Raw genomic sequence first — 72,089 nt, forward strand, 5'->3', positions numbered from 1 at the left:
ATAGCGAAAAACTTCGGCAAATCACAGGTGATAACAAATTTTGCAGCCAGAGTCTGAAAGGACTTCCAGCACATTGTCATGTTAGATTTGGACCTGTCCTAGAATATATGAACAAATAGCTTCAGTCACAATTACATGCACAGTCATAGTTACATGCAAAAAAGATCCCTTAGATGCAGCACTCAGAATTTAACCCATGTGCACATAACATGCAGAGTAAGATCAGGCAGAAAATCTTTTCTATCTTATGCGCCTAAATGATTAATTGAGGTCCCTGCTCTTTGAAATTGACCAGTAAATGTTTACATTTCAGGAAAAAGTAGAAGATATACCTATTTTAATTGACTGGTCTCTTAACATTTTATCATTGTTGTTCAGCAATTCAGGACTTTAGAGTTTAGAGCATATAACTAATGTGAACCTCTACAATGTTGAGTGGGAGGAAAACCATATGCTAAGGCAACGTTTTCTACCATATTAAAAGTTCCCCTTAACTTTTAATCACTGGATACTAATGCAATGAGCTCATTCAAATGGTCATCAGTGACAGCCTGATGAGTTGCCAAGCTTCATTGGGTAACTTCACAAAAGCAGTTCTGGGCTTGATTAGAACTGACCAGTAGTTGGATAATTCCATGGAGTTACATAAAACCTCAGTGACATTCCGCAGTGTAGTAAATGAGAATGTTCAATAGAAAGAGGTAATTTCTATGATAATTCTCTTTTTAATTTGAATGAATCTTTAGCCATGGCACGGAGCAGTGCGTTTCCCAGGATCCCAATCAGAACTGAGGACAGTTGATCGAATCCTCTGGCACGCACACTCCAAGCACGCAGGCATAGAACATTACAGGCATAACATTCCAAAAATACAATTAATACATACCCACTACATCACCTCCTCCCTTAATACTAATTTAAAAAAATGACAAACAAACTGAAGAAAATTCTAAACTAAAAAACAATTAACATGCAAAAGACACTCAATATGTAATATAATCCTTAAACCTAGCAGGCAGTTTAATACTCAAAAAGATCTGTCCGAAAAATACTCAAAAAGATCTGTCCGAAAAATCGTTCACAACTTCCCCAACAGAATCTTCATGAGACAAACTTGCATTCACCCCTCTTGAACCAGATAAGTCCTGATCCTGTAACCAAAAAGTCCACTCTAAATCGTGTGAACTCCTACCTATTCTCTTGTTTCTAATTAATTCTGCCTGATCCTTTCTTAACTTGATCACCTGCCTCTTGTTCCACCAACCTTTGCCATCCAGAAATACAGTGCCTTTACTAACCTTACAAACCCGAACAGGATAAAAAACTCAAGACTCACCTTTTCGAACTATAAAAGGTTTTTTTCATAACACCCAATCCCCTTCAAAAATGTCCAAATCATTAATAGAACTTTTCTTATCAAATCTTTTCTTCATCTCTGACTGACTACTTCAGACAAACCGACTGAATCCGGATTTCCGGACAATTTATTATCCAACCATGACGGTAAAAGCACAGAATTAACTTTTCTACCCCTAAGTAATTCGAAAGGAGTCACCCCAGTTGTACAATGTGGAGATGTATTATAATTCCACACCTTTTGTTCCAAAAATGGCCCAACATCCAGACCAACTGCAATAGCAGTCTGAAGACCTTCTTTAAGGAATTTATTGCCATGTTCAACTAGACCGTTAAAAGAAGGAGAATACCACGCAACTTTTAAATGTTTAACGTCATGGGACTCCAAAAATGAACACATTTTACCAGACACAAAGTGTCTTCCATTGTCAGTAACTAAGGACTTAGGTGCTCCTTCTAAAAAAACAGTTTCTTCAAAAAAACAATTGTATTATCAGTATTAGGAGAATCCACAAATTTATAATACATCCACTTAGAATGATATTCCACTGCCAGAATTAGAAACCTAAATTCCTCAGCGAGAACGGTATAAGGCCCTGAAAAATCCAGGCCAACCTTATCCCAAGGCTTTTACGGAAACTCAGTAGGATGTAAAGGCAATTTAAAGAGATTCCAGTGTTTGTCTGAGAGCAAACACTCTTCGCAACCGTCCACTAAACCCCTAACTTGAGTTTCTAAACCAGGCCACCAGTAATGCTGCTTAATCTTCATGCAAGTTTTTGTTACACCTAAGTGACCTTCGTGACCAATTCTGATAATAACTTTTCTCAGACTAAAGGGAGGAACACATTTATCTCCTCTTAGAACAAAGCCGTCCTTAACTGAAAGTTCATCAGCGACCAGTGCAAAATTCTTTAAATCACCAGACAGGTTTCTAATTTCAGGCCAATTTCCACTACAGAATGTTATCACCTTGGAAAGAATCATATCCTCCGAACAAGCTCTCCCCCAATCTGCCTCTGAAATAAACAAACCACAGTTCTCCACCGCATCCAAAACAGACACACATTCCACTTCATCTTCCTCAATGGTTTCTTCGTCGTCCTTCTCCATTAACATTCTTGACAGACAGTCTGCACGAAAATTCATTCCCCCTTGAATGTGTTTTATATCAAAATTATACTCTTGTAACTTTGACACCAACCAAGTCAGCCTAGCTGACATGGTATTATTACCGGACACTTTGTTAAAAATGAATGAAAGAGGTTTGTGGTTCGTAAGCAATTCACATTTTTGACCCCAAATGTACGTTTTTAACTTTTGAGCTGCCCAAACACAGGCTAAAGTCTACCACTCTATAGTACTGTAATTTTTCTCAAAAGATTTCAGAGCTCGTGAAGCAAATGCCACTGTCTGCTCTTTGCCATTCACTCGCTGGCTGAGAAGAGCCCGAGACCATTCATACTTGCATCAACAGTGATTATGGAAGGGCAATCATCCCAAAAAGCGTGTAGAGCTTGAGCCAAAATAACTAACTGCTTTACTTTCTCAAACACACCATTCAATTCTTGAGACCAAATACATTTCCTTCCCTTCTTGAGCAAATAGCGGAGGGGTTCAACCACCTGAGCACAGTAACTCACAAACCTAGCATAATATTCTGCCAACCCTAAAAAGGATTGTAGAGCTTCCTTATCACCAGGTGGTCTGGCCTACTTAAGTGCTGTGATGACTGAAAACTTAGGATTGATGCCTTTATCAGAATTGTATGACCTAGATAATCCAATTCATTTACTCCAAATTTGCACTTATCAGCTCTTACAGTCATACCATGATTCCCCAGAGTAGATAACACTTTCCTCAACAAATCCAAATGTTCATAAACATTTTTTGAAAATATGAGAATGTCATCTAAGTAGGCTTGTACACCCACCATACCTTTAAACATAGTAACAATTATGCTCTGAAAAATGATAGCCGAAGAGGCCAGACCAAAAGGAAGTCTAAGGAATGTATATGCACCAAAAGGTGTAACAAATGTTGTTAATTCCTGAGACTCCACATTCAGGGGAACTTGATGGTATGCGGACTTCAAATCTATAAGAGAAAACCACTTAGCCCCCGCCAGATTTGCCAAAAGCTCAAGAATTTTCAGAAGGGGGTGACAATCAATCAGCAGGTTTTTATTCAGACCCCTCAAGTCCGCACAGAGCCTAATTTCCCCAGACTTTTTGCGGGCTATGACTATCAGGGCCACCAATTGGGAAGATTCTGTGGGTTAAATAATTTGTTTAGCACACAAATCGTCTAACATTGTTTTTAACTCTTCGCTTACACTTAAAGACACTGGCCTAACTTTGTGTATGACTGGTTGAGCTTTAGGAATTAATCTAATTTTATGCTCAACATTTTTAATACAACCCACTTGATCTTTAAATACATCTTTAAATTCATCTAGCAATGGTTTAAAATCAACTTCAGAATCTTCCACACTGTGCACAGCAATGTCTTTCACCTTAATGGGATTATCATCACCTGGTACCAAATACAGACTCATCTTTACTAGATCCTTTCAGCCCAAGATGTTCTTCCCCTTTATTGCCATATACACTCTAGTAATGATATTGCAGCCCAACATCTCACTTTAGATTAAAAAAAACTAACATATCAATGTCCTTTTCACTGAATGCTTTCGGGTTGACGCCTGAAGGAGATAAAGGAATTTCCTTGCCCCATTTTTCAAAAAAATGAGAATCACGAAGAATAGTTATTGGTGAGCCAGAGTCTGCCATCACTTTAGTTTGAATTCAGTCAATCAAGGCATCAAAAAACGGACCTTTAAATTCCAAAGGGTCATTCTTATATTCCAAAGTCAACAGCAAATTGTCAAAAGACTCTGCATAAGACTCCAATTCAGTGTTTATATTGTTCACCTGATCTGATCTTTTCTGCCCTTTACGAAGTTTCTGAAAATGACTAAACCTTTTTCAATTAGAACATCATTTGCTTAAAGCAGGACAGTTTGGAAAGTTGCCAATGTGATATTGTGAACCACACCTATAGCAAAAAGTTTGACCTTTCTTTTGACCAGGAACTGTTTTTTTTTAAATTATCCTTTCCTCCCACAGCAAGAATGCCTTCCTCTGAAGAATTTTCCTGGTCATAAATCAGATTAACTTTGCTTGAAGCACTTGTTTGTAAGGCTTTAGTAGAAATTGATGATCAATCAATACTTAGAGCTAAGTCAATTACTTCCGTTAGAGGAGGATTTTTACAGCTTAAAATTCTTTCCTGGATTTTTTGTGAAGCACAATTGAATACAAATTGGTCTCTAATGATGTCATCAACTAAAGGCCCAAAACCGCAAGTTGTGGCCAAAACTCTTAGAGCAGAGATGTATTCTTCAACTTTTTCATCTTCCCTCTGTTTGCGTTCATAAAACGTATGTCTTTCCAACATAATGTTAGGGGACTCTGAAAATTGCTTGTTAAGTCTCTCAATAACTTCTAAGTAAACATTCCACTGCCTATCCCCAGACTGACCAGTTGGAGGAGGAATAGGTGATAGACTCTGAAAAATGCGTTGTGCAGCTAAACCTAAACTACCAAAAAGGAGAGCAAATTTTCTTTGAGGAGAATACTCCGTAGCGTCAATAGCAACAATATGGTTTTCAAACAGTCCAAACCACTCTAACCAAGGTAGACCAGGTTTTTTAGGTTTTGCTAAAAATGGTGGTGGCTGAGTGAGATGGTTAATTTGTTGATCTGTTGCCATATCTGTCAAACAAATAAATAACCAAATAATTTCAAGCCTAAATAAAACAACAAAATAAAGAATCACATAAACATTCATTAAGTGAACCAAAAGATAATTGTGGAGTGAAAGAATCACCGTGATCAACTAGCCACAGGACAGATGAATTCCTCAAATACTCAGATAAAAGGTGTGCGCATGACCGCGATGCACAAAGAAATGCTTCCACATTGAAAATCATATTTGCAGCTATGTCGTTAATAAATTCAGAAAACCATTTAAAAGGTGTGTGCATAAATGATGAATAAAGCAACAATTCAATTGATAGGTGTGCGCATCACTGAGACGCTGATATAAATACATGAAAACTGCGTCTCCGTAATGAATGTGTACTCCATTGTCAATGGTAACCCAAAGGCTTTCTTCAAACAAAGATGGCCGCTCCGTAACCTATGTAGTGTCAAAACATCACACAGAACATCAGACGAAAACACTGGTCTTCCAATTCCACGCTGCCTGTGACGTCCACTCCAGCGCGAGTAATCGCACAAACTGCTCAAGAATGTTGGCCTCAGCGCGAGCGTACGCTCGAGCCGCCAACGGTCAACAGGATCCAGTAAGCCCAAATCACTTAAAATTAATCGAAATGGATCCTACCGGACCTCCACAGGGAAATCCAGAGAGACGCGCCACCTCTACAGGAAGGATTGCCGACCCGCCTGTAGTCCAGAAGTACTCCAAAGCAGCGACGAGTGGCCTTTGCTGCTGGGGCTTCTTTTAAGTAGCAGAAGATACTCCCAAGCGTCACCAAATGTAGTAAGAAAGAATGTTCAATACGAAGATGTAATTTATATAATAATTCTTCTTTTTAATTTGAATAAATCTTTAGACACAGCGTGGAGCAGTGCGTTCCCCAGGATCCCTATCAGAACTGAAGACAGTTGATCGAATCCTCGGGGATGCACACTCCAAGCACGCAGGTATAGAACATTACAGGCATAACATTTCAACAATACAATTAATCCATACCCACCACACGCAGTTTTACCCACCCCTACTTTTAACCTTATGATCACTAGCTTCAGGTAGTGCGAGCACACAAGGTCTAATCATGCTTGATTTCCATTATAAAAAAAGGAAACCAAATAAATACCAGTAACTGCCAAATGTACTTTTTTAAATGCTTTGAGTCACATTACAGGCAAGTTAAGGAAGAATAAAAACTAAAGATCCAATGTAAAAGAAGCTTTTCAACTGTAATTTTTGTGCACATTTTGCAACGCTCACTGCATAGCCATATATACACTCCTGGAAATGTGGCCTGCGACGTCTGTAGGGGGTAGCAAGTTCCTTCTGCACACCCTGCGCATGGCCACGGTCGCACAATAGGAAGTGGGAAAGGACACATGGGTGAACTCACTCTAGCAGCTCACTATTGCATTCAGGAAATATGGCTTTGAGTGGATATCAATCACATACTGAATTCATGAAATAGTGAAAGTACATTTTTTGTTGGTGTAAAATTCCTTCTCCAATCTTTGCTGAATGTATCCAATTCTATTGGTGTTTTCCTTAACAAATCTGGGGGCGTATTAGCAAGAACCCGGTTAAAATTATCGCCATTTTAGCTGCAGTTTCCTGCCGCTAAAACGGCGATAATGGGCTTGCTAATATGCGTTATAGAATTCCAATAGAAGCCCAGGTTAGATGTCCTGCACATCTAACCTGGGCTTAACGAAGTTCTTGCTAATATGCCCCATACTGTTTGTAGAAGTATTAAGGGTGATTTGCCACTATGTTCGCAGAAATAGTTCCGACATTGTATGATTTTTTTTGAAAAAATTGTTCCTAGAATAAGAAATTAGATTTACCAATTGACACTTTCACCATTCTCTTTTTTTGTTTTTAATATTTGTTTATTGAGCAACTTGTGTAGTACACAGCATGTCCTCATGCAAGAGGCCAAAACAGGCATAGAGAGTCATAGTGGGACAAGCGCTTGTTTGTTCCATAAAGCAAAAAATAACAACCCACGGAACTCCCACCTCCACAACCCATTATCCCCCATGGCACTAGAGAAAAGTATTGTGACCCAAACGGAGCATCTCATCATAATTTGCAGTAATACCACACATGGCAGTCCCTAGAATAGACACAACTAGAACATCAGATTACAGCATCTATTGTACATCAGGGTTTGTAAGTAGATACACAGAGAGCGGAGCCCAAAAGTCCTTAGGGCAGAGGTTTCAAGAAGTTCCTTGGCATATGTCTCAAGTTGCTCTTTGCAATACAGTAAATCTCGGACCCACTTATTTAGTGTTGGGGTGAGGCTAGAGCCCCAGCACTACGCAACTGGTCAAAGGCGGCGATCAAGGCTGCGGGCGTGGGATTGCGCTGCTGCTGATTTTAACCCTCTCATTTAGCTGACTACAAGCTTTATTTTAAAACTGTAATTCTAGCGCAAAATGTATTTTTTGCTGTATATTACTGGGCATTGGGCTCGGGCTTCTCTTACCTGATTTTTTTTTGCTCTGGACCCCGTTCCGCCCCGGCATTGTGCCGTTTGTGCGGAGGGTCGTAGTACTGAGCGCCACTTCCTGCCCCTCACACCACTTCAGCCCTGCTTCTCCATCTTGCAGGTTAGCGGTCTAGTGGCTACTATACTCTGTCTTTATCTTGCGCGACAGCCGCCTCGCACTCTGACAAACGCGGCGATTGAGGCTGCGGGCGTGGGATTGCGCTGCTGCTGGTTTTAACCCTCTCATTTAGCTGACTACAAGCTTTATTTTAAAACTGTAATTCTAGCGCAAAGTGTATTTTTTGCTGTATATTACTGGGCATTGGGCTCGGGCTTCTCTTACCTGATTTTTTTTCGCTCTGGACCCTGTTCCGCCCCGGCATTGTGCCGTTTGTGCGGAGGGTCGTAGTACTGAACGCCACTTCCTGCCCCTCACACCACTTCCGCCCTGCTTCTCCATCTTGCAGGTTAGCGGTCTAGTGGCTACTATACTCTGTCTATATCTTGCGCGACAGCCGCCTCGCACTCTGACAAACGCAGCGATTGAGGCTGCGGGCCTGGGATTGCGCTGCTGCTGGTTTTAACCCTCTCATTTAGCTGACTACAAGCTTTATTTTAAAACTGTAATTCTAGCGCCAAGTGTATTTTTTGCTGTATATTACTGGGCATTGGGCTCGGGCTTCTCTTACCTGATTTTTTTTTGCTCTGGACCCCTTTCCTCCCCGGCATTGTGCCGTTTGTGCGGAGGGTCGTAGTACTGAGTGCCACTTCCTGCCCCTCAGACCACTTCCGCCCTGCTTCTCCATCTTGCAGGTTAGCGGTCTAGTGGCTACTATACTCTGTCTATATCTTGCGCGACAGCCACCTCGCACTCTGACAAACGTGGCGATTGAGGCTGCGGGCGTGGGATTGCGCTGCTGCTGGTTTTAACCCTCTCATTTAGCTGACTACAAGCTTTATTTTAAAACTGTAATTCTAGCGCAAAGTGTATTTTTTGCTGTATATTACTGGGCATTGGGCTCGGGCTTCTCTTACCTGATTTTTTTTCGCTCTGGACCCCGTTCCGCCCCGGCATTGTGCCGTTTGTGCGGAGGGTTATAGTACTGAGCACCACTTCCTGCCCCTCACACCACTTCCGCCCTGCTTCTCCATCTTGCAGGTTAGCGGTCTAGTGGTTCACCTCACTATTGGTATATAATGGTGGCTTTGCGGAAGCGCAGCGGGAGCGCCGACTTCACGCCAAAGTTGCGCCAAAGTTAAGCCCGTCTGCGCCCGTCCGCGGCCGATCAGGGTCCGGGGCCTGTCATAATGCTCACCTCATCACCTATTCTTCTGCCGACCTTTTAATGCTTTGTCGCACATTTCCTTTACCGGCCCACGCCGAAAAGATCGCTCTGGATTGTGGCATTCTTGTTCCCCCAGGCACCTTCAGCCCTGTGATTTCAACCCCTTGTCCTGTGCCGATATCCTCTTGTCTCAATTCGTCACCGCTTGGGGTCACTCCTCTGACCGTGACATATCTCAATACACGGTCATTGGTGAAACACCAGCTGGAAATTTTCCAACTATTGGACGATAGAGCTGTGGATATCCTTCTCCTGTCAGAGACTTGGCTGACTGAGGACTCTGTCCCTGACATTCTTGCCGCCATCCCCGCAGGCTACTATATCCTACAATCTAATCAACCAGCGGGGCAAGTTGGTGGGGGGGTGGCCGCCATCATTCGCTCTCAGCATGTTTTCATTACTTTAGCCTGTGCAGCGATCCCCAGAACAGAAAGTCTCACTGTTAAATTCCCGTCCCCCAGGTCCTCTTTTATTGTTGTTCTTGTGTACAGACCCCCGGATTTTATGCCCTCCTTCCCTCGACAGTTTGGTGACCTTATCTCGCAACTTATTATTAACCATGCTAGGGTTATGATTATCGGTGATTTTAACTATTGGCCCTCTGATCCCCGGGAAAGCCACCTCTCGGAGGAATTCTCTGACCTCCTATTGGGCCTGAATTGTCACCAACACATCACAATTCCCACTCACTGCAAAGGCCACATTTTGGATCAGGTGTGGACGGCCAATCTGGATATCTCGTCCCCTATTGTGACCCCTTGCTCTTGGTAGGATCATTGTTTTATTTCTTTTGTTCTTAATTTGACCATCCCCAACCGTCCTTCCCTCTCGACCAACTTCACTGCTCGGAACTGGAAGAGAGCCAATCTGGTGGAACTTCATTCTATACTGGCCTCCAAAGTTCCTCCGACCTCTGACCTGGTGTCTCACCAGGCATCCCTTCTTGAACAATGGCTGCTGTCTGCGTGTAATACCGTCGCCCCTTTGAAAATTATAAAAACTAGGCGCCCTCATGACGCCCAGCGATGGTTTTCGGACCAACTAAAGGCGGATAAACTGGCCCTACGCCAGGCGGAGCGCCGCTGGAGGCGTTGTTACGACCATCAGTTGAAAATTGAATTTGTGGACCGCTTGAGAGCCAACAAAAAATCCATCTTATTGGCTAAAACAACTTATTTTTCCCAAAAAATCATGGAGTCTGCCTCAAAGGCTAAGGATATCTTCTCCATTGTGAATGAGCTCTCTTTGCCAGACCGAGTTACCCCTCAACCCCAACCTTCACAGTCCTTGTGTGACTCACTTAATGCTTTTTTTATGGACAAAATTACCACTATTAAGCACAATATTCCCTTGCCCTCATCCCCCTCTCCCCCTGCTTTACCTCCTAGAAATCTTTGCTGCCTGGACGTTTTTCCCCCGATCTTCCTCTAGGAGTTCTGTTCACTGTTGCATAAAGTGAGCTCTGGCTCCCCCAATAATTGTTGCCCTCCCCAGATCCTTAGGGAACTCTTTTTGGCCTGTCCCGACCCTCCCCTGGCTCTCCTTAACAACTCGCTGGCAACGGGGGTGGTCCCGGATTCCTTCAAACAGGCAGTGGTGATACCGATCCTAAAAAAGACCAATGCCGATCCTGCGGCCTTGAGCAATTACAGGCCTATCTCCCTTCTCCCCTATCTGGGGAAGATTTTGGAGACTTATGTCACTCGCTGCCTGAGCACCTTCATTGAGACTTCGTCCTTCTTGGAGGCCCAGCAAGCCGGTTTCCGCCCTCTCCACTCCACCGAGGCGGTCATCGTGGCTGTTATGGACACCCTAAGAAAGGGCGCTGATAACAACATCTCCCAAGCTCTTGTCTTGTTGGATTTAGCGGCGGCTTTTGACACGGTCGATCATGCAATATTGATCGACCGTGTCAAAAACGCCGGTATTCAGGGCATAGCTCTCGAGTGGGTCAGATCCTTTTTGGACAGACCTTCCCAGGCAGTGCACCTGTCCACTTTTTCTGCTTCTTACTCTACCCTCTCCTGCGGTGTCCCCCAGGGCTCCGCTCTATCCCCTTTATTATTTAATTTGTACATGCAACCTTTGATTGTTTCCCTCCGTAAATCCGCAGCTACTACCTTCAATTATGCGGATGATCTACAATTAATTTTTCCCATTGATACTTCCCTTTCCTCCCGCACCAGTTTTCAGTCTACCATGCTTGAGATCTCGGAATGGATGTACCATAGCCAGCTTAAACTGAACCCCACCAAGACTGAGCTGGTACTGGTGGGTGGAGTAGCCAATCCATGGAATGACAGCTTTTGGCCTCCCTCACTAGGGCTCCCTCCTTGCCCTGTCAACTCTGTGAAGAGTCTTGGCGTCGTCATCTCCAGTGACTTATCTATGAGGCCCAGATCAGTGCGGTTACGTCATCCTGCTTCTTCCACCTACGCAGGATACGCAAAATCTGTAGATTTCTTACCAGAGACGCACTCATCCTTGTCATCCTGGTCACATCGAGAATTGACTACGCCAACACTCTGTATGCAGGTATTCCTGCATACCTTCTTCACAGGTTGCAACTGGTGCAAAATCAGGTAGCACGCCTGATTTACCATCAACCTAAACACCAGCATGTTTCGCCGCTACTGCGGAGCCTTCATTGGCTCCCGGTGGCTAAGCGCTGCACTTTTAAACTGGGTTGTACAATCTTTAAAGCTCTGTCTGATCTTGCCCCTGCCTTCATTTCTTCTAATCTGAAGCGCTATGTTCCCTCCAGAGATCTCCACTCCTCCTCTCACAATTTGCTTGTTACCCCTAAAATTAAATGGAAAAAACACGGTGGCTCCTGTTTTTCTTTTCTGGCCCCTTAAACCTGGAATTCCTTTCCGTCCGCTCTCCGACACTGCCCTACCTACGACTGTTTTCGTAGGATGTTAAAAACGTATCTCTTCCAGTCAGCCTTTGAGTAAACACACGTTTCTGCCCCCCGCATTTGTTATGAGCGCCATGAAACCGTTTTGGTGACCGAGCGCGGTATAACATTTTTTAACATAACATAACAGCTCTCCTAGCTAATAAAGTTGAGATAGCCATCAGTCCATGGTTGCAGGGCTTTAGATACTTTACCCAGCCTAATAGACAAACCTTGGTGGTACATTGCACAGGTTCCAACACCACCTTCATTAGCCGATCAGTAACTTTACCCCAAAAACTATATATGCCTTTACAAGTCCATATAACATGCAAGAAGCCAGCATCCCCCTGCCTACATCGCACACAGCAGGAGCTTTCCCGCGGACCAAACCGCATAAATTGCATTAGAGTATTGTATAGCTGGTACAGGTATTTAAAATGGATAATGCGGAGGTTACAATTTGCAGTGAGCTGGCCAGTTAGGACGCAGCAGAACTTCCACATCTCCGACGACAGCGAGACCCCCAGCAGCTCCACCGATTTGTTATATGAAGGGGAATTGAGCTGTTCCATTTCCCTAAAAGAGGACGTATACAATTTCGGGATCAGGCCTGTGCGATCTGCACCTGCTAACACCATCTGCAGTGCTAACAACGGCTTGGATTCTGCAGGGTAATCGGGGTAAATAGCATGTATCGCCTGCCTCACCCGCACATAAGTGAACCCGAGCATGAACCCCCGGTCCCTACCACCCTGTATGTCAGACAGCGATCTGAACTTTCCTTGTTTATAGAGGTCCCCTAATTGAGTTATTCCTACCACGCCAAACGCTTTAAGGGCTGCCGGATCTTTTGCAGCGTAGATATCCAGATGCGCAGCGAGCGATAACCGTGGGGCGTACAGATACTGGAATTGTGCGCGTGCCACTTCCTCCAGACAAGGCAGTCACAGCCAGGGCCATCAGAAGAACTGTATCAGCTTCAATAGCGACATGCGGCTGGAAACGCTATGGGAAGAACCAATAATGTGAATATGGGGCCTCTGCACATAGGTAGCATAAGCACATGTTGGGGACTTCAAAGCCTCCACGCTCGAAACGCAATACCAGTACCTCCCAGCTACATCGAGGCTTCTTGCCGTCCCATACAAAGGAGAGCAGTGCTGACTGAAGTGAATTAAACAACGCAATATTGAGGCAGATAGGGGCATTAATGAACAGGTAAAGAAGTTTAGGCAATATTGTCATTTTGACTACCGCGATGCGATCTGCTAAGGAGAGAGGGAGTTTGGCCCAACGCGCGGCTCGTTCAGTCATTTGGACTTGGGCCCAGCCATAATTCTCCCAAACAACTACCTTTGATTCCCTGTGAAGCCATATCCCTAGATACTTTACTGGGTCGGTTGACCATGCTAGTGGGAAGTTCAGCTCAATCCCCAACTTGCCAGCCGTGAGAGGAAGCACCGTTGATTTTGCCCAGTTTATACCAAGCCCTGAGATGCGTTCGAATTTTATATATTCCCGAAGTAACTCGGGGAGAAATGTTGCAGGCTCACCGGCATACAAAAGCATATCATCGGCGTACATCCAGACTACCAATGGATGCTGTCTAAATCGCAGTGTTGCTTGTGCGTGACTCTGGCGAAGCTTACAAGCCAGCTGCTCCAGAGCCAGAGCGAAGAGCATCAGTGACAGGGGGCAACCCTGCCGGCGTCCCCGCTGAATGGAGAATGCAGTAGATACCCAACCATTGATCTGGACTTGCGCCACCGGCGCCTCGTATAGAAGGTGTATCCACTTCAGGAAAACTGTTATAGCCCCATTCTTAGTAAGACAAAGAACATAAACTCCCACTGCAGGGAATCAAATACTTTTGCTTCATCAAGCAGAACAGAAACAGCTTGAAAATTAGCCTCAAAGTAATGCAGGATGGAGAAGTCCGTCTGCAAATTGTGTGTCCTAGAGTGGGCAGGGACAAAACTCGACTAATCTGGGAGGACCAGGTTGGGGATAAGTGGCTGAATTCTGCTGGCAATCATTTTTGACAAGATTTTGATATCAATATCCATGATGGAGAGTGGGCGATAGGAGTCGCACCAGTTAGCCGGCTTGTCAGGCTTGAGAAGCATAACCAAGAGGGTTTTTTTCAGCGTGGGGGGAGAGTACCACTGTCATATGCCTCTGCAAAGACGTCCAAGTGTCTGGACGCCAGTTCATCAGTTTAAGCCTTGTAAAACTCACTGGAGAGTCCATCTAGGCCAGCAGCCTTGCTGGTGGGCAGGGACATAATGGCCAATTTTACATCTTCCACAACAAAGGATTGGGTCAGGTATTCGCATTGGTTAAGAGACAGCCAGTCTAGCGCACCGTCGTCTAGTTAAGCATTTATATCAGTGGATGACACGTGCCCCCGTTTTCCATAAAGTTTGGAGTAGAAGTCCAGCACCACCTCACTGAATTCTGGAGATGCATAGTGTGGCACTCCCCCAGAGTCCAGCATTTCCCTAATGTAGGCGTAAGTTCAAGGAGCAGTTCGGGCTGGACTGTTCCCATGAGGCACAGGGTCAGACTGATTTGCATATGGCCATGTCTGAACTGGGGTGGCAGAGTGGGCTAAAGAACGGTGATGGATTAAACCCAGATCTGTTGACTGGGTGTGAGTGTTTGATTGGTTCAGATGCTTCGTCCATCACCACCCCCTTTTGTACCACTTTGTTCGCCATAAGTTGGCAGGGTATGCTCAGACGTGAGTCCCTTGCTAACTTTGCCACTGGATTCAAGCAAGCCGGGCTGAAGACGGCTGAAATGCCAGAAACAGGTCCTCGGAAGCTTGTTTTCGGTCCAGGGAAGGCATGGCTTGGCAGTTCGGGCTAGACTGTTCCCATGAGGCACAGGGTCAGACTGATTTGCATATTGCTATGTCTGAACTGGGGTGGCAGAGTGGGCTAAAGAACGGTGATGGATTAAACCCAGATCTGTTGACTGGGTGTGAGTGTTTGATTGGTTCAGATGCTCCGTCCATCACCCCCTCCTTTTGTACCACTTTGTTCGCCAAAAGTTGACAAGGTATGCTCAAACGTGAGTCCCTTGCTCACTTTGCCACTGGATTCAAGCAAGCCGGGCTGAAGACGGCTGAAATGCCAGAAACCGGTCCTCGGAAGCTTGTTTCCGGTCCAGGGAAGGCATGGCTTGTCAGTTCGGGCTGGACTGTTCCCATGAGGCACAGGGTCAGACTGATTTCCATATGGCAATGGCTGAACTGAGGTGGCAGAGTGGGCTAAAGAACAGTGATGGATTAAACCCAGATCTGTTGACTGGGTGTGAGTGTTTGATTGGTTCAGATGCTCCGTCCATCACCACCCCCTTTTGTACCACTAAGTCCAAGGAGCAGCCACTGTCTGGGCAAGCGAACGACTGGGACACACCCCTCCCCATAATATTGCGCGGTAAAGTGTTGTGACCTATGTGCTAGCTCCTGATCCGCTGTGTCATTATATTACGACACCAACTCCCGTATGGTAGCAAGGTTAGGTGACGCAGGGTTGTGTGTGTATTCATGCTCTAAAACAGAGATCTCATCAGCCAGTTTATGCATCCTATGTCGTAGGTCTTTTAGAACCCCCGCACGTGCACCTATGCAGATACCCCTGATAGTTACTTCAAATGCTTCCCACAGGGTCCCTGGACTGTCTACCGATTCAGCATTTTCTTCAAAGTAGTCACTGATGGCCACCCCTATGGTGCATCTAAACATCTGGTCTGTAAGTGAGGAGGGCTGCAATCGCCACTGAAACGTGGAATGCTCACAGGTGGGAGCAAGCACCTCGAAGAGTGATCCGCCAACGTTTTGGCCAAGTGGGGTATATCCACTACCCAAGTACATGTTATCTCCGAAAGGAGCCAATAGTCCAAGCAGGACCATGAGCCTTGCACCATAGAGACAAATGTGCTTTCGCGAATTTCTGGGTGTGGCATGCACTAAATGTTCTTTATCGCCCCTGCATCTAGAAACCCCAATAACGCCTCAGTCGCCTGGCTGTGTCACGTTGCGCCGCTTCCCTGTCTGTCTAGTTGTCCATCGAAGTAGGCATTAAAATCGCCCCCCCCCCCAGCGCACCTCAGCCAAAGGAAATTTGGAAACTCGGCACCAAACATCTGTGAAAAAGGAGGGGTAATCAACATTTGGGCTGTAGACATTTACCAAAAGGACTTCCTACCTTGTGTATCTGTTTCCGTGTGTAGCACAGTGAAAGGGATCCCTCTCTTCACCAATATCATCACCCGCTTAGCGTAAGAGGAGTAAGAGGAGGCAACCCTCAGCCCAGCAGTCTCCAATATTCTCTGATTGCTATGAAAGATGTGTCTCCTGCAAGAACACCACCTTGACATCCAGTCTATCTAACTGCGCTAGCACGGACCGCATCTTCTTGAGACTGTTCAAACCGCGCACATTCCAGGTAAGGAACTTTATGTTACTGCTCATGGACTTTCAGAGTCAGATGTACTGGATAGTACGAGAGACAGAATGGGTACCAGACCGAAGGGATGCAATATAATTGCAATAAAAAAGTGCCCATTATCCCACCAAACCCACCCCCTACATTGCCCCACACACTTCAGCAACCCAAACTTGCCAAAGCCATCCTGTCCCGGCAGAAACAATCCCCAAGGTGGGGGACAAAATATGCAGAACCTTTTTTGGGGAGTGCCCATGGGAGGACACCAGAGTGCTTCGAACCTCCCACATGGCGGGAGGTGGCTGATCAGGTATATGAGATATGCGAGGATTTGCAAGCAATCATCAATAAACTTTGCATCAAACATATTCATGCCATAATGTGATGCTGTTCCTACAAGGCAGCTGGCCTGGATGATTGAGGGCTGCAAAGTACGCGAGTACCATGAATATCCCTGGGGAATGAACAGCTGAGCATTGCATAGCAGAGTCTCACAAGTAACCAACCCTGGAGCACGAGGGACAGGAGAAGCGTGGACCAGCCCAACAGCAGTGTGAGCAAAGGGTCACAGCTGAAACATTCTAAGTATGTCAACTACACCAAACTGTGGCCATAAACATAGAGCCCAGACACATAATACCTGCTCCTCGTTGTCTGGATCTGTGGCTGACGCAGTTTGTTTTCACTTCAAGTTATTGATGAGATCCATTGCTGCCTTGGGAGATGTGAAGATTTTGCTATCCCCTTCCAGGCCTACTTGTAAGCAGGCAGGGTATGGCATGGCATAAGAAAAGCCTTTAGCCTGCATTTTTTTTTTTACTGTGCCAAATTCTCGTTGTGTTTCTTGGACCGCCACTGTCAAATCAGGAAAGAAAGACAGCGCATTCCCCATATGGTTGTTTGAGCACTTCTCTCTCGCAAGTCTCAAAATGACATTCCGGTCCCGATAGTTCAATAGGCAGGCTACTATATGGTGAGATGGGGCACCTGGTACTGGTCTCACTGCCAGCGAGCGGCAGGCCCGCTCAACTATAACCATAGTGGAGACATTTCCAGGGCCAAAGATATCTTTGAGCAGGGACTCGATGAAGGTTTCCATCCTGCTGGTATTGGTGGACTCTGGCAGGCCTGTGATGTTGATATTATTGTGGTGTGACCAGGCCTCCAAATCTTCATTCTTCACTTGAATAAGTGCCAGAAACTTCTCCATGTGTGGTGCCTTGTCTGCCACCTCGCTAAGGCCATCTTCATTTGTTGAGATGCGCTGCTCTATCTCCCCCATCCTCGCATACTGTTTTTCCAGTTGGGATGCCATGTGGTCAATCCTATGATTCATTGCCGCCATGTTCGCTTAGATAGCTTGGAGACTCTTCTGCATAGCAAGCAGGGTCACTTCCAACATGGATGAGCCCTCGCCCGGGGCATCCGCCTTGGAGTCCGAGGCTGCCCTCTGCAGTGGCTTTGTGGTCTTTCGCCCCTCAAACGTGAGGCGAGGCTGCGACTTGTCAGTTCTCCCCATGACGGCCGTTAACAAAATAGGTAGGGCTTCACTCCTCCAAAGTCTGGTCCCAGAGGGGCAAGCACAACAGGTATTAGATGCAGGCCTATTGCGTGACAAATCACAGTGCGAAGACTCGATCACCCATGGAGCGGGGCATATACAATAGAGAAGCAGAGGCAGGCCAACCCGGGCAGGACCCCAAAGGTGCCAATCACCCAAAGCGAGCAGCCCCCAGGTGTCACGATGCCACAGAGAGATAACTGCAGAGATGCGGGCCAGGTCCAATACACACTAGCCCGCTCAAGATGCCTCTCGAGGTCGTAGCCTACAGTCCTTGTGCCCCAGAATCAGATCCTGCAGCTCCCAGCCATGGGCTGCCGGGTTAGCAGTTACTGAATTCAAGGCCAGAAGGGAGTACAACTCCCGGGCAGTCAAGTATGTCGGATTTCGTGGCGTGATGGCCGGACCACTGGCACTCTTCCCAGTCAAGTGCCAACATTTGTTTCAAAGAGCTCAGGCCCGTCCCAGCACGCCAAGAGCCATGCACACAGGCCGCAACTCGCAGGCCGCAGCTAAGTGTCCAGGCCCACACCGGCCTTCGCAGTAATAGGCCAAAACACGCCAATATCCCACCCACCACAGCCCGCTGCAGGCGTCTCCTGTCTCCGGCAGCAAGCATGGGCTCTCATAGGGCTCTCGCGGCAGCTTGCAGTCGTCTTTCAACGCAGATCGGCCAAGCCACAACACCTCCAGGCAGCTATGCAGAGGTTCAAAGAGCAGCCAAGGGGAGCAGATCGCCGGTATCGCAAGGGACCATCATTTGCAGCGGGTGCCTCCACCTCCCCTCAGTAGCCCGCAGCTGTCCCCTGGAACAGTCGCCTTCTCTCCACGGGCATCCGCACTCCACTCCAGGCCTAGCAGCAGCTCAACAACGTCACAGCAGGGAGTTCACTCCCGTCTCCAGTATCGGGTGTGCAGATGGAAGATAAGGAGGTGTAGTTGAGGAAGCAGCCACACTCACAGGAGTCCCAGTGCACCGGTATCTCTCTCCTGCACGGCGTCTTGGTCTGCAAGCCTCACCGCAGGTCAATGCTTGGTAGTGGCGGCCGCCATTTTATCGTCTCGCCAGGCAGGGCTCCTCACTATAAGTTTCACCACATTCCCAGCACCCCCAGCAGTCAGCAAGGCCCCCACTGATACGGGGGTATCCCGCTGTAAAGTACAGCCATTTTTACGATGGAGATGCAGCGTTTTGAAGGTGCATGTTTAACGGATTGGCAATCAACCGGGCCAAGCTACACTAATGTGCGGCCATCTTGCTTAGCGCCCCCACTCTTTCACCATTCTCCATGTTGGAGTAGGGATGATGATTTTGTTTCTACAAGGACCAAATCGTGCCTGATACAGTTATTATGAGGTAGACACAATAAACTTGCCTGCACAACTGCTTTAAGCATGCAGTTTATTGATTTAATGGATGTTTAACTATTTAGAACAAGGCAGCAGGTAAATAATGTTGCAGAATGTCAAAGAGACTCATACAAGATTGAGCTCCTACAAAACACCCGCCCATTACTTCAAAATGCACACTATTTGTCACATATAGTACTGTAAGACTTATGCCAGGGTTCTGTAAGTGAGTGTTTTTTGCTGGAAGGTCCCTTTATACAGCAATGCAATGGCCACTGTGTACTGCAAGTTGATCCTGGAACTTGGGTGGTGGAGTACTCAGGTAGGGATACCTTGTCCACTCATGAAGATGAGTACTTTGAATGTGCATCTAGGCTGCAGGACAGCTAAGAAACACAATAAAAATGTACCAAAAGAACTACAGTAGTATTAGATAAGCAGGATGCTCAGAGAGTCACACATCCCAGTTGTGTATGGTCAAATATGTCAAGCTCTCAAAGCATGGGACCAACCCTGCAGAGGGCACCGCACATAAAGCTACCCCAATGATTCGGAGATGATTCAATTTAATTGGCACACAGGGCCTCTGAATTTTTGGTCGTCACTTTCTTCCAGGTGATAGTCAAACATGCACATCCAACCGCCTCCAGACCCCATTGTTCCCCTGCAGCTGTGTTTACACATGATAGCACTGGCGACGTGGGCTCGGGCACTATCGCAACCTCCATACAGAGGTAGGAGGGTGGGAGGGGGTGTGCTCTGACAGGTGTGGGAGGAGGATATGGGTCACTGGGTGTCAGACCGAGGGCTAGCACACACTCTCTGACAGCAAGTTTCCTGTTTCTCTCCCACTGCCTTTCCCCTAACAGGCAGGTCGAGCTGTGAAATCTTCAGGGACCAGTTCCTGGTACCTGGTACAGGAAAAGCAAGTGGGAGGATGCATCAGAAAAAGGACCATAGAATGAGCAGGGAATAGTGTCACCTTGAGCACAGCTCTGAGGACTATTCCAGTGCTGATTAATTTTGCCAGGGGAGCAGCAGAATTTATTCATAATGTTATATTACAAGAGTAACATGAAATTACTAAATTCCTCCAATTCCGCTGGAATAATTAAATATTCCAGCCAGCCCCAGTCGCCACCTCTGGAACATAAATGAATAGTCTCTCCAGATTCTCTGCACCTTCTTATCATAGGTGGCTAGAAGCTAAGTGTTAGTATTTTCCTGTGATCCCATGTGGGATGGCTTGTGAGATGGTAATTGGAGGCAAAAAGTGAGAAAATAATATGATCAGTAAATAGGTAATCGTGTAAGACTGAACAAGGGAAACACGTAAAACACGAGGGTAGCACTATTTCTCTGTCGACACCAGGAGATTGTAATAACAGGGACTTTACCCGTGGGATACTTATTCCTTTAGCTCCTTTTGCTTCGGAGACAATACGTTTTTTTCAAAAATATCGATACACAGTGAGTGAACGATTCGGACAGTAGATTGTGGCTTTCTTTGGGCATCTGTCGCGTCTCCTTTCCCCACTCTCCATTACAGCGGTCTCACATAGATATGTTGAGAGAATTTCATTCTCGTATATTTTTTTCGATGCTTTCTGCCCGTGATTTGTTTTCAAATTCTCTTGATCTACTGATCTTGAAAGATAATCAATATATTCATCGAGTACCATATCGATTTTTTCCTACCTATCGCACATATCTTGTTTGAGGACGTAGTACACTCACTTCCGTATCGATATACAGGAAGTGGAGTGAGTGTTCTAGTGCTCACAGCAAGGCATGCGCTTGTTTTCTACTTAACGCATGCGCACTTGGTAAGCGTCGCGTTAGCCATCTTCGCCATTGCAGAGCACGCCACGGGCCATGTGCACAAGATACTGTTGGTAAATGTTACAGTTGTTGTTTCACACAACAACTCCTGAGGGATTTTCAGGGTCATCCCTCCTCTTGTAGCACCATTTTATTACGCCACCTTCTCTGATTACTTAAACAGAAATAGAGCTGTGCGCAATAACTCCCTTACACGTTGAACCCTGTTCCGTTGGTAGCATATCCATAGGCAGCACATCCGAACAGTAAACCAGTTCTTCCCAAGCAGCATTCCAGCAGAGTAGCAACCCTTGCAGAAGCACAGCAGTCCTTCTGCCTAGCAGAAATGCTTCACAAGTCCAGTAGTGTACTGTCTTGGTAGGGTCAGAGACCCAGCACTGATCCCCAGTTTTGCCTTTGAAGTGGGGGTGACTTAAATAAGGGTCTTTGAAGTGCATGCAGGTCAATTCTTCCCAGTTTTGGGTCCAGACTATCAGTAGGAGGTAATCAGCCATTTGTCTGGGAATCAGGGCACTGCCTTTTCAGGTGTAAATGTCATCTCCCCCTGCCCAGGAAGAGCCATCAGAATGCATATGAGTATGGAGACGCACCTAACATTCAGGTGTTTGTGGCTGTCGAAAGGGAATGCACAAAGTGTGTTGTCACCCACCCTAGACATGCATTGGAGATGGGCTTCAGGCACACAGAGCAGTAAGAGCAGAGAAATTGCCACTTTCTAAAAGGGTAATTCTAAAATAGTGATGTTAAATCTAACTTTGCCAGTAAAGAGCATTTATCAATACAATTGTAAAGCGATAAAAAATATACAACTTTCTAATCAGGAATCATAGCTTAAAAGTGTATTAAGGAATTCCCAATGTTAACTTATGAGAGGAGTAGGCCTCACAGTAGTGAAAAATGAATGTGGGTGTTTTGCACTACCGGGTAAAATAAAAACGTAATATTATATGCCCTACCTTTAATTTACACAGCACCCTGCCCTATGGGCTACCCATGGTCTACCATATTTGTAACGTATGTGTAATAAAAAGGGAGTTTAAGGCTAAGTAGTTTTAAATGCCAAGTCGAAGTGGCAGTAAACTGCACACTGAGGCCCTGCAGCGGCAGGCCTGCAACAGGTTTGAAAGGCTACTTGCGTGGGTGGCACAATCAGCACTGCAGGCTCACAATTAGCATTTAGCTTACGGGCCCTTAGTATATTGTATACTACTTTACAAGGGTATGACAAGTAAACTAAAAATGTCAGTTGTGTATAAATCAATGTTCCATGTTTAGAGGAGGCACACGTGCACTTTAGCGCTGGTCAGCAGTAGAAAAAAGCTCTGAGTCCTAAGGACAACAAATAGAGTCAGCAAAAAGAGGAGGTAAGAAGGTGACACATTTGAGGGGAGACCACCCTAAGGATGAAAGATCTAACACCTGCCTCCCCAGCTGAAAGTGAGGAGGTCTACCAAACCTCTAGGGAGTTCTCATCACTAAGGCGGAAAAACCTGGATAGACCATCAGTATTGGTGTGGTCTACTCCTGGTCTGTGTTCCAACGTGTAGTCCATAAACTGTATGCAAATGAGCCACCTCAACAGTTTTGGATTATCGCCCCTCATCTGCATGAGCCACCTGAGAAGCTTGTGCGCAGTCTAAATGAGGAAGTGAGTATCAAACAGGTATGGTCTCAACTTATTCAGTGCCCAGACCACAGCAAAAGCTTTTCTTTCTATAGCACTTCACCTTTGTTCCCTGGTGAGTAACCTCCTGTAGATGGAGGCTACAGGTTTTATTAGACTCTCTTCATTTAGCTGTAATAGTAGTGCTCATTGCCATGTTCTGAGGCATCTGTTTAAATGATGAACTCCTGGGAGAAGTCAGTGGCCTTGAGCAAAGGAGCTGTGTACTTGGCCTGCTTGAGGGAGTCATAATTTCTTGCATGCCTCTGTCCAAATCAAATATCTGGCCTGCTTCTTATAAGTCAGCTCTGTTAAGGTAGCCACAATTGTGCCATAATCCCTGAAAAACCTCATGTAGTACCCAGTGAGGCCCAAGAATGCTCTGCCTGTCTGCGTTTTGGGGAGCTCCCAGACCATGACAGTTTCTATTTTGGCCTGGAGGAGCTGTACCTTACCCCTTCACACCAGGTGTCACTAGTACACCACAGAACCCTGCCCTATCTGGCACTTACTGGCTTTAATAGTCAGGCCTGCCTGTTGCAGAGCCTGAAGCACTTCCAGGACCTGAAATAAGTGGTCCTTCCAGCTGCTACTGTAAACAACTATATCATCCAGATAGGCAGCTGATAAGGCTTCCATACCAGCAAGGACCTGGTTCACCAACCTCTGGAAGGTGGCTGGGGCATTTTTGAGTCTAAAGTGCATCGCCCTAAACTGATAGTGATCCTCTCCTTTGCTCCTTCTATTAGGACAATCTGACAGTACCCTGACATAAGGTGAAAGTTACCTAAGTACTGGTTAGCCCCTAACCTGTCAATCCCCTGTGGGATTGCTTGGAGTTCTTCCTGGTGTCAGAAAGCTTGATGTCAACCAGGTGTTGGTGGTGCTCTGGAAAACAAGTATCAAGTATGTACTTCTTTAAAAATAAGTTGTGCAGCCCTGAATAATCATCAATGTTGTTGCCCCTCACAAAGCTCTTCAGTGCCTTGCTGGCATAATCCAGGAAATCCACCAATGTTTGTGATGAGAGTCTAGTGGCGGCTCCTGAACCTATAACTCTAAGGGTTCAGTCTAAACTTACTGACTGGGATGGCTTTTGTTGCAGTGCAGTGTGTCTGGTCCTCTAACTCTCGTGTAAGGTGTATGTCCGTTCCCACTCTGGGCACATACCTACCTATACTACTACCCCTGAATTAATCGGGGACCTTTTGCACTCTCAGAGGCACTTCAAAGGCTACAAACCACTTTTATATGTCATGCTCCACTCCATAATTGGCCACCAAATTATGACTCTGGACACACCAGTGGACACTGCTGAAATGCTGCTACCATTGCAAATGCTGGACCACACTTGCAGGGATCCTATGTCTAGTTCTCTGAGACTCAGCTCATGGTTAGTGATGTAACAAAACGTGAGGGGCCCCCAAGCAAAGTACCTGGAGTGGCACCTCTCCGGACACACTCAGGAAAATTTAAGCCAGGGTACTATGCTGATAGGCCCCCTGGAGCTCAGCTCCCCCCCCTCACTGCGTAGGCTGCAGGGGGTTTTATTATGCCACTGCTCATGATGCAGCCGTCTCTCCCTCATGGCATGTCTCATATCCTCTAGAGCTTGCTCCTTCTCCAATCTGACATGGGCCTTTTCAAACCAAAGCATGTTTTTGGGCCTGTTGCAGTTTGGCAAGCTCTGATTTTAGTTTTCTTTCCCACCTCCTGTCTGCCAACTCCTCTGGGGACAGATTCTTGGAGGAGACACTGCTCCCTGCTCTGGGGATCACCACATCTTCCAGCAAGTTGTTGGCCACCTACACCGGCAGTTACAGAACCACCTCAGACTCCAAAATCAGGTCATCCTCCTCCTCTAAAATTTCCTGCTCCTCCTTCTCTGTGACACCTGTCCTTGCATTCTGGCCCTCTGTCCAGGCTATCAGAGCTTTCTAACGCTCCACCTTCTGAGTAAACTCTCTCTTGGACTCATGAAATTCTTTGCAAAAATCTCTCTGTCGGCCAGAGTATAGGATTCTAACTTGGCCACGTCAAAATCAAGGACTCCAGATGCAAGTGTGGCTTCTACAGAGAGACATGGTTTAGCAAATAATTAAAAAGGCCAATCAGGGAGACATGAAAAAGGCTCAAATTGGTCTTAGTATAGAGTCGTAGTAAACAATGAGTTACTATATGGTGTAGCACAAACACAAGTCGTATACTCAAAGTTCATCACCAATGCTAGAAAAGGGGTTTATGATTGGCAGAGGTTTGCACTCTGCCCAAGCAGGAGCCACCACGCTTGTCAGGGTAAGCTAGATATACACTATATGACATCCAGTGCTCTGCCTCTAGTAGCTTGGCACAGAGGAGTCAGGCTTTTCTAAAGAGTCAATGTGTAAAGTATTCATGCAACTCACAGAATGAAAACATCACAAAAATACTCCACACAGGATCAGAAAAATAGATAATATTTGTATGAGTAAAACAAAGATCAAAAGGACAAATATCCAATAGATTGCACAGATGATTAGAACTTTTGATGATTAAATCAAAATATAGTGCTTAAAGTAAAAAAAATCCCAACCAGGGACATCTGGTTGTGGTAGAAAGTGGTATATCCAAAAGCTCAGGTGAACAACAATGGATGGCAGGCCGGCCAAAGGACTTAATCAGGTATTGCTGATAAGGTACCTTCGGATGGAGGAAGCTTCGATGTTGAGGACCCAATGCGAGATGCAGAGGAGGTGATGCATCGATCCCATGGATACAGCCAATGCATTGTTCCGATCCGCGCAGTCAGTGAAGCCTTATCGACTAAGCCCTTGGAGATACAGGCAATGAGTCATTGTCAAGCTTTGCAATTTGTCATCGCTGAGCTGCTCAGTCTGTTAAAGTGAGGACGTCGGATAACAGCTGAGTCAGCATCAAAGGGCAATGTGCCAGTTCCGAGCAGTGCAAAGTCGTTGATGCATAGCTTCTGCAGGGTCAGAACAGAAAGAAGCACTTCCAAGGGCCCAGTTGGCACTGCTTGGCACCATTTGGTAAGACAGGACTCACAGATGGCAGAGTCCGGGTGCTGTTGCAGGGTTGGTAGGAAGTCTTCGATAGCTCTGAGACTTCAGAACAGGGGACAAGCCAGAAAGCCCTTGGAGTCACACTGGGTTCAACTGAGATGGGTCCAATCCTTTTCTTCAGCAGGGCAGAAAAGCAGTTCTTCCAGAGCAGCAGTCTAGCAGAGTGGCAGTCCTTTTAGCAGCACAGCACTACTCGTCCTGGAAGAGCTGTTCACAGGTACAGTAGTGAACTGTCTTGGTAGGGTCACAGACCCAGCACTAACACCCAGTTGTGCCTTTGAAGTGGGTGTGACTTCGAAGAAGGGTCTTTAAAGTGCAAGCAGGTCCTTTCTTCCCAGCCCTGGCTCCAGGAGTCTCAGTAGGGGGTAATCAGCCAGCTTTTTGTGCGGGAAACAGGACACTGCCTTTTTAGATGTAAGTGTCAGCTCCCCTCTCCCTTCATTTTCAGGAAAAGCCATCAGAATGCATATCAGTATGCAGACAAACCAAGCCTACCAGTGTTTGTGGCTGTCAAGAGGAATGGACAATGTGTAGCTGTCACCCACCCCAGACGTATATTGGAAAAATGCTTTAGGTACGCAGGTCAGTAAGAGCAGAGAAATTCCCACTTTCTAAAAGTTGCATTTCTAAAATACGAAAGTTTAGTCCAACTTTACCTGTAATGAGGATTTATTAATACAATTCCAAAGATAAAAAACATGACACAACTTCTCCTTTCTAATCAGAAATTACAGCTTAAAAGTGTATTAATGAATTCCCAATGTTAACCCATGACAGGAGTAGGCCTCAGTGTGGTGAAAAACGAATTTTGGTGTTTGTCACTACCAGGACATGCAAAACACAATAGCACATTTTACCTTTTACTTACACAGCACCCTACCCTATGACCTACCTAGGGCTACATTATCTGTGACATTTTTCATAAAAGGGGTATTTAAGGCTTGGCAAGTAGTTTTAAATGTCAACTTGAAGTGGCAGTAAACTGCGCACACAGGCCATGGCAGGCCTTAGAGGGGTTTGACAGGCTCCTTGTGTAGGTCCCACTAGCAGCATTGAGGTTACATGCTCTGGGTACATGGTATACTACTGTACAAGGGACTTACAAGTAAACTAAACATGTCAATGGTATATACCAGTGTTAACATCTTTAGGGAAGAATCCCATACACTGTAGCATTGGTCAGCAGTGGTAAAGTGCTCTGAGAGCTAAGGCCAACAAAAAGAATTGATTGACTGATTGAAGAATCAGCAAAAAGAGGAGGTAAGCAGGCAAAATGTTTGGGAGGAAGACCACCCTCAGAATGACAGGTCTAACAGTGGGGTTAAGATCAAGGTAGCTATCTCCATGCTGCAGAATGTTCTAAAGCTGGATTGGTTGTCATGCAGTTGAAAGTCTGGTCTAGATACAGTTATATTCTGAAGTTTATTAACCATTAATGATAGCTGATTAGTAGTGATATGATTATTCCAATTCACATCACGTTTATTTTGAAACGCTGATCACAATTATGTTCGTTCTCAAAGTCACATGGTGTAGTGCAAAAAAGGCAACTGTGTACGTTACCCAATCATTCCACTATTTGTAAAAACAAATTTTGTAGGCTTTCATGTGTCGCCAAATCGTTAAATCATCATAGTTTCCTTGCAAATATTCACAAATTCGGCTAAAGATTTGTAAGCAAAAGTGGCATGTGCAGATCCAATGGAAGACGGCCCAAGTGCTAAATGTGAAAAAGCTACACCCCGGTTACCGCAAAATCAGCCATATACGAATCAAACAAATACAAACTGGTACCATTTATCATATAGTAAAACAGTACATCCGCTTCGCAGTTTGTCAGATATGGCCTTTTATGTTAACTGGATGAACATTTGCCAACCGTAGTGGTTACAAAACCAAATAAAATATATATTTCTAAAAAATAACAGTTCCTTGTCAAGGGTTGATTGAAATCCGGCCTTTCAAGAATTTGGTAATTAGACCTTGACAAAATGATTTCCCTGAAATCACCAAGGCAATAATGGACACAAATATGTCACCTTTGTTTCCTTATTGCATTTGTGAACCATTAAAAAGTGTAAGTAATGAAACTTAAGACATTTTTCTTTCTTGACAGTATTCCTGTAATGGGAAGCTTTTGACTCCAGCCTGCAGTTAAGACAATTGACCTACCAGAATATTAACAAACAGGAGATGAATGACACTGATGCAATATTTCATAAAATACATTATGAAAAATATAATTGATGAATGCATTTATGTTTCAAGCTGTGGTAGATCTAAGTTATGGGGCCAGAAAACGATTCGCATTATAAGCTTCAGTATGTCAGAGGGAGTGATGGTACAATGATTAAATTATTCGAATTGATGGATGCAGATTAGAGGTGAAGGCCTGCCCTGACGTAAGCTCTTTTAGTTAGTGTGTGCTCTCTTGTGTAAATAGATACCAGCTGTTTGCTCCTGAACTTTCCTGAGACATCAAAATCTTCTACACCTCAAGTGGTTTATCCCGGAAATACATAATCTTGGAATCCATTTCTGAATCTCAGGTGCCCAACAGATGAGCCTGTCCTTCCTGTGAGCTTTGTAGAACTCTAAACTTGTAACTGATTCGTCTGTTGTTCTCCATGGCAATAAGCGCATTTATTTGACCAAATCGGCGTCATGCTCACCTGTCCCTTTTACTGCCATTCCCCATCATAACCAGTTTTCATTTGCCTAGCTTCTGAAATTTGATCGGGCAGGAAAAAATCGCGGTACCCTTTTCAGGTAGATTTATTGGTGAGGAGAGCCTTTCACAACAAATATACTTTGCAAAATCTTCAAATTACATCATTTTATACCTACTTTATGACAAGACTGAGCTTAAAATTAGCGATTTATGGGAGCACACATTCTCAGATTGTTTGATATCGGAAATCCTTCTCCAGCACCTTTCCTCACAGCCATTAATTAGTGTGTTATGCAATTTGACCCTCCTATGTCAAGTATGTCATTTCATTTTCATTCTCGGGATCCGGTTGGCTATAGAATTGCCAGCGTCGCATTATGGTTAGGAGTTTGCAAAATTTGCAGTGTCATTTTTGTCAGCTTTGCCATGTTTTCTAAAATGATTTTAATCTATGCATAACTCACAAATGTGTGAAGTTTTTGTGATCAAAATATGCTTCGAATAGGAAAATTCGCATTTTATGCAGGCAAAACAAAAACCCTCAACAACACTTTTTCGGAAAAATGTCTCATACTCAAGTTATCTGAATGTGGCACACCAATAACTATGGTACTGTAGATCTTCTAAAGGGTTTACAGTATAATAGAAAAGGGGTTTTGTTACTCCGGTTCCATTGCCAAATTGTCTGTCATTGTGGTCTGTGTAGTTTTGTATGGGATACAAGAGTACAGCAGAAAAAAAATCAACAGGTTTTGGATGAAACTGCGCATTTTTAAATTAGTTTATAAGTGAGTTTATTTGACGGGAACAGATGTAGTGTTTGCGGGACAATGCAGGGAACCGCCATTAGGAGAAACATCACATCTCAGCCATGAATTAGATCCTGAATGTAATATTTCTTTGAAGAAATATGGCCAAACATGGCTCTGAGCTGCAGTCGGGAAGAGTAACTGCAGAATTACGTTGTTAAACATCCCAGATGAGGGGGACGTCAGGAAACGGACTTAAATCATACTTGGGCCGGCTATTGGCTCTGAATGTGGGGCTATTCACCGCTAATTAATATTTGGGAAATGCGAGTGAATGTCACCTTAAATCAGACTAAAATGCAATAATCTCAATAAGTGCTTGCTTCAGCGAAACACAGACCGACTGAATTACCAAATGCTACTGAGAAAGGGGTTTATTTATTATACTAATTGACTGCTGGCAGAGACACAATTCTATTACTTCTGAAATTTGTTTCTGATTTGGAATGATGTCTGGAGGGTGCACTGAGCCGTGGCAGTTATCACCAGGCCGCCGAGCGTCACCGGTTCTGCCCCGTAGGATTTTAAAATGGCTTCTTCTGTCTGTTTACTGGGGCTCCCTAATGTGTTCCTCAGTCAAAACAAGCACTGACAACGCACTGATTTTGAATTGTGTATAAGTGAAGCATTTGTTTTTTCATTGACAAGATTTTTAGTGTGTATAGGTGAATGTGAGAATGAGTTAATGGATTGTTGGATGGATGAATGGGTGACTGCGGGGATGTTGTATGTGGGACTGCAGGGTTGGAAGAATGAGAGAGTGCATGGATGGGAAGACAGTATGGACGGATGAATATGTAACCCTGCCTATTCGGATTTGCACGATCACACAAACTGTTTCAGTGCATATTCAGATCTGCGCCCTGATTATGTAAGCATTGTGCATGTTCAAGTTTGCACCAAGACTCATTAACCCTCGCTATCTGCAGGATGGCTCCATTAGCAACAACTGCAGAGGGAAAGTTATGGGTTGCAAATATTGAATCCTAAATATTGTAGGGACAGAGAGGCATATTTAGAAGGCCCCTGCACCACTGGAGCGTCAATGTTTTGACGCTTCAGTGGTGCTCAATACTGAGCCATATTTACAAGGACACGCAAAATCACCCTGTGCATTCTGCATCACATACAGAAGGAGGAAAACACTATGATACAAGGGTCCCTGCATTGCAGGGATGATTGTTTTTGTGCAGGAAGGGGGATCCTCCTGAACAAAAACAATCATTGATGGATTTTCCCTCCTTCTATGTGTGCTCTGTAGCACACATAGATAGAGCAAAAAAAAAGGAGAAATAAAGGTAATTCTCCTCGTTGCACCACTTTAACGCCTCACGTTAGAATCTGACACATTCCGAGGATTGCAATACCTTGTAAATCTTGGAATCCATGGGTTTTGCGTGGGAACACCGACAGCAACACCCATGGAACACCCCTTTCACACAGAGTAATGAGTGAAAGGGGGCTAGATTTACAAGGCCATGAATTCCACGCAGGGTGACTTTGCGTGAGGAGAGAAGAAGTGAGGAGGGTGAGGTCACGAGTGTAGAAAGGCGCATCACTCATGCCCTGCCACTACCGCCAACTGCGGCCCAGTGTCTACTCCAGTGATAGTCTGTGCAAGGCAATTAAGAAGAAAGAAAGCAGCAGTGAACTTGCTATGCAGTGTGAATGGAGGGAGAGGCTAGCCCAGGGCAGGGATGGCCACAGAGTGAGGCAGAAACAAATTGTTTTGACAGCAACAGCAGGGGATGCTGAGCGTTCTGCATTTTAAATGTATAAAGAAGCTTACAGCAGAGGTGCCGCCGGGCATTGTGAATGAATGTAGGGGCGGGTTCAGGTTAAGGCACAGAGTGACAATGAATTAAAAAAAATATATATATATATGCTGCTCCTCATTGAAAGTGCTGGAGCACTCTCACTGCATGGCAGAGGGCATCTGCGTATGTGTAATTGCCCCACTATCAAATTCACACTTCCACCATATGAGAAGACGGGTTCACGTTTTATCGACTGAAATCTTCATGACGGTTCAGTGATGAGTGGTGTAGTTTTATTACTTTTTAATACCTGTGCATCTCCGTTTAACCCCTTCGCTGCTAGGCCTTTTCCCCTCCTGTGCTAAGGCTTTTTTTTGGCGTTTTGGAGTAGTGCGCGCTTAGGCCCTTGTAACTTTTTGACCACATAAGGTATCCATGCCAAATTTGCGTCCTTTTCTTCCAATATCATGTGGATTCTAAAGGCGCCCACGGTTTGTGGATTCCCTTGGAGGGGTCCCAGAAATTACCCAAAATATAGTGATTTTTTTTTTTTTCAGAAAAATGGGAAAAACGGGCTGCAAATGAAAGCCTCTAGGTTTTTCCCTGAAAATGGTATCAAAAAAGATTTTGTGGGACTGAAATCTCCATTTTCTCAGCTTTTAGGGAATGACAGTCTTTTGTCAGAGAACCGAAATGTTTCACTCAGTTTTGGCATTTTTCTGGGACATAGCCTATTTTTGCTATTTTTAGAGCTTTCCACCTCCTTCCAGTTAATGGTAGAAATGAGTTTGAAAGCAATAATGGATCCTGGAAAGCTTTACATTTTCGAAAAGTAGACAAAATTCTGAATTCAGAAAGGGGTCATTTGTCTAAATCCATGAAGGTTTCGTTATAGAAACTAACAGTTAGATATTGGAATATTTGAAAATTTGTTGAAAATAACAGCCTTTTGTCTCAACGTTTTCACCTATAACTTTTTCTAATTTTGACAGCTCTTGGAAAGCAATATACCGTTACATCCGTTAGACATTTTTGGTTGTGGGGATATATAGGACTTGTAGTTTCACCAAGAACCCGACGAACCCAGATCCAAAAACTGAGCAGCAACTTGCAATGGTATTTTTTCATTTACTGGGTATAGAGCACTTTGTCTTGGAAAATGTATACAAGGAATAATCTGTATGAAAGACACCTATGTATTTCTGAATTGGGTACAAATTATAGAGTTCAGAAACAGTATATAATTGCACATTTTCAAAATTGGGAATACTCATACTAGCATGAGAATTATTGGTCATTTTTCATAAAGATTTTTTTTTTACACAATGTCTTTCATTGAAAGGGAGAAATGCACGAAAGCTCAATTGGTAATAACAGTTGATTTACAAATCTGATCTACCCCAAGTGTCCCAATAAAAACGGTACCTCACTGTGTGGGTCGGCCTTGTGCCTGCGACAGGAAACGGCGCAAAATGCAACGTGGTCACACCTACATTTTGCAGTTACAAATTGACCCTTTTTTGGCAAAGTGCCTACCTGTAGTTTTTGCACCCTAGCTCTGCCGGCACCTAGGGAAACCTAGAAAACCTATAAATTTTTTTAAAGTAGACACCCACGGGAATTCAGGATGGGGTGACTCGACTGCCTACCACCAGGTTTTGTTACCCAGAATCCCTTGCAAAGCTAAGATTTTGACAAAAAAAACAAATTTTCCTCACATTTCTGTGGTGGAAAGTTCTAGAATCTGCGTGGATCAACAAATTTTCACCAACCCAGAGTTCCCCCAGGTCTCCCGATAAAAACGGTACCTCACTTGTGTGGGTCGGCCTTGTGCCTATGACAGGAAACGGCACAAAATGCAACGTGGTCGCACCTCAATTTCCTAGTGAAATCTTGCGCTCTTTGGACAAAGAGACTACCTTTTGTTTTTGAGCCCTAGCTCAGCCGGCACCTAGGGAAACCTAGCAAACCTATACATTTTTGAAACGTAGACACCCAGGGGAATTCAGGAATGGGTGACTCGACTGCCTTTCACCAGGTTTTGTTACCCAGAATCCCTTGCAAATCTAAAAATTTGACAAAAAAAACACATTTTCCTCACATTTCTGTGGTGAAAAGTTCTGGAATCTGCGTGGATCAACACATTTCCACCCACCCATCGTACCCCCAGGTCTCCCGATAGAAACGGTACCTCACTTGCGTGGGTAGGCATAGTGGCTGCGACACGAAACAGCGCAAAACGCAACATGGTCGCACCTCAATTTCCCAGTGAAATTTAGCACGTTTTGGACAAAAAGACTATGTTTTGTTTTTGCGCCGTAGCTCTGCCAGCACCTAGGGAAACCTAGCAAACCTATACATTTTTTTAAACTAGACACCCAGGGAAATTCAGGATGGGGTGACTCGTCTGCCTACCCCCAGGTTTTGTTACCCAGAATCCCTTGCAAACCTAAAAATTTGACAAAAAAAAGACATTTTCCTCACATTTCTGTGGTGGAAAGTTCTGGAATCTGCGTGGATCAACAAATGTCCACCCACCCAGCGTGCCTCCAGGTCTCCCGAAAAAAATGGTACCTCACTTGCGTGGGTAGGCATAGTGGCTGCGACATGAAACAGCGCAAAACGCAGCATGGTCGCACTGTGGAAAAGTAAATTTTGCCATGTTCTGTGTCCCTACGCCTCATCCATCATATGTTATGTGTGCATGACCAATATGCATATGTTATTCCCCATTTCTGATTAAAGACGCAATTACAGTTGTGTCCACCTCTAGTATGTTAGTTTCCAGTCCTCGTGAATACTACGAATATCAGGCCTATGTAAGTAATGTTGCCACGTTTCTCAGTGTGCACGTTATTCAATTATAAAGTCCCCGTTTCCAGGCCTCAAAAGGGCCCGGACCACAGATTCAGCTCCTGTCTCCTGAAAGCCTCGCTGAGGAGCGATACAGCCCCCACCTGTATCCTCGACCCTTCACTTACTTCCTGCCTTGCAGTGCCCGGTGCACCCCGGCTCTGCCTCTGAGTCTGCCAAAAGTATGTTATAGTTCCAGTTATCAGTTCAGTCCTCCTCCTCTGCATTCCTAAGCTACTGAACTGCATCAATAGTTTCCGTCATTGTCTAGCCTTCTCGTCTCCACGTTGGAGAAATACTGTATTTAATGGTCATTTAATATTCTTCACGTACTACATGTAGAATAATGCATGGTCCGGTCTTAGAATCAAGTTAGCTTTTCCCCTCATGACTTCTAGTTTATATCAACATGTTCCCTAAACAGTAGATACCAGATAGGGTTTAGGTACATGTCGCTCCGACCCTCCAGACTCTAGTCTCTGCTCCTAGCACAGAGTTCGTAGCCCCAGCTTCTCCTAGTAAACACGTCATTGTCAGTTTTCGCGCACCATTAGGTTAGAGGTCCCGGCTCCTTAGGTAGCCCCCTCCAATGTTTCCGCCCATTCATGACATATTCTGTTACGTTTTGCATCACATGTCTAAGTAAACTCCCAGTTACACCTCTTATTTCTCTTATCTCTCGCGACTGCTACGCGTCACGCCTTCTACTCCACCTACTGTTACGCCTACTGCAATGTAATGCTATGTGTTTGCGCTATGTATATAAGTCAATGTTTTGTTATTAAATGTTAGCGCGCTCATCCCAGACCTAGCCCCAGCAGCTGCTGGGCCTCTTTTCCCCTGCTGGGCCCCAGTTGTCCTGCTGGGCCCTGTCATTCCGTTCCTATGCAGGTTGTCCTGATCCTGTCCTTATGCTGTAATAAACCTGCAGAAACTCCTACTACCTCGAATCTTGACTCTTATTTATTGAGCTATCTGTTATGCTATAAGTCTAGTCAAAAATAGGGTATTATTTATTTATTTACCACATAATGGCGCCCGAATAGGGACCTGCCCTTTCCCCACGCGTCGGTGAAGCAACGCCGACCCCCTGACCCTCTGCAGTCGTGACGGAACCATACTGGCCAAGTGCAGATATTTCTGCTTCAAGTATCCCTCAGGCCCACGGAGGAGACGGAGGAGGCGGTCCAGCATCCGAACGAGACGGTGGAGGAACGCGGCGAGTCCCGACCAGAGCCCAAGCCGAGAGTCCAAGGTCCGAGGTATCCGGAGGCCCACCCGTAACTGATGTCCGAAGTCCGAAGTTCGTCGTCATAGTCCAGTCCCGTCCGAGGCCTTCCGTTCCGTGCTGCCCGGTGAGTACCATTGCTGGGGTAGTGTCTAGACAGGGTCAGTCTAAATTGACTCCTGGTCCGTGGGTTGGTGGTACCCAAGCCCACAAACGAAGTGTTCACCTAGGTGGATACGGGTCTTGATGCGTTCCTTTATGGGACCGGTATGTTCCGTACTGTTACAGCAGTGCATCCAGTAACTCTAGTCTGTTCCGTTCTCGAGAATTCTGTTCTGTTTTCAGTATTTTCAGGTAGTATTCTGTTCGAACTGTTATTTATAATGTTGTTTAATGTATTTCCAATGTCGTGGTATGCCTGAATTGTTTTCCCAATTGTTATTGTTTTTCGTGTATTGTATTGTGTTCCGATTCAAGTTTAGAATGCCGCTCTTTTCCAAGTTACGTCAGTTAAAAACTAGAAAGGGTCTGCTGGAAGCAGCAGTTCCTGTTCCGCCTAGGGACAGTCCAGGTCACTTTATGTATCAGAAACATGGCATAAGCGCCATATTGTATCTAGATTTATGGGTAGAGTATACCAAACAGTTAGAAGAAAAGTATAGATGGCCCGTATCGGGTACATGGGATGCCGAATGTATCATGCGAGTAGAAGAAGCATTATGGAAAAAGAAAGCCAGACAGTCACAGAAAGATGCCATCGAGTTATGGCGTAAGGAAGCGCATAGAAGAACGGAAAAGGAAGTCAGAAAGTCAGAGTTAAGTAGAGAATCCCAAGAACGAGCTCAAGAAAGAGAATTAATCGAGATAGGTGAACAAGTCAAAGCCGAACAGTCAGACAGACAGAGGCATGCCCTCATTAAGGGTATGTATCCTCTTCTTGCCGAAGGCTTGCCAAAAGCGACCCCAGAGGCACCCAGTAATTTCCCACCACCATTAGTTCCGACCAAGCTACGTCACAAACCGACCGCAGCTGATATTTTTATTTCGTCCTATTTGGATGATACAGTTCCAGAATATGCAAATCCAGTTCGCGCTCCACCTGTCCCTGTAAATCAGGCACTTCCTGTTCCTCCAGACACCGGAGTACCTGTTACGGTACCCCCGGGTCAGCCTGCCATACAAGTTCAGCCCACGTTACAATTACCGACCCTGCAAGCACGAAGAATGTCAGTCGACAATTCTAGTCTAGGGGCCGTAGGAGGAGGTCCTCCTCAAACCCCGCCGCCACACAAGCGTTTATCAGCACTCGAATTACATGCTCAAGCATCACAGCGTACTCCTAAAAGTAATAAGTCTGTTACAGAAATCAGACAAGCCCTTGCCGAATGTGTCTATGACACAGTCCCAGGCGAGTATAATATGGTTTTATATTCCGTACGCGTAAGAAGGGTGACCGAGTATCTAGTCACCTTACCAAATATGAAAGAAGATCTAGACAGAATATATCGTTTCATCCGTACAGGGGATGATCCAGAAAGTATTGGCGAGATTATGTCTCAAAGGAAAGCCGAGATTCAGCTCATGATATTAAAGTTCCTGATCAATTGTCTAATAAGAGAACAAGATTACCCGTCTAAAGATCCCGCCGAAATGAGAATCCTGACAAGGTGGAGTGATAATATAGCCGAGGGTAAGCACAAGACCATTAGTGCCATGGAAAGTATGTACAAGAAAATTCGTAAAGAAGTAATAAGGTTACACGAACAGCGTAAAGCAGCACAAGTAAGCGAGAAAGAAAGTGTCTCTGATCCTGAAGAGGAAGACGAGAATCCCGCCAGAATAGCGTATGTAGGAAGATCCAGATTCCCAGATCGCCATTTACGTCCAGAACCTAAGTCTATGTTTCATCATCCAGCACCAGAACGAGGTTCTCTAGAACAAGTATTTCAAGCTACCGATCACATTCTGAAATCACGAGTCGGTTATAGCGAATTAAGTACCATGCACGAACAAGAACTAGCCCGATCAGCAGTCCGATGGATTACTGATTCTACCACTTTTCCAGACGAAATAGTGGCACAAATGTTTCTGAAATTGCCCCCAGCCGAGCAACGACTGGTGGGTATGTATATGATCCAGCACCTCATTACCCTGTATGAGGGTCAACATTCTGATCCAGGCCCGTTGCACGATATCCTGAACGAGTTACTCCAGTACAGATGGAGAGGTCTAGGTACCGATTTAATTAGTGTCATTCTAGAACAGCGCCACAAGTATAGAACGTTCCTGAACCCGCATTTTGTTCATGTCTCACCCCCAGAAAGTAAACCATTCTACATAGACAGACAGAATCCGCTACGAGAAGTCCACCCAGTCCAAGGGGCGGGTGGCGTAATGCAACGAGTGTTTGTATACACTCCGATATCAAAGATGGAACTTCTTGAAATGAAGAAATTAATCCCCTGTCATGACAAAGATCCAGCAGGGTTCCATAGAGAATTAAAAGACATGCTCCGTATGGGAGAATACACGTACCCAGATATAATTAAAATGTTAAAGGTCCTGTTACCCGCAGGGGTGTATGAAAAGTTAAAGGAAAAAGAATGGGAGGTGGGAGAGAAAAAGATCGATTGGACAGCTCTAGAAGCTGAAGACAAGGCACGAGTACCAGGTACCGGTCTTGGAGATAAATGTAAAGATTTACCAGAATTATTGATTCAAGTTTTACCCAGATTATTGACAACTAGGAAAGAAGACTGGGATGCAATCTCAGCCTGTAAACAGAAACAAGATGAGGATATTAGTGATTTTTATTCTAGATTTGAGAAATGTTTTAGTATTAACAGTGGTCTCAAGACAAGTAGTGAGTCATACCCTCATCTTTTCGTTACCAAATTAGTCGAGAATTCAAGTCCACAAATTAAAAACCGAGTTTTGAAAGTCGAAAGCACCTGGCAAGCAAATACTCCGTCCCAGATGCTCCAGATGCTCCAGTACCACCAGAATAGAATTAGAGAAGAGCAAGAACACGAAAGAAAACGTATGAAAGACACGAAAATGAAAGTGCTAGTTGCACAATCTATTCCTCAAGACAGTCAGAAGAGGGGTCCGAATCAAGCCAGTCATCCTGCGGCTCCCGTTAAAGGGAACTGCAATTATTGTAAACAGCCAGGTCATTTTATAAACGAGTGTGCAGTTCTGAAACACAACATAGCTACTGGTAAGACTAAAGAAAGACCACGTCCGCCGAGACAAGAACAAGTTTCACAGACTCCCCAGCTACAGAATGCACTACAGACAGTTACAGTACCGCAGCCTATTGCTGCAACACAGCACGTTACATCGCAGATGTACCAGTATGCACAGTCCGAGTATCCAGAGTACCAGTCATATTCATGAAACAGCCTAGAGAGGGAGGTAGGCTTGCCTCTCATCGAGATACCTGTAGACCAAGAAGGTCCCTATGTTCATAGTCAAGTATTAGGGAAAGACAGAAAGTTTCTGATCGATACAGGGGCAAGTAGGACCACAATTAGTCATGCCGAAGTTCCAGGGGCTCCGCTCTCAGGCTCAAGAAATGTTTCCCTTGGATTTTCAGGAAAACCCATAGTTAATGAAATATCTAAGCCAGTTACTCTAGAAGTAGGTCCATTGTCCCGTACTACTGATCTGTTACTTACTAAGTCATGTCCAGAAAATCTATTAGGTATTAAGACACTGAAAGAATTAGGTGCAGTTATTTGCTGTTCCCCAGAGGGAATACGTCTGTTCCTACGTGACTTTAAGGGTCACTATGTATTACGAGATTTTGATTCAAGATTGTCTAATGTTCCGCAGCATCTATGGGCGCAAGGTCCAACTGATGTAGGTTACATGCAAATCACACCCCATCGTGTGACTCTCAAACCAGGTGTAGTGTTACCACGAATCAGGCAGTACAGATTGCCACCTGAGGCTGTAGCAGCCTTATCCAAAATTATTGACGAGCTCATGGCTCAAGGAGTAGTTGTAGAAACTGACTCCAATGTATGCAATTCTCCGATCATTCCAGTCATGAAACGTACTGATCCAAATGCACCCCCAGTATATCGATTAGTGATTGATTTGCGAGAGCTTAATAAATGTATTATTCCTCAGTACCCAGTTGTCCCAGATATTTCTTCCCTGTTAACAGCCATTGATTCCGAAGCCATGTTTTTCACTGTTATTGACCTCAAGAATGCATTTTTTAGTGTTCCAATTCATCCAGACAGCCAGTTTCTTTTCGGATTTTGTTTAAATGGAAGGAGCTATATGTTTACACGCGCTCCTCAAGGTTTCACAGAAAGCCCTAGTATCTACAGTCAAGCACTCAAGAGACAACTAGACAACATTCACATGCCAACTGACACTGCCCTGCTCCAGTATGTCGATGATCTACTGATCACAGCCCGTTCTGAACGTGACTGCGAGTGTGCATCACTTACGGTTCTGTATTTTCTAGCCGAGATGGGGCACAAGGTGTCACCTTCGAAGCTTCAATTCTGTGTCCAGCAAGTGGTATACTTAGGACACTTGCTGTCCAAGAGGGGTAGGCAGTTGACACCCGACCGTATCCAGTTAATAGCGAGTCTTCCCCAGCCCAGAACCCAGAAGGAGGTACGTGCCTTTATCGGCCTTACTTCTTATTGTAGACAATGGATTCCCCAGTATGCATTTCTAGCCAAGCCACTGATACAGTTAACGACACAGGAGGCAGCCGTATCGACTGTCCTCCCTTGGACATCTGACCATACACTTAGTTTCAACGAGTTAAAGAAAGCCCTATGTCAAGCTCCAGTTCTAGCTACACCGAACTACAGTAAGCCTTTTACACTTTTCGTTACAGAACGCGAAGGTACAGCATTATCTGTTCTCACACAAGATCAAGCAGGTCAATACAAGCCCTGTGCTTATTTTTCGAGCACATTAGATCCAGTCGCCCAGGCGTTGCCTGCGTGCCTCAAGTCAGTTGCAGCCACAGCACTAGCTATCAGACAAAGTGATTCTATAGTTTTAGGACATTCCCTGACAGTACAAGTTCCACATTCAGTAGAAGTTCTTTTAAACCGAACACAAACTCAGCACTTGACAATTGCACGTTTAACAGGTTATGAATTGACACTGTTCCAGCCACACATAGAAATTAGACGCTGCAACGTCCTGAATCCTGCTACACTGTTACCATCAGTTAGTTCAAATCCAGACACACATGATTGTGTGGAAGTAGTTAACATTACGACAAAGCCAAGACAAGACCTGACAGACATTCCGTTACCAGATCCTGACCTGACACTTTATGTGGATGGTTCATGTATGAGAACTAGTACAGGAGAACTAGTCGCCGCGTATGCAGTGACTACTGACACTGAAGTTATTGAAACACACCGTATTGATACTCTGTCCGCTCAAGCAGCAGAGCTAGTTGCTCTGACGCAAGCCTATATACATGCCAAGAACCTGAAGGTTAATGTTTACACAGATTCACGTTACGCATTCGGAGTTGTACACGACTTCGGAGTGCTCTGGCAGGAGAGAGGTTTTATGACTTCTCATGGAACCAAGATTCAGCATGGTCTCCTTATTCAAGCCCTGTTAGATGCCATACATTTACCGACATCTATTGCTATCATGAAATGCAAAGCACATACGAAAGTTACTGACATTATTTCCCAAGGTAATGATTTAGCAGACCGCACAGCCAAGCTTACAGCACAGACTCCAGACATCCCAGTTAATATGACACATACTCCAGATCCGATTACATGCATGACAGTTAAGGACCCTACTCAAGATGTCATAGATATCCAGTCACATGCTACTCCTGATGAAATCAAGAAATGGTCTGTACAAGGAGGGGTCCAGACAGATCAAGGATGGTTAACGAAGGGTAGAGCCACATGGTTCCTCCCCGATTCTATGGTTCAAGTCATTATCAATACCGCACATAGTCCAGCACATTTAGGAGAAAAAGCTATGTTAGACAGTATCCAGAACATTTGGTTCAACAAGCATTTACGAGCTGCAGCCAAGCAGAAAGTCCGTACCTGTATGATATGTTGTCAGTTTAATCCAGGTAAAAGTGTCCCGGTGGAACAAGGTGGTTTCCAGCCCCCTGACCACCCTTTTGAGGTTCTCCAGATGGATTATATTCAAATGGAGCGATGTCGAGGTTTCAAGTATGTCCTTGTAGTTGTATGCGCCTTGTCCAGATGGACAGAAGCATATCCAGTCCCAGATTACACAGCCGCGACCACTGCCAAGCAGTTGGTTCGTGAATTCTTCCCTAGATATGGACTCCCTAGAGTCGTATATTCTGATAACGGCCAGCCATTCTCATCTGAACTCATGAGACACGTTTCCCTGTTGTTAGGGTACCAGTGGAAGTTCCATTGTGTACGCCATCCAGAAGCAGCTGGACTAGTCGAAAGGCATAATCAGACTCTGAAAATCCGTATCGCAAAAGTATGTAAAGACAAGGGTGTGGATTGGTTAGTAGCTTTGCCAGTCGCTCTGTTTTACATGCGTATGGTCGCACATTCCAGATCAGGTCTGTCCCCGTATGAGGTCGTTTTCGGCCGCCCCCCTAACATGTGGGGTACTCCTAGACCCCGAAGTATTACCGATGTTTCATGTAATATGTTGACAGATTACCTAGCTTCCTTGATGTCTGCCCTCAACTCATGTCGTTCACAGGTTGCCGCCGCATTTCCAGACAATACCGAGGTGGCACCGCACGAGATCGTTCCAGGCTCCCTAGTGATGATCAGAAATTTTGACAGATCAAGTCCGCTGGAACCACGTTGGAAGGAGCCACGTCAGGTCCTCTTGACCACCCGGACTGCCGTCAAGTTGGAAGGCAGGAAGGGGTGGGTCCACCTTTCTCATGTAAAACTTTTCAAAGGACCGAAACCAGTCTTCAAAAGCATTTCCGAGAACATTTCCCAGGATTCGAAGGATTGCCAGAACATTGTTTTAAAGGACTGTCCCGCACAAGACATTATTACAACCCCTCCCTTGTTAGAGAAAACTCCGCAACAGGAGTATAAGTTAAAGCTCAGGTCTAATAAGTCAGCCAGTTTGATTGTATAAGTCCTCCCCTAGGTGAAACGGTTAGACTGTTTCTGACATGTATAAAATAGACCCCCATAGTGAGAGAGTCAGTCAAAGCTCAATCAAATGTATCGTTTTTCTGAGTTTCATATTATTCATCAGCCTAATGATTTCCTGCACCAGCTATGCTTTCTATCTGTGTTTTTCAGTTCCTCATGTAAATATGTCTGCTCATGCTACAGTAGAGCACACGTTTAGTGATCTGCCTCCTCACGAATATTCATACCGCCTCGCTATGCGTAATAACACATTTATCCGTATGTTACATTATTCACACCAGACCAGCAATGCCACTAATTGTTGGGTGTGTGGTCGACTCCCCCCTTTCCAGACACCGAAGGGAGTTCTGCCACTCTTTCCTTATCCATTCTCACACAATGGTTCGTGTGGAGCATGGTCCACGTTAACGTCATCCTCACCAGATATGTCTTTTCTTAACAGTACATGTTTCCCAGACAAGCAAGGTTTCCCCCACAGAACAGGTTTAGATTTAGAAAATGAAGTATATAATTTAGGAAATTATTCGTCGAATTTCATGGTTCTGAATGTTCAGTCTGATACTACTCCAGACTCACCCGCTATTTCAGTACTACCAGTCAAAGGCGAATTATGTGTCCGTAGTTATGGTTCTGTACACATAGGTCATAGTGAATGTACTACTGTTATCCAGTATAGTGACAGTGGGAAATCTATTTTCAAAGCTTCACGTCATTCTTATTTTATTTGTGGTCAAACTGCATATGTCCGTCTGCCCCTCGATTGGGAGGGAACCTGTTACATTGCTTTCCTACTGCCACCTGTTTTTCTAGCCCCACCTGACTATCATAGGAATTCTTTCTTAGTACACACTAGACACAAGAGAAATCTCCCGATTGTCGATTATACTGAAACCGCCGCAGAGCAATTCATTGATATAGATAAAGGTGTTTTCCCTTATTTAGGCACAGTGGTAAATAGTAAGCTAATCCGTAGGTTAACAAGAACCCTTGAAGCAGTAGTAGATGAGACTGCCTCTGCTCTAGGTAACTTAACTGAAGAACAATCCTTTATGAGAATTGTCGTTTTACAGAATCGTCTCGTCCTTGACGTCATACTGGCCGATAGGGGCGGGGCCTGTAGAATTCTCGGATCCAGTTGTTGCATTTTCATTCCTAATAACGCGCCGTCTGTTTATTCAGCTATAACCAGACTCCATAAAATTGCCCATCTGTTACACCAAGATCTAGGCACCTGGACATGGTCCGGTTGGTTCTGGAATATAATTTCCGCATGGGGATGGAAAGTCCTGTCCTTCTTAGGTATTGCAGTAGCGATCATATTTAGCTGCTGCCTCTGTATACAATGTGGCCCTGCGATTTGCAGCTTGTGTGCTACCTCTTGTATTCCCAGTCCCAAGCCCCGTTCTAAATCTCGTTCCAAGGCAATTCGAGACGAGCAAATGGTACTGTATGAAATGATAGATGGTATCATGAATATTGATGTTTCCTGATGAAAACGTAGTGACAAGGAGGGAATGTGGAAAAGTAAATTTTGCCATGTTCTGTGTCCCTACGCCTCATCCATCATATGTTATGTGTGCATGACCAATATGCATATGTTATTCCCCATTTCTGATTAAAGACGCAATTACAGTTGTGTCCACCTCTAGTATGTTAGTTTCCAGTCCTCGTGAATACTACGAATATCAGGCCTATGTAAGTAATGTTGCCACGTTTCTCAGTGTGCACGTTATTCAATTATAAAGTCCCCGTTTCCAGGCCTCAAAAGGGCCCGGACCACAGATTCAGCTCCTGTCTCCTGAAAGCCTCGCTGAGGAGCGATACAGCCCCCACCTGTATCCTCGACCCTTCACTTACTTCCTGCCTTGCAGTGCCCGGTGCACCCCGGCTCTGCCTCTGAGTCTGCCAAAAGTATGTTATAGTTCCAGTTATCAGTTCAGTCCTCCTCCTCTGCATTCCTAAGCTACTGAACTGCATCAATAGTTTCCGTCATTGTCTAGCCTTCTCGTCTCCACGTTGGAGAAATACTGTATTTAATGGTCATTTAATATTCTTCACGTACTACATGTAGAATAATGCATGGTCCGGTCTTAGAATCAAGTTAGCTTTTCCCCTCATGACTTCTAGTTTATATCAACATGTTCCCTAAACAGTAGATACCAGATAGGGTTTAGGTACATGTCGCTCCGACCCTCCAGACTCTAGTCTCTGCTCCTAGCACAGAGTTCGTAGCCCCAGCTTCTCCTAGTAAACACGTCATTGTCAGTTTTCGCGCACCATTAGGTTAGAGGTCCCGGCTCCTTAGGTAGCCCCCTCCAATGTTTCCGCCCATTCATGACATATTCTGTTACGTTTTGCATCACATGTCTAAGTAAACTCCCAGTTACACCTCTTATTTCTCTTATCTCTCGCGACTGCTACGCGTCACGCCTTCTACTCCACCTACTGTTACGCCTACTGCAATGTAATGCTATGTGTTTGCGCTATGTATATAAGTCAATGTTTTGTTATTAAATGTTAGCGCGCTCATCCCAGACCTAGCCCCAGCAGCTGCTGGGCCTCTTTTCCCCTGCTGGGCCCCAGTTGTCCTGCTGGGCCCTGTCATTCCGTTCCTATGCAGGTTGTCCTGATCCTGTCCTTATGCTGTAATAAACCTGCAGAAACTCCTACTACCTCGAATCTTGACTCTTATTTATTGAGCTATCTGTTATGCTATAAGTCTAGTCAAAAATAGGGTATTATTTATTTATTTACCACAGCACCTCAATTTCCCAGTGAAATTTAGCACGTTTTGGACAAAAAGACTATCTTTTGTTTTTGCGCCGTAGCTCTGCCAGCACCTAGGGAAACCTAGCAAACCTATACATTTTTGGAAACTAGACACCCAGGGGAATCCAGGATGGGGTGACTCGTCTGCCTACCCCCAGGTTTTGTTACCCAGAATCCCTTGCAAACATAAAGATTTGACTAAAAAAACACATTTTCCTCACATTTCTGTGGTGGAAAGTTCTGGAATCTGCGTGGATCAACAAATGTCCACCCACCCAGCGTGCCCCCAGGTCTCCCGAAAAAAAAGGTACCTCACTTGCATGGGTAGGCATAGTGGCTGCGACATGAAACAGCGCAAAACGCAGCATGGTCGCACCTCAATTTCCCAGTGAAATTTAGCAAGTTTTGGACAAAAAGACTACCTTTTGTTTTTGCGCCGTAGCTCTGCCAGCACCTGGGGAAACCTAGCAAACCTATACATTTTTGAAAACTAGACACGGAGGGGAATTCAGGATGGGGTGACTCGTCTGCCTACCCCCAGGTTTTGTTACCCAGAATCCCTTGCAAACATAAAAATTTGACCAAAAAAACACATTTTCCTCACATTTCTGTGGTGGAAAGTTCTGGAATCTGCATGGATCAACAAATTTCCACCCACCCAGCGTGCCCCCAGGTCTCCCGAAAAAAATGGTACCTCACTTGCGTGGGTAGGCATAGTGGCTGCGACATGAAACAGCGCAAAACGCAGCATGGCCGCACCTCAATTTCCCAGTGAAATTTAGCACGTTTTGGACAAAAAGACTACCTTTTGTTTTTGCGCCGTAGCTCTGCCAGCACCTAGGGAAACCTAGCAAACCTATACATTTTTGAAAACTAGACACCCAGGGGAATTCAGGATGGGGTGACTCGTCTGCCTATCCCCAGGTTTTGTTACCCAGAATCCCTTGCAAACATAATACTTTGACTAAAAAAACACATTTTCCTCACATTTCTGTGGTGGAAAGTTCTGGAATCTGCGTGGATCCACACAATTCCACCCACCCAGCGTTCCCCTAGGTCTCCTGAAAAAAATGCTACCTCACTTGCGTGGATAGACATAGTGGCTGCAACAGGAAACGGTTCAAATCGTACGGTGGTGAATTTACATTACCTTATTGCAAAACTACCTTGATTTTGGGGGCGGGCATCTGAGTTTGTGGCCCGGGGCTGGGTGGTATTCTTTGCAAAGTAGCAAACCCAAACAGTTCTGTAAACTAGACACCCGGGGGAGTCCAGGGAGGTATGGCATGCGTGGGTCCTCCAATGTTTTCTTACCCAGAACTCCTTGCAAACCTTAAAGTTAGGTAAAAATAGCACTTTTCCAAACTTTTTGGCGTGGGATTGCCGTGCCGGCAGAAATGTCCTACCACCCTGCGTTCCCCCTTGTTCTCCCGAGTAAAAGGATACCTCACTTGTGTGGGTGCCCCAAAGCAGAACACGCCAATGAATTTTGAAAAAAGTAGTTTTTAGTCATATTTAAGTTTTACAAATTAAGCCCCCCAGCCTGAGTCACATGCCCTGGGCCCACCCACACAAGTGAGGTCTCATTTTACTTGGGAGAACAAGGGAAACGCTGGGTGGTAGGACATTTGTGCCGGCAGCGAGATCCCACCCATAAAAGTACGGAAAAGTGGGTTTTTTTGACCAAAATTGAAGGTTTGCAGGGGTTTCTGGGTAGGAAAACATTGGGGGACCCACGCATGCCATACCTCCCTGGACTCCCCCGGGTGTCTAGTTCTCAGAACTGTTTGGGTTTGGTAGTTTCCAAAGATGCCCGCCAAGCCCCGGGCCAAAAGCTCAGGTGACCCCCTCAAAAAATAAGATTATTTGGCTAAAGGTAATTTTTTGGTCTCCACAGTAAGAATTGGGCCTTTTCCTAAAGCAGCCACTATGCCTACCCACGCAAGTGAGGTACCATTTTTATCGGGAGACCTTGGGGAACGCTGGGTGGGAGGTAATTTTTGTGAGCCCAGTGATGCCACGCTTTCCCACACTAAAACGTGTGAAAAAACTGATTTTTTCCAAGCAAAAAAAGAGGTTTGCAAGGGATTCTGGGTAAAGGAACGTTGGAGGATCCACGCAAGCCATACCTCCTTGGAAGCCCCCGGGTGTCTACTTTTCAGAAATGTGTGGGTTTGTAGGTTTCCCTAGATGGCTGTCTCGCACGGGGCCAAAAACCCAGGTAACCCCTCTTGCAAAAGCTGGTGGACTTGACATTGTCACCATTGTTAAATTCACCAGCTTTTGCAAGAGGGGTTACCTGGGTTTCTGGCCCCGTGCGAGACAGCCATCTATGGAAACCTACCAAACCCACACATTTCTGAAAAGTAGACACCCGGGGGCTTCCAAGGAGGTATGGCTTGCGTGGATCCTCCAACGTTCCTTTACCCAGAATCCCTTGCAAACCTCAATTTTAGCAGAAAAAAATTGATTTTTTTCACATGTTGTAGTCTGGGAAAGCGTGGCATCACTGGGCTCACACAAATTACCTCCCACCCAGCATTGCCCCAGGTCTCCCGATAAAAACGGTACCTCACTTGCGTGGGTAGCCATAGTGGCTGCAACAGGAAAAGGTCCAAACCGTACGGTGGTGAATTTAAAATACCCTGAAGCAATATAACCAGAGTTTTTGGCCCGGGGCTGCGTGGTATTCTTTGGAAAGTAGCAAACCCAAACCGTTCTGAAAACTAGACACCTGGGAGAGTCCAAGGAGGTATGGCATGCGTGGGTCCCCCAATGTTTTCCTACCCAGAACTCCTTGCAAACCTTAAAATTAGGTAAAAATAGCACTATTCCAAACTTTTTGGCGTGGGATCGCCGTGCCGGCAAAAATGTCCTACCACCCTGCGTTCCCCTTGTTCTCCCGAGTAAAAGGATACCTCACTTGTGTGGGTGCCCCAAAGCAGAACACGCCAAAAATGAATTTTGAAAAAAGTAGTTTTTAGTCATATTTAAGTTTTACAAATTAAGCCCCCCAGCCTGAGTCACATGCCTTGGGCCCACCCACACAAGTGAGGTATCATTTTACTCGGGAGAACAAGGGAAACGCTGGGTAGTAGGACATTTGTGCCGGCAGCGAGATCCTACCCAAAAAAGTACGGAAAAGTGGGTTTTTTTACCAAAATGTAAGGTTTGCAGGGGTTTCTGGGTAGGAAAACATTGGGGGACCCACGCATGCCATACCTCCCTGGACTCCCCCGGGTATCTAGTTCTCAGAACTGTTTGGGTTTGGTAGTTTCCAAAGATGCCCGCCAAGCCCCGGGCCAAAAGCTCAGGTGACCCCCTCTGACACTGCAACTACACAAAATGATGGACTGTGTGGAGTGTCACTCAACTAGCAGTGTGTGTAGTGACCAACAGAAAGTAACTACTCACACACCGCCTGCCGAGCGCCAGTCCACCCACACCACCATCCAAGCACCAGACCATGCACACCGCCAGCCAAACACCACTCAGCGCACACCGACAGCCAAGTACCACTCCACACACACCGCCAGCCAAGCACCACTCCACACACACCGCAACCCAAGAACCACTCCGTGCACAGACAGCCAAGTACCACTCCATGCACACCACCAGCCAAGCGCCCCTCCACACACACCACCAGCCAAGCGCCCCTCCACACACACCACCAGCCAAGCACCACTCCACAAACACAACACCAGCCAAGCAACACTCCGTGCACAGACAGCCAAGTACAACTCCACGCACACCACCAGCCAAGTGCCACTCCACACACACGACCAGCCAAGCGCCACTCAACACACACCACCAGCCAAGCACAACTCCACACACACCGCCAGCCAAGCACCACTCCACGAACACCACCAGCCAAAGACAAATCCAAACACAACACCAGGCAAGCGCAAGAGCACGCACACCGCCAACCAAACACCAGACCACGCACACCGCCAGTCAAGCACCAGTCCGCAGACACCGCCAGACAAGCACCAGTCCACAGACACCGGCAGCCAAGCGCCAAACCATGCACACAGTCAGACAATGGACACTACACGCAAACCAACATCATACTTTAGTTTTTCTTTTAAATAAAAGAGAAACAAAAACAAATTGCAAATTGATACAAATCTACTAACTCGACAACTAAATCTAAAAAGACTACACAAATACAAACTTTGAAACTGAACAATAAGTTTTACAGAATAAAGACCAACCAGTTCACTTTACCACTCATTGATACTCCCAAAAATTCTTTTGCGTGTGGTACAATCTAAAACAAGCAGGTACACACAGCCCAGGGTTTGAAGGGCAGTCGGGGCAGTGCATGCGAACCTCCTTCCGCAAACCTCTTCGCCAACAGACTCTACATCTACGACTGGGAAAGTCTTTTGAGGTTGTAGGAGGAATATGATCAGGAAAGTGGCGATCTTTCAATCTGGCAACATCCTCCACCACTCCAACTCTAGGAACACTTGCCTGTTCAACTAAAACAAGGCTGCCTATTACAGACTCCTGAAACTTTACAAAAGTCATCTTTGACTGGGGACAAGATTTCTGGAACACAATAAAAGCATTAAAGGTTGCCAAGTGGAAAAGATGGATAGCCAACTTCTTGTACCAAATGTAAGCCTTACGAAGAGCAGCATACGGTTCCAACCTCTGATCAACTCTGTCAACACCACCCATGTACTTATTGTAGTCCAGTATGCACACAGGTTTGCGCACTTCTGCAACCTGACCCCAAACAGTCCGCAGTTCAGTGCTTTCATCATGTATTGTAGTCAACATGTAGACATCTCTCCTGTCTGAAAACTACACAGCTAGAAGCTCCTCACAACGCAATGCACTGCACTGTCCCCGAGCAAGCTTTCGGCAAACAAGTTCTTTTGGGAAACCTTTACGGTTTGAGCGGATTGTGCCACAAGCAACAGTGTCCACTTTGGCCAATTCCCTGAACAACCGCACACCAGTGTAGAAGTTATCGACATACAAATGATGGCCTTTGTTAAACAATCCACGACCAAGTTCCCACACAATTTTCTCAGTCACTCCAAAAGTCGACGGACAACCAGGGGGGTTAATCCTGGATTCCTTACCAGTGTACACCCTGAAATTAGAGACATATCCAGTCTCACTGTCACACAGCATATACAGTTTGATTCCATAGCTTGCCCTCTTACTAGGAATGTATTGCCGAAATACCAAGCAGCCCTTGAACAACAGCAAAGACTCATCCACTGCAATGCAATTTCTTTCCCAGGATAAAAGATCTCAGAAAATCGATCAACCAAATGATCAATGACAGGCCGAATCTTGAAAAGACGGTCACAATCAGGGTGATCTCGTGGCAAAGCAAGACTATTGTCAACAAAACGCATCATCCGCAGCAGAAGCAAATACCTATCACGACTCATGACTGCCGGAAATATAGCTGTTGCCATCAAGGGACTAGTAGACCAATATGAAGCCATTGATGGTTTCCTAAGCAAGCCCATCAAAAAAGTTAAACCCAAAAACTTTTTCATCTCCTCCAAATTTGTGGGAGTCCACCGGGTAGCTCTAGCGTGGGGCTTAAGGCTGGCACTGTTCACCCTCAAAAAATTTTCAGCATACAAATTAGTCTGCTCTACAATCTCTGCCAAAAACACATCATCCATAAACAACTTGAAAAAATCAATAGGCAAAAAGTTTTCAGTGTTCACCCTACACCCTGGAACACCAGTAAATTCAGGCAATGCCGGCTGCACCATGCCTGGTGCAACCCAGAGGTCAGAACTTTCATCGTCAAGTCTTGCAGCCGCAGGCCGCCGCCCAGCTGCCTCTTGTCTCACTACACCAACTGGAAGTCTAGCAGCCCCAGGCTGCAGCCCAGATGTCTCTTGCCGCACTATTGGCACAGCAATGTCCTCCGCAACCGCAGGCACAACAATGTCCTCCCCAACCACAACCACAGCAATGTCCTCCCCAACCACAGGCACATCATCCACACCAAAAGTAGCTTCATCAGCATTCAAAGTGTCTTCATCATCAGATGAAGCCATGTGTAGAGAAAACTCACTACCTGAATCTTCACCTCCCACCTCTGGTTCAGAATCAGAGTCAGACTCTGAACCATGGTCAGAGGAAGAATCAAAAAGCATTCCAACAACTTGCTGAGCAGTAATCCGGTGGCTAGCCATTATCCTTACAAATAAAGGAGTCTGCACAAACAACTCAACAACCCCAACACTGCGCAAAGTAAGATAAAAAATTTAAGACTTTTTCACAAAAAACTATATTTAGAAAAAATATACAATTCACTTACAAGACACAACTACACTCACCAGCACCTACTCTGCAAAGACACAGCAAATAGGCAACGATATCCCACTAGAAAGAAGAAAAAAAAACTTACATCTAGAAAGGACACATCAAAAACAAATGCAAAACATGTTTTACAATCACAACAAACAGAAACAAAACATACTCGTATTACTACACACTTTGCAAAATAAACAATTACATTACAATTGAACAAAAAAAGGTCTCTTACCAAACACAAACAACTACAGAAACAGCAGAACAACAGAACCACCAGTAACAGAACCGCACACTGCAACAATCTAAAGAGAAAAAAAAACAATACACATTAGAAGAAACAAAAACAACACACATTACAACAGGCTATGTCACAGGGTATGTCACAAATGGGGTGTCTGTCCCCAAGGGGGGAAGATTATAAATCATTATAAACGTGGGCCCCCTGGAAGCAACCCTACGGAGGGCAGAGAGGCCAAATAAAGACACGGCAGAACATACGGAAAATAAATGGGCCCAAGGAAGCAACCCTTGGCCAAGGGGTCGCTCCCTATAAAAAAAAATAACCCTGGAGTCTAGTGGGCTTTTCTATTCCCCCCCCTGGGTCCAGAAACGGTAAAAAAAACAGCCAATCTGCCCCCAGAAAAGTCTATAAAAAAATTAGGGCCACTAGGAAGCGACCCTTCCCCAAGGGGTCACTTCCTTTTCAAATCCAAACAAATCCCTGGTGACTAGTGGGCTTTTTTGCCCCCCCCCCGGGTGCAGATCAGCCAAAAAAAAGCCGATCTGCCCCAGGGGGGGGGGCAGAAAAGTCTTAAAAATATTACATCCCCCTAAGGAAGCGACCCTTGCCCAAGGGGTCGCTTCCTTTATAAATATAAATCAATCCCTGGTGTCCAGTGGGCTTTTCTGCCCCCCCTGGGTCCAGATGCGGCCCAAAAAAACGGCCGAAAAGTCTAAAAAAATATTAGAGCCACTAGGAAGCGACCCTTCCCCAAGGGGTCGCTTCCTTTTCAAATAAAAAACAAATCCCTGGTGACTAGTGGGCTTTTCTGCTCCCCCTGGGTGCAGATCGGCCGAAAAAACGGCCGATCTGCCCCAGGGGGGGCAGAAAAGTCTGAAAAATTATTTGCCCCCAAAATGGAAGCGACCCTTGCACAAGGGGTTGCTTCCAGCACACAACAAACCACACAAACGCAATCCCTGGTGTCTAGTGGGGCATTCCTGGTGCACGATCGCGACGCTGTGCGCGATCGTGCACCAGGAATGCCCTGCATTGGGACATCAGGGGAGAGAAAACACAGTTTCCTCCCCCCCGATGCCTCAAGGCACTGAAAACCGCCCCCCCCCCCCCGCCCCACCGGAGCACCAAACACGAACCTCTTTGCTGGACGCGCTGGAAAGAAATGGCTTCCAGCGCATCCAGCGCTTCCTGATGACGTTGGCGCGCGCTGTGCGCGCTGACGTCACCAGGAAGCGTGGGAGGGCCAGGGGGTGGCAGCGGAAAGTCTTCCGCTGCCACCCCTGCAAAAAAAAACAAGATCGCTGCACAGGGGGTGGAGCGCCGGAACGGTTCCGTCATCAGCACAGCCCAACCGATGCTGATGACGGAACCGCTTCGTCATCAGCATCGAAGGGGTTAAGGACCAGAAAGCTGCTGTTTAAAAATGAATAAAATAGTCTTGTACTGCCAAAAGCATATCATGGGGGCGATCCCGAAAGAAGCACCTAAAAGGTTTTACAATGATGTGTAGAAACAGTAAAAGAAACAAATACTTTTTATCCTATTATCAATTTACACTGGCAAGAACTCTTTGAAAATTTACACATGTATAAAATGCTGTGGCTTTTTCCAAAATGTGAGGCACAGCTGAATGAGACAGTCCTTGAAGGGCTCACGCAAAGAAGACAATAGCTACGAGAAAATCAAACAGTCCAATATATTCCATATTTAAAGTTGAGGAAAGAAATTGGAAGGTTTTCAGTTTCCTTCAAAACACTGGCATAGCTAGGGGGGGGCGAGGGGGGCGGTCCGCCCCAGGCGGCACGATTTTAAGGGCGGCAGCCGTGCAGCACTGGCCTGTAATAATTTATTTGGCCATGGGCTGAACTGACTGCGCAGAAGTCATTATGCTGACTTCTGCGCAGCCGAGTGTTAGCTCCTTTCACGTGACATGGCATCAGGACTGCAAGAGCGTGCTGAGGGGGTCTGGAGTCGGTGACAGGAAGTTCACTTTCTCCTGAGACAGGCAGGGCCCCAGTGTGAGCGGGCTGTAGTTACGATTTCTTTCTGTAGTTAAAGTGGCAGCCTCTCACTGCTCGCAGGGCTGCCTGTGCCAAATTGGACACGGTGCCTAATCATGCTGCTCTGCGTCGACCGGACCTGTTTGGAGAAGAGAGGACACAGAATGTCATCAGAGAGGCGCTGCCTGGCTCACTGAGGTATTAATAAATATTTTTAAAACTAACAGCCTGAGAAACACCGAGCCTGTAGCTCTGCTCACTGCTCTCCAGGCTCATGGGTGGTGCCGCGGTGGGTTAGGCTCCGCTCCATTCCGATGATTTATTTACAGATTTCATTTAGATTTTGAATACCATTTTTGCCCTAATTTTACCTTCCAGCAACCTGCTTTTTCCTGAAGTATAACAATCTTTAAACTTCCACCTGCACTTCACATGGTTTGTTTCCACTCCTGGTCATTTTACCCAAGAAACTTATGAACAAAAACTTTTTACCACTAGTCTGCTTTCTGTTTTTTTAAAAATCCATTCTGGCTATTTTATTTTAGGAAGTGTATAAACTGCTGCTCCTAGCTTTTTGCACATGACTGTTTTTTAACTGCAGGTGTAAAGTATAGGATGGGAGGAGATTCCACAAGTGTGAGAGCGTTTTTGAAGAAGTGTTTTGAAGGAGTATGTGCACGGGAGAAAGCAGAAGAAGGGTGTTGTGTTGCTTTTGGCACCTGTTGAGGAGAACTGCATTTCCATTTCTGGTACTTTGCAGCAGTTTCAAGATAATCTTAAAGTTTCTCATTGCTCAAATGGGTGTAATTTCTTGTATTATTGTTTCCCTCGTCTTCATTTCTTGATTTTACTCGCAAGAAAGTGTCACTTATAGTCGTTGAATGTCACTCATAATGACATTGAAATTCTGAAAATGTCACACATAAGTAATCTGAAACCTTGGCAGCTATGCGCAATAAGTTTAATTGGAGAGTTATTGGAGAGTACCAGCACTTCTCAAGAGTGACTAGTTGTTTAATTACAGAGTACCGGCACTTCTCAGAAACAAGCAGGTACTCTGGTACAGGGTGCCTGCTCTTCAATTTTTCCATTTCTATCTTTGGAAGGCATAGGTAGGTAACATGCCTCAAGCTACTGTACATTTTTCAAGGACGAGCACAGGAAGTGATTTGTTTATGCTTGTTTCGTCCTACGTAAGTTCTTTCACACCTAATTCCAGAGCTCAGCTTAGCAGCGGGCTGCCTGTGGAGGAGAAGTTGTGGGCTTCACCTGACTATCAGCGGCGATACTATGGGCCAGATTTATGTCGGACTTGCGGCGCCATTGCGTCACTTCTGTGACGCAGCGGTGGTGTAAACCATGCGCCACGTTGCAACATACTTACATCGTGACGCATCTATGGAGATGCGTCACGGTGTAAGGCCCTGCGCCACATGAAACCTGACTCAGGTTTCATGTGGGCGTTTCCACGCAGGATGGGCGTTCCGTCGCAGGAACGCCCCTGAAAAGTGACTCAGTGAAACCTACAAGATTTCACTGAGTCACTTTCCCAACGCTGATGCATCAAAACCCTGCGCCTGCTTGGAGCAGGCGTAAGGCTTGACGCTCCACGTTACAGATAGGGCAAGTTGGAATAGTGCTGGAGTTGCATGCCGCACGCAACACAACTTCAGCACTGCGCCAACTTCACGCCCTAGATGGGACACGCATCTGTTTATTCCTGCGCCATGGTGCGCCGCATTGTAAATGCGGCGCATCATGGGTGGCGCAAGGATAAACTTGCGTGTCGTATCTTTCCTGGCACATCTCTGCCGATTTGCAGAGATGCGTCAGGCAACATAAATCTGCCCCAGCGTGTTTGTCAGACCTCTTTCAGGTGCTCGCCGTCCTTTTTCCCCAGCACCCGCCAGGGGGGCGGCAATCTGAAGGGTAGCCCCGGGCGCCACAAGCTCTAGCTACGCCCCTGCTTCAAAATCTAACGAGAGCCAAATTTTGTAACAGATGCAGTGCATTAAGTGGGATGAGAAGTAGAAGGAATCTAAATGCGGAGTGGAATAGCTTTGCAACTAAAGCACGTTTTAAGACGTGCGGCCAATGTAGCTGAGAGTGTGGCTTCATACACAACAAGAATTATGTAGTAAATAAATTCACAAATAAGCTTTCATTCACAACGAGAAGAACGCAAACCTGCACGAAACATGTTATTTAATATGATGTGTATATACTATATATACAGTGAGGAGCCTTGTGGGACACCACCAGGCAGCGAGATTGAATTAAAGCTACAATCTCCCAAATTACATGTTCGCTCCCCAGTAGGGAGCAGAGTAGCTGGAAAGTAGAGCTTTGGACACCTTTCTCCATCAAACGTTGTTTCACAATTTCATGGCTTACCGTGTCAAAGGCTACAAATAGATTTAAAAGATTAACCACAGCCTTATCTCCACAATCAACGATTGCCCTAACCTCCTCTGATACTGTTACCAACTCAGTTTTGGTACCTTAGGCTTTCTAAAAGCCAAACGGGGAGTTATCCAGATGCCATTCTGATACAAAAAGGTAGAAAGGATGATGCTGAGATGTTTTTCTAGTAATTTTGCTAGAAATGGAAGTCTTGATATCAGGCGCTAATTCCTTTTTTCTGCCAGTTCAAGAGTTGATTTTTTTTTAAAGTGGCGGAATGTAAGCTTTTTTTATTCAGTAGGAAAACAATTTTTTAGAAATTTGTTGAGCAACGTGAACAATGAAGTCAACTCTATCATTCAGCACTCTGGTGGGGCACGGGTCTGAAGGAGCTCCGGACTAGGTTATTTTTATAAGTCTAATCATGCATTCAGAGGAGATGGCAGGAAACTGACAAAGAGTCAGCTTATTTTCATCTAAAAGAGTGTTGGCTGGGGTTGCCTTATTGGTCCCATTGTTGAGGATGAGGTCATTATAAACCCCTTCAACATTATTGTTAACCCCTCCCACGCGTGTGATGGAACCGCTCCGTCACGCCCCACGGGTGGGCTGTGCTGGTGACGGAGCGGTTCCGTCACAGCCCACTCGCCGCGCCTGCGCGGCGCGAATTCCACGCCTGCGCTGAGTGTTCTGAAGAGCGGGCGGGGCCGTGAAGGAACCGCTCAGTCACAAGCACAGCCCACCCGAGGGGCGTGACGGAGCGACTCCGTCACAAGCGCCGGAGCGCCGCGCGGCCGCCCCACCCCCCTAGCGCTGCGGCGGAATAGCCGCCGCAGCGAAGGGGTTAAAGAAAAACACTATGGGGTGTTGTGGAAGGGACAAGGGGACTAGAAAGACTAATTACTGTTTGAAAGAATTGCTGGGCAGAGTTGGTAGTGGATCTGATTTTCTCAGTGAAAAAACAGCTTTTCTCAAGATGACCAGGTTCTTGTATTCCTGAATCAATAATTTAAACTTCTGGCTATTATTTGCAAGTACACTGCACCGCTATGGGCAGTGCTTTTGCCCTGAGTAAAACCTGTCTCTATGTAGATGAATTTAAAAATTAAAATAAATATTCTGACATATGTAAATCCTTTTGCTGACAACCTTTCTCTATAGAAACAGTACATTGATGATGTACTTGTGATTCAGACAGGAACAAGGGGACACGCAAAGGGTTTCATGCACTTGATTAATACCAGGAATGAATTTCTGAAGTTCCCTGTGAGTAGAAAGGATATCTCTTTCTTAGACCTGAACATACACGTGTGAAGTCTTCTATAAACCTATAGATTGTAGCAATCTCATCAGATATGAGAGCTTCTACCCTAGTCTTTAAGAGATAATATGCCAGTAGGTCAATATCTCAGACAGAAGAAACTGTACTAAAAAGCAAGACTTCAAATACTATGCCAGACTGTTAACACAAAAGCTTTGTAAGAAAGCATAGCCATGAGAAAAATACAAAAAGTTGAGCAGAGAGCTCCGAACAGTCAGAAAGACTAAATACTAAAAACCTTTAACAAACTAGTGAATGATCGCCTAATTTAGGTAACTAACTGTGGAATTTACTATAATCAGGTTAAACAAATTGTGAACAAACACTGGGCATTTCTAACCTCAGGCCCCTTGAAATGTAAAAAGCCATTGTTCTCCTTCAAGCTCAATAAATTATCGAAGGACACACTGGTCCACAACTGACCAAAAAACTTAGAACCTAGAACACAGTTGCACATGCATGTAGTCTTCCACCAATTAGTGCCCACTTTCTCAGCGACTACTGCTTTCTGTCTGTCCATTCACAAGGAAAACCAAACAACTGTATCCGGGTATGCATACTTCTTAAACACTGAAATAGGCCTGGTCGGTGAACTTCGTTCCATTTGCTGAGTTGTCTGCACTCTGTGCTCCGCGGAGTACGCAGAGTGCAGAAAACTCTGCTTCACATTGTGCAGCAGAGTTTTTCCCCGCTCCCAGATTAGCCAACAGTAAGCGCAAGCTGCCGTTCGGGTAGAATTTCTTCTTGAGGGGCAGGAAAATCAGAACATGTTCGCTTGACCATGTAAGAGGAAGTACATATGTATGAATACTCATAAAGTAAAAACAAGAATACAGGAACATAGAAGCACAATAAGATGCAAAAAGACTACAACAAAATTACCGAGACACTTTGCTGAAAAAGGCACATTCAAATAGAGTCTTTGTATTGGGGATTATTGAATGCTTATCAAACACCTATGGGAACATTGAAAAGAAACTTCTGCAAAATGAACAATGTTAGATTAATAGCCAAATTACATCAATTACTGGTTGAAATCATGTGGTGCAGTGGACTCAGTCAGTTGTCATGTTATTCCTCGAACCACCTGTAAAAAATGAGGTACTGGGGAATGACCTAGGTGTTACAGACATACCTTCTCTTTGACAAAGTAATCTTTGCACCAGGCGGTTATTTCGTATTTCTTATATCTCTCTCTACTGGGCTTTTGTGCTGGTGTCCTAAAACTACAGGACTGGGCCTATTTTAGATAAAAAGAATCACTCTCTATTGGAGTGATTATAGCCATATCATCCCACAGGGTCCTATAGATTGGTGCGTCCATGAGTCACCAAAGTTTTGGGACATACTCTCATTTGGCTTCAATTGAACAAGACCTATAAAAGCAATACCACACTGCATTTTTATGAACACTTGAATGACCCATATGTAAGTCACATGCATGAATATCACAGTATGTCCTTTTGCATGCATTGTCATAATTAGAGTAAGAGTTGATTACAACATAGTGGTAATTTTCAAGTTTGGCACATTGGTTATCAAAAAGTGTTAGATCTTATGTATGAATAAAGTCTCACTTCATGTAACAACTGCACGTGTTTTCAAAAAGTGGCAATAAAGCAATAAATAAGTAACTCATGTACTCTTGTTAATGTCTGTGTACTTGCAACATCTAATTTCCTGTGACTGATATGCTGACTAATAAGCACATTTTACTCTGATGGAATTTCCATGGCATTCAAAATTTGCTTTGAACAATACTAATATATTCCCACTATAAAATCAGCATGCAATATTGTGTCAAAACTGAAGGGATCATCAAACTCTCCAGTTGAAGGTTTTCTTTGTTTTTTTGTGACCTGAGGAAAGATACTGTCAGAATGGGGGAATACAGTGTCAATGAATGTCATGATATGAGCAGGGACGACAATGGCAATATCAGTAAATGCAATGTGAACATATGCCACAGCTTGTACGGGCACAATGCCCATCAATGTATACCGTAACATATTTCCTCACAGCAGCACCAACATCAGAAATAATAATACCAATCCATATCCTACACCATGCTGTATGATATTATTGTTGTAAAATAGAACAATGCCAATGTATGTTCAGAACAGAGCAAACATAACCTCATTAATACCAGTACAAACAATATCAATTTACAAGATAACACCTGTATGTGCAATGGTGATAAAAATGATACCAGTGGCTACCTTATTATTTTTAGGAGTTCAGGTGAACTCACATCATTGCTGTTGGATTCCCCCAAGGTGACCTCTACATCAACACTGAGTCAGAGATTTGTGGTCAGGCAGGTCCTGACACCCATGCCCACATCTAGTGAGCAACAGGTCACAGGTGGGGTCCCCCATAAACCAAAGACAATTATGCACCCAAGGACAGCCCTGATTGATTCCACAGATAGATAATGGCACCACAAAACAGTCGAGAGATAATTAGCCTCAATAAAGCTCATTTGGCCAAAGGCTTGTGTTCCCAGAAATACCCCAAAGCTATATAATACATGTATATAAGTATGCTCACCCAATCAGGACACACCAGGCACACTACATGTAATTTTCATGCACTTCTCATGCCGGAAATCAGGACATACACACACTGGTACACACTAGCTCTCTCCTAGGTTAAGAGCCATCTGTGTCCAGATGCACTGGCTTGTTGATTTACATCTGAGATGCTTTTTGAAATGTAGAAAATTGATTTATTGTAACTCATGAGCTGCAGTCAAGCCAAGTCAAGATACGCTTTATTCGATTTAAAAATGTCAAATCATTAAAGCACAATACATTACAATAACGAGAATGTCAATTCATATAATTGAAAGTTGACAAGTATATATTTAAAAAAGCATCTGTTAAAATACAAATATATGTTAAAAATGGCATCTGTTAAAAATTACAAAGAGAAAAACGGTAAACTAATGTCAGTGCACAGCTATTATATAAATAACAAGCATTGGCATAGCCAATAGGTCTCGCCTTTGGGACCTTATAAGTGTTTAGTTGCCCAGCACAATATCCTTGGTGCAACAACATCAAGTGTTACATGGCTAAACACCTATGAGGTCCCAAAGACGAGACCTATTGGCTATGCTAATGCTTGTTTTAAGTGAGTGGCTCATGCAGGTATACCACTGTTAGGTAGAGATGTGGTGGTGGATGTGGTGGTGGTGGACGTTGTGGTGGTGGATGTGGTGGTGGTGGGCGTGGTGGTAGTGGACGTGGTGGTGGTACTGGTGGACCTGGTGGTGGTGGACGTGCTGGTGGACATGGTGGTGGATGTGGTGGTGGTGTACATGGTGGTGGAGGACGTGGTGGTGGTGGACGTGGTGATGGTGGACATGGTGGATATCACTTTAGTGAGCTTGTTTCAAGCACGGAGGCACACCTTACGAGCAAATCATGTGAATGCAGACAGCAAAAACATATTTGAGAAAAATAGACTTTAGAAGTATAGACTGACAAATCTCGACTTGATATAAACAATATCTCCCAATAAAAATGTCGACCTCTATTTCATTTCTACATCCAGCTAAACTATATATTTTAGAACTATGTTTACTATTCTAATGTCCTTTCTAGAATATTTGATGCAAGAGCTTCCTGCTTTCTAGTTGCTGTAACATTTGCAAAGTGCTTGGCTACCCTTCCAGGGCCTAGTTCGTGCTATATAATAACTTTATAAATAAATATAAAATAAAATAGCGGATTCAAGTGCAGGTCAGAAAGTTTGTGAGGAGATATCGGGTAAAAACTAGATTTTTGGCCTATGTTTCGTAGTTCTGTTTTTGCAAAGGATGATTTAACAGGCCGTTTTCACATGCCAACCTCATAAGACTACTGCCAGGAAATGCCACACTCTCGTAGCCTAAGACTGCAAACACGTGCAGTAAAGAGCTTAAATGGGCTAAGAGCTATGCCAAGCAATGGCCGACCAGGAGCTGGCCCTCCAGGCTCCAGTGTAAAACATAAGCTGTGCCATCAGTGGACTGGCACGGGAGTCGTGTGTTTTGACCATCGCATAGCTCACCATGCGAACATGAGTCACAGTGCCAGTTTTCTAGTCTCTCTGCTGTAGGAATAGACCTATTCTGGTTTTTTTAAGCAAGTATTTATTGAGACACACATTTTTTATTATTTACAGCCAGCCCCCACCCAAGGACCCCCTCCCTTTCCTCCACCCACCCCCAGGCACATTGCTTCTTAATGATTTATACACTGTCAGGCATATCAATAAAGTCATAGATTACTTTTTGGTACATTTCAATATAACATTTCAAGACTGCATTTAATATTAGAAGGTTTGCATCAACTTCTGAAGGGGATCCCAAATTTCCAACCCCTTCTTCTTCTTATTGCGTCCCTTCCTTTTATATATAGCTATCTCTAGACTATATGCAGCCAGTAGTTGCGCTCGTCATTGTTGGAAAGCCGGAGGATTTGGGTCCAACCAGGCCGAATCTAGACATATTCTGAATACAGCCATAGAGATAAATTTCAGCCCTTGCATAGCCTTTGGTCTGATGTCTCCGTCAACTCCTAATATTATTTCTCCCATGGTGATTTCAATTCTTGTTTTGAAAATTTTGGTTAGGAAATTGGAGATTTCCCTATGTAAAGGTCAGAGTGTGTCACAGGTAGCAAATATATGTATTATGTCAGCCCCATACAGTGCACACTTCGGGCATTCGGTACCTTTGCCAGAGCCCCATTTAGCAATCTTGTTAGGTGTATAGTACAGAAGTACTATAGTACATTAAGAAGTCTCTAGCTTGTAGGTATTTAAAAACATCCCTGTGGTCAAGCGTATATTCACTTCTTAACTCTTCGAATGATTTAAACCCTATTGGACTGAAGAAGCATCCACAATGGTTAACCCCTTCCCATAGCCATTTATTCATGCATGCGTCCTTGAATATCTCCGGGAGGTTGTTGTTTTTAGATAGACAGTATAGTAGGAAAACCTCCCAAATCCCAGGAGTTTGCATATTTGATTCCAGGCTGTATGGATACCTACTAGCGTTTTGAAGCGCACTCTTTTAAAATAGCAGTTATATGTAAGTCACCATAGATGCTCCCTAGCCTCATTACCCAGTATGAGTCCCTGTGGTGTTGGAACCTCTCCATCCAGCCAGTTGCTCCCATTTGGGGAAAATAAAAGCGTACTATATTTCAAGATTGTTGCCCACCAATAGACTTTAAAATTAGGCAAGGCGAGGCCACCTCTAAACCTTTTGGGAGTGAGATGTATCTGAGTGCCCTTCGTGGTCTTCTATATCCCCAGATAAATCGGGAGAATATGTTGTCAATATCTTTAAAAATCTGCAGGGTGAACTCTATGCATATGGCCCTAAAAAAATATAAAAATTTGGAAAGAAATATCATTTGTATATCTACCCACTATGGTTAGGTGCAAATTATGTAGTCTATTGAGGTCCTTTTCGGTTTGTTTCATGAGTGGTTCCAGGTTGGCCTTGACTAATTCATCTACATTGGCTGTTATATTGACCCCTAGATATGTCGCCTTTTCAACTATCCTATCATCTCTGTAGGTGATTTTATTGTTGATTACTATCTGAGTTTTATCTTGATTCAGCTTATACCCAGAGATGTTCCCACATTTTTTTGCCTCCTCTTCCATAACTGTTACGGCTTCTCCTGGATCACTTGTAACCAGCGCAATGTCATCTGCGTAGGCTAAAGTCTTGGTGTCACCATTTAGGGTTTTTATTGGTGGCATTGCTTGGCTAGTTTCCAATCTGCCTATAAAGAGGTATATAAAAATTGCAAATAGTAAGGGAGAGCAGGGGCATCCCTGTCTTGTCCCTCTTATTCCCCTAGAGAGCCAGATGCAATAGGGAGCTTAGGTGTGGCTGGATGGGCCATCACTGGCAGGATGGGGGAGGAAGCTGGGTACTGCGCTGCTTAAACTTGAATAGACTGTCCTGCGTCCACACAGAGGACTGCATTTTGTCTGGAGCTAGGACAAGGAGGACAAGATACATGTGAACTTTAGGGAAAACTCAGGAAGCTTCACCCACTTCAAAGGAAGGCCTAGGTATACATCTTGGACCTCAGACACCAACTTTTCAGTACACTTCTGAACCTCTGAATCCTCTGCCAGTAATAAGGACTACTGAGATGCTGAAAGTTCTGCCATTCTGCTGGACTGGTGCTCTAAAGCACTGCCGCCATGCGGTGCTTACCTGCTTCATGCTGCCTTCTTGCCCCAGTTAGAAAGACTGGACCTGCATCTGTTGATACCAGAATGCCCCAGACTGAATCCAAGGGCTTGTTGGTGCAGGCTGGCATCCTGACTAGAACCTCAAGGACAAAAGGCTCCACCAAACTTGAACCCAGTACCTGGACTCATCATTGTTGAGTCCTACCCTGCCAACGGCCCAGTCCTGCACCCATGGAAGTGGGCCTAAAGGTGCTCTGTCAGCCCATCGGGGTGAAGCAACACCAAAACACATCCTCTGCTGCGCAGTGCAATCTTAGAACAACTGACACATCGCCTCAGCTGCAAGAGTTTTCCCGATGCAAGGAACATTTATCGAACTTGCAGCCACATCAGAACCACCGCTTGTGCAAAGCTTCCCGACCCATACCCTCGCTTTGCAAAACTCTCGACATCAGCAGCCTTGACAACAAAGGAGGTGCATGCATCACAGTCTTGAATGCATGACTCATTCATGATTTCAGACTCCACATTGCAAGCCCTCATCAACCGAATTCACAAATTTGACGCAGGACCTCACATTGCATGATCACAACTCCTTCAAAATAGTGCATCGCCGCGGCTGCATTACACATCCTCTGTGTAGGACCTCACAATGCTCTGCGACCAGGACTTAAGGGTCTCTCTTTTAGCAGGCCTAATTGGGTCCCTGTATCTGGACCACACTCCATCCGGGTCGGATTGAATTTGTGACTTTGTTCCAGTCCGGTGCATACAGAATAGGGGTGGGTAGAATCTCAGAGTTTAACTTTGCAGAATTCTGCGGAGTTACATAAGAACTCAGTGAGATTCCGTGGAGTTCAATCCACCCTTACCTTACATTCACTGTTAGGCTTCTACACAATTCAGCTTGATGTGAGCATGGCAAAACACAACACACCCTTTGATTTTTTTTTTTTTTTTTTGGATTAAAAACTTTTATTAAGCACATCAAAGTGTACACTGCTATTTAGCCAACAACCCGCAGGCAGGCAGCTCTTTCACTGGGCACAATTACGTTATAAGGAGCCTTGAAGTACACATTTGTAATCAAATAGCAAGTATACATAGCTTTAACAATCAACGTAAACAACTATCAGCGAGTATCGTCAAGTAGCGAGCATTATTCCATGTGAGTATACATAAAAGAGTCTATAAAGGCAATAGTTCGATATGGCAGGTCGCGCGGTACTGGTCACATACATACCCAACACTGTTCAATCGTGACAAATAACCTCTCATTCACTATCATTTCCTCCCGCTCCAGCCAGCCAGGTCACCAATGGTTGCCATATGTCTGCCGGGCGCGAACGAAGCGGCATCATGTCCCAGTAGGCAGACAATTGATTCTTACAATATAATGCAGACGTGACCCAGTTGGATATTTTCGGCGGAGCCCTTTGCTTCCAATGAAGCGCTATTTGGCGCTTGGCTATTTGGAGCATGGCCACCAGCTTCCGGGACACACTTGGTACCTGCAGGACGAATCCCAGTAGCGCCATCAACGGGTCTGGGTCAAGCCGAAGCTCCACTATCTGCCCTATGTTACGGAAGATCAGTTCCCAAAAGTTACGGATAGGCCCACACTCCCAAACCAAATGGTAGAATGTTGCCTCCTGATCCCCACATCTCCAGCACGATGCATTTTCCAGTAGCCCCATTCTGTACAGCTGTGTGGGGGTGCTTATTCTGTGTAGGTAATTAAAATGTATAAGACGCAGTCTGTAGTTGGGGGAGAGGTGTTCAAGTTGTGTGCAGCAGAACGTCCATTGCTTTTCTGTTATGCTGATACCCGCTTCCGCCTCCCACTGCAAACATGAATTAGTGTGTGGCACGGGCGTTGCATTCTGCGTAGTCCTGTAGATGCGCGTGATCAATTTATGCGAGGAGCTGTTCGAGAGTACGTCCTCCAGAGCCGCTAGCGTTGGGGGGGCCTCCGGGTACATTGGATACCTGCTCTTGCACGCCGCCCTCAGTTGATAATAAAGTAGGAGCTCTGAAGCCGTTGGCTCAGATGACTCTATCATGTTTTGCAAGGTGACGAATATATCATCCGGGTACAAGTCTCCCGCCATCTTAAGACCGCAAGCAGACGCTCTACGTGCTACCGCCGCATCCGTCAGAGGCCCCAGCAGGGAGTTGCCCTCTAGTGGCATGGAGGGGGCATATAGTGCAGTCACCCCAGCCCGTCGAGCAATGCCCGCCCATGCCCATCGTACCACCACAACAGTGTCTATGTCCTCCTGTACTCTTTTGTAAGTTTTGTAAACCGCTGCCTTCAGGGGGCAGGGCGCTGCCACGTCAGTCTCTATCGCCACGTGCGGCTGGTAAGGGATCAGATGATGCCAGTAATACAGGTATTGGGCCTGCGCACTGTACGCATACAGCTCGAAGTCTGGGGCCGCCAAACCTCCCTGGTGGAATGGGAGTGTGAGAAGGTTCCAGGTCACTCTAGGTTGCCTGCCCGCCCAGACCAACTCGATTGCAGTCGACCGAAGGCGGCGAAAAAATGCCATAGTTAAGGGCAATGGTATATTGATAAACAAATAAAGAAATTTATGGAGCACCACCATTTTAAGGATGGCTATGCGGCCCGTCAGTGACAATGGCAGAGTCTTCCACCTCTTCACCTTGCTCTCAAACCAGTCCACCGCCACCCCGAAATTCGACAGCCATATTTCTTGTATGGAACGGCTCATTCGGATTCCGAGGTATTTGACTTCGTCGTCAACCCATTCTATCGGGAATTCGGTGTGGCATTTAACAGTACCGTCCGTCAACGGCAGCATTGTCGATTTCGACCAGTTTATGTTTATGCCAGTGAGCCCACTATAGCGTACAACCTCCCTCATCAGCGGATCAAAATTGTCTGCCGGGTTCATCATATAAATGGTGATATCGTCGGCGTACATGGACACTAGTAGGCCTCGTGACGTAAATCCAATACTGCGCTGCGTGTGGTGTTGAAGCAGACGCGCAGCGAGGGGTTCGGTTGCAATAGCAAACAGCAGAGGTGACAGTGGACACCCCTGCCTAGTCCCTCTGGTGATTGAGATAGGAGCAGACACATGACCATTCACCCGCACACGAGCAGTCGGGTTGTTATACAGTATGCCAATGCGCTTTGCGAACAGCGGGCTGAAACCCATACGGGTAAAAAGCGTAAGCAGGAACTTCCACTCTAGGGAGTTAAACGCTTTCGTCGCGTCCAGCAATGCGGCAGCGGCTTGCACCTTGGGATCCAGATAGTGTAGGAGCCCAAACAGAACCCTCAGGTTATTCGAGGTGGACCTCTCTAGAACGAATCCAGATTGGTCAGAAAGCGCTATCTGCGGCAGCATGTATTTCAGGCGGTCCGCCAGTAGTTTCGCATATATTTTAGCATCTATATTAATTAACGAGAGCGGGCGATAGGAGTCGGGGTTGGCGGGGTCCTTATCAGGTTTAAGGAGTGTGATGATCATCGCCTCGCGCATCGATTGCGGGAGCATGCCTGTTTCAACTGCTTCCTCAAATACCCTGTGCAGTCTCGGGACAAGTATATCTGAATATTCCTTATAGAACTCGGTTGTCAGTCCGTCAGGGCCTGGCGCTTTGCCCGGTGGCAGGCTTGCTATAACCCCTTTTATGTCGTCTTGCGTGGACGGCAAATCCATATATTGCCTAGCTCCATTATTGAACCACGCTAATGCTATTGTGTCCAGGTAGTCCGTCAGGACCTGATCGTCCGGTGTAACCTTGGAAGTGTATAGTGTCTGGTAGTAGTCAGTCATGACATTGAGAATGGCTTGTGGCTCCCTCACCGTGTCTCCTCCCTCAACCTGTAGCTCCAAAACGTAGTCCATACCCCTTGGAGCTCGAAGCATATTTGCAAGTGTACGCCCTGCCCGGTCGCCCTCCCCGTATCGTCGAGCTTGTCCATCTTTGGCAAAGAAAGCAACTTCCCTATCAGCCTCTTCATGGTATTGAGTTAGTTTCGTTCTGAAATCAGCGCGAGCCCTATCTGTAGGCGCCTGGGTTAATGTGGATTCGAGTGCAGCTAATTCCGACTCCAATCTATTCAGTGAATTTCTGATCGACCTCAGCACCTTGGACTTTAATGACATGCAGTGCCCTCTCGTCACCACTTTGCAAACCTCCCATAATGTGCCTGGGGAATCTACAGAACCCTCGTTAAGCTCAAAGTATTCCTCTAACTTATCTCTCAGTTCCTGCTGGAACACTTGGTCCCGGAGCGCCCGGGAGAGGAATCTCCAGCTGAAAGGTTGGGTGTATTGTGATGGAGTAGACAGTGTCAGGCACACCGGGGAATGATCGGACAGTGACCGCAGAAGGTGTGTGACGTCGAGTGTGAGGGCATGTAGTTCTCTGGATAGTAGCCAATAGTCAAGCCTGGACCATGCAGATCTGTGCATTGTTAAGCATGTACCCTCCCGGGCCCCGGGCTGTAATACCCTCCAAGAATCTATCAGTTGGGCATCTTCGACGATATCACCTATCGCTGCGGCTGCTCTAGGGTGATGTTCTCTGGCTGTCTCCTGTCTATCCATAGTTTCCGACAGTACCACATTGTAATCTCCACCCCACATAATCGCAGCAGGACCGCGCGCTTGAATCTTATGCCACAGATCACAGTAGAAACCAGGGTTGTCATCGTTAGGGCCATAAACATTCACCAACACAGTTCGCATGCCACACAGGGTACCCACCAGTAGTATAAATCTGCCTTCACAGTCTTTTACTTCTTCAAATGTTTTCCATTGGAGGCCTCGCCTTATCAGTATCGCCACCCCACGTGAGTATGTGGAATACGATGCATGTGTTATTTCCCCCCATCTAGAGTGTCTAAGCAGTTGTGCTGCATTGACAGTCAGGTGAGTCTCTTGCAAAAAGCATATATCAATATCTTTCCTGAGCAAGAAAGCCTGCACCAGTCTAATCTTTCTCCTATCGTTCATGCCCCTAACATTCCAGGTAAGACATTTAATTTGATTCACGATTCCACTAGTGTGATATATAGTCCCAGCAGCGCTTCAGTAGTACACAGCGGCCCAAGCATTTGTGTCCAGGCAAACATTGCCACGCGCAGTAACCGGATGCCTGACTGCAGCACAACCCACCAAGCGTGGCACCCCGCACAGTATCGAAACTTCGTATCACAGTCGCTCGCTTCACATGACTCATCGCTCAAAAACAAACTCATACAAACAAAACAACCCAACTGCATGTAATCGCCGTCCCCACCCGCTCCAACCCCCCAATTAGGTTGTGCAATACCCTCCCTACTCCCCCACCCAACCCCATCAACATCATCAAGTGTCTCTTTCAACAACAAAGATCTGGGAATCATCCCCGGGGGTACGCAGGTTGGACTCCATCTATCCCTGTACTCTTGACAGGGCGATCGAGCGCCGGCCTGAACTTGGTCACTCTAGGACCCCCCTCATCCCCTACCGAGCATGAATGAGCCTAACTACTTATCTGCCCATGGTGAACAAAGAAGCTCCAGTCAGGAAGTCCGATCACCAACCGGTGTCCTCAGTGTCAGACCAGTGTGGTTGTCTCACCGCGTACCAGCAATCATTCAATGTCACTCAGTCTCTCTTGTGTGTCCGGTTCTTCGCAGTGTGTTTGGTTTTTGTGGTCCTTCGTCAATTGTTTCGCATATTGAAATGCCGCTTTTGCGTCCACAAAGAACGATGGCCTGCCAGGGCCTTGCACCCTGAGTTTTGCCTGATAAATGAGTGAATATTTGGTGCCTATTTGTTGGAATATCTTCTTCGCCGGCAGAAATTCTCTCCTGGCAGCCTGAACTTGCATGGTGAAGTCCGGGTATACCGCGAGTCGATTGCCTTTATATTGTATGTCCTTCATATCTCTGGCCATGCGCAGTATCGCGTCCCGGTCCCTATAGTTCAAGACCCTTGCAATTATGGGCCTTGGGGGCAGACCCGGTTGGGGCTTGGGCCCAAGTGCTCTGTGTGCCCTCTCCACCAGAAACATTTGCGACAGACCAGTTCCAAAAAGATCTTTCATCATACCTTCAACATAAAGCTCCATGCCGGCAATGTCTGTGGATTCCGCCACTCCCGTGATTCGAACGTTGTTGCGTCTCGAGCGCGCTTCCAAATCCTCGATCTTCTGTCGTATTATCGTCAGCACTTTGTCCATGCCGCGCATTTTTTTGTCCAGCTCAGTCTGGCTCTCCTCTGTTTCAGTCACCCGTGTTTCCAACACCCCAACTCTCCCCTCCTGCTTGTCCATTCTTTTGGTGATACTGTCCATGCGTGCGGCCAGGTCGTCCATCTTTTGATCTATGCTTTGAAGGCTACACTTTAGTTCTTGGAACATGGATTTTATGTCCGCTGCTTGCGAGCCCCCTCGGTCGTCTCTTACCGTTTCATCTTCTTGTTGTTCTTGGCCAGTATTCTTCTGTTTGGATTTGTCAAATGTGAGTCTTGGCTGCCTCGTGTCTGGTTTGCCCATTGTACTTCCCCAGCGCAGTCTGGAGGAGATGGCGTAAACGGAGCCTGGACACTCCTAGCAGCGCTCACAGTGATATAGGCCAGGCACAGGCGAAGGTGGATCCCTCAAGCTAGGTGTTGCAACAGCGAAGGACAAAATGGCCGCCCGCGCCCGTTTTTCAGCATCGTCCTCAGGCGCAGCAAGCAGTCAGGCTGCCCCGCACACGATGTCGCCTCCGGCCGTCCAAACACCGGGTTATAACTTGCACTGTGTCTGCAGCTTACAGGCGTCTCGGGGATCAGGAGGCTTCCTTCTGGCCATGTACAGCGCGGGAGTGCTCGCCGTCAGCTATGTGTCTCCAGTCGTTATGGCCGCCGATTCGTTGCTCGTCTGGTACACAGGGTCTGCGCGGCGTCGCAGCGCAGAGGGCGCCTAGCAGGGTCTTGTGGGGCTCTGTAGCAGCACGGCCCAATCTGCTGGGGTCCAGCCTGGCGCCCACTCCGACAGGGGTCTCCGGCAACGGCCTAAGTGCTACCGCTTGTCTTCTGCGGGTACCTGCACGCCTCGGAGTTCGGTGGGACCTCGGCGCCTCTCACAGCTCAAGTCCCCTGCGCCCAGCGGAGTGCCGTCCGCGCCTCAGATCTCCGGGCTATCCGGTGAGAGGGTCACGCCGTCAGCCCAGTGCCGCGGGGAGTACACAGCAAGTTGTCCGCCCGCTCTCGGCACAGCGTCAGTCTTCCGCGGGCTGCGGATGCACGCCAGTCCCCGGCTGTCACCCTTACGCCAGGCCGCTCTACCGATCTTGGTCCGCTCGGTGTTTCTGCTTGACGGATCTAGTACCAGGTCCCAATTTTACACCAGGTGTTCTCCGCAGCTTAGTGATTGCTCACGGGGCCTCAGGGTCCGAGTTCCCACATCAGATTCTCGCGTAAATATCGGATTAATTGGCTCGATCGGCGGAGCGGCGGTTTCAGGCAGCCATTCCGCTCTGCAGCCAAGCCACGCCCCCACACCCTTTGAGTTTGGTAACAATAAACATCTGTTATGCAGCATCAAGATACCCTTGGGTGAACATGCGCTTTACAAATCTACATGTTATGTTATGTAATCATGACACTGTTCAGGTGCACATAAAACATACTAAGCTCTGGGGCCAAAGATCAGCAAATAGCCCAAAAGAAATCCTAATTGACAAGAACTCACAATACATTGCAGATTGGGCTAATACATTTCTTTCACTTATGACTTCTTAGGATGCATAATTGAATCTATTTGCGAGCACGGTGAGTGCAACAGAATCATGCGCACTCACAGTAGGTTTCAACAGGTAACAGTGCCTGGATAGGGAAAAGGATCGCTCAATCTGCTTACATGAGCAAGTACCATTTTTTCATTAGCATCCATTTCAGCATCATCAACAAAAATATTCCTATCCAGAAAATAACATTTTATGTAACTGACAATTTCCAGCTATCATAATCAACACACAGCACACAATGACTGTGAACTTAGATACCATCCGGCATTCCTTTCAATCAAGCAATAACGACCCACCGAACTAAGTGAAAAACTGCACCTTAACAACTGCTGTTAAATTGCAGGCTGCAATTGAAGACATCTGAAGATTGAATAGATTGATTAAGGGCACTTACTTCCGATCTACATTCCCTCTCCTTTCCCTACAACACCTACCGCAACTCTGGCCTGCTGATGCTCAACACACACAACTCCCTGGGAGTGTCACCACTGTTGCCAGGTGGATTTAAAGAACATGCACAATCACTTGCAAAAACATCCCAAAAGAAGCCCAACCGAAATAAAGATCGCTGCAGAGTGCTTGTAGATGTTCGGGAGGCAATTGCAGTATTGATTAGTTAAATCTCCTGTAGGAGCGTAGTGGCGAAATGTATTAGTAATTATGCTTTGCAAGTGATCCTCCGATTTCTCCCCACCCCAATCCAGATATCCACTGTTGCCGCTTTGTGCATTTTGGTACTGTTTTCCCTGAAATATTTTAATCTGCTTTCCTCCCGTTCTACTGATTAGATTTATGTCATTTTGGTGTTGGTTTATTCCTTAAAAAATA

This window comes from Lissotriton helveticus, chromosome 11, assembly GCF_964261635.1.
Source record: "Lissotriton helveticus chromosome 11, aLisHel1.1, whole genome shotgun sequence".
Classification (NCBI taxonomy): Eukaryota; Metazoa; Chordata; class Amphibia; order Caudata; family Salamandridae; genus Lissotriton; species Lissotriton helveticus.